The 72,089-nt window shown below is 39.0% G+C and overlaps 3 protein-coding genes and 1 long non-coding RNA gene across 5 annotated transcripts; all 4 read right to left on the minus strand.

Moving 5' to 3' along the window:
- Positions 1-6,892: 6,892 nt before the first annotated feature.
- LOC135083066 (PHAF1 protein CG7083) lies at positions 6,893-42,701 on the minus strand. Its single transcript, XM_063977829.1, has 14 exons — positions 42,459-42,701; positions 34,516-34,598; positions 33,693-33,820; positions 28,731-28,890; positions 28,144-28,239; positions 27,321-27,465; positions 21,888-22,015; positions 19,178-19,258; positions 18,760-18,884; positions 15,409-15,598; positions 14,578-15,103; positions 13,906-14,075; positions 10,862-10,957; positions 6,893-10,565 (listed from the first exon to the last, which is right to left on the minus strand). The coding sequence occupies exons 1-13, from the start codon at positions 42,520-42,522 to the stop codon at positions 10,871-10,873; spliced, it is 1,983 nt and encodes a 660-aa protein (XP_063833899.1). The 5' UTR covers positions 42,523-42,701; the 3' UTR covers positions 6,893-10,565; positions 10,862-10,870.
- A 1,472-nt stretch (positions 42,702-44,173) lies between these two features.
- LOC135083067 (G patch domain-containing protein 1 homolog) lies at positions 44,174-59,287 on the minus strand. Its single transcript, XM_063977830.1, has 14 exons — positions 59,114-59,287; positions 58,641-58,831; positions 57,972-58,107; positions 56,546-56,736; positions 54,750-54,977; positions 54,027-54,173; positions 52,401-52,545; positions 51,485-51,908; positions 50,563-50,766; positions 50,362-50,424; positions 50,190-50,280; positions 46,540-46,619; positions 46,055-46,201; positions 44,174-45,059 (listed from the first exon to the last, which is right to left on the minus strand). The coding sequence occupies exons 1-14, from the start codon at positions 59,181-59,183 to the stop codon at positions 44,210-44,212; spliced, it is 2,967 nt and encodes a 988-aa protein (XP_063833900.1). The 5' UTR covers positions 59,184-59,287; the 3' UTR covers positions 44,174-44,209.
- On the minus strand, positions 47,759-49,257 carry LOC135082855 (uncharacterized). Of its 2 annotated transcripts, none has more exons than XR_010259503.1 (2): positions 48,008-49,257; positions 47,759-47,921 (listed from the first exon to the last, which is right to left on the minus strand). It is a non-coding gene; the product is annotated as an uncharacterized LOC135082855 (long non-coding RNA). The 2 variants fall into 2 exon arrangements; XR_010259502.1 differs by having other exon boundaries at positions 47,993-49,257.
- Positions 59,288-67,068: 7,781 nt separating the features above from the next.
- On the minus strand, positions 67,069-68,660 carry LOC135082837 (divergent protein kinase domain 2A). The gene is made up of 3 exons (XM_063977600.1): positions 67,928-68,660; positions 67,586-67,767; positions 67,069-67,515 (listed from the first exon to the last, which is right to left on the minus strand). The coding sequence occupies exons 1-3, from the start codon at positions 68,561-68,563 to the stop codon at positions 67,080-67,082; spliced, it is 1,254 nt and encodes a 417-aa protein (XP_063833670.1). The 5' UTR covers positions 68,564-68,660; the 3' UTR covers positions 67,069-67,079.
- Positions 68,661-72,089: the final 3,429 nt, after the last annotated feature.

Genomic DNA, 72,089 nt, shown 5'->3' on the forward strand with positions numbered 1-72,089 from the left:
CGTAGCGTGATGGTAGCCTATAGCCTATATCCTTCCTCGATAAATGGGCTTTCTAACACCGAAAGAATTTATCAAATCGGACCAGTAGTTCCTGAGATTAGCGCGTTCAAGTAAATAAACAAACAAACAAACTCTTCAGCTTTATAATATTAGTATAGATTACCATTTACCTACCAAATGTTGTAATTTAGTGTAGCTAGAATCGAATCCTATACTTACTTGTTCAATTCTCTAACCACTAGCCCACCACAATATTTTTATTATTCCTTGTCAATTGTAAAATTAGTTCACAATACAATGAATCAGTGCGGTGACAACAATGCACTCAGAATACTCAGATGTTTGGATGCTTGCGCCTGAGTCACACTTACTTGTAGCTCCAGTGATTTATCAATGAACAGATGCCTGTATTTGTTATTTTCTTTTCATACTATTGTATAGTAGTTTTTTGACAATGCGTAATCAACGTATTAAAAATATTAACTTGACCTTACGTGTTTTGGCAGCATACTTTAGCAACCGCACCTTATATCGTATAGGCCCGCACTCCACAGAGCCACAAAATATAGCTATGGTAGAAAATAACTTTGTCGAAGTTGGATAAATACAACCGGAAAACTTGTTTTCAGCGGCGAAAGTGCTGGGTAAAGGATTTAGGAAAATTTCCAATTCGTTTACTGTCTATCTATCTGATAAACTCGCAAGTCGCAATGATATGTATTACTCATCATAGATTAAAACGCTATAAGTAATAATCACTAATCAGTTAAATACTTTTTAAATAACATCATCTGTTGCTAGTTAAGTATAACAAGTTTAATCGATCCTGTTTTCCCGAAGGATGCGCCGTAACAGTATTCTGTAGCTAATCGAATCTTTCACGAGCTCAGTCTAGTTTAGAAAATAGGTAGGTAATAAAAATTGAAATCCCTCCTGCACTTGAGTGTAGCCCTATCTAGCTAGCTTATTAGGTAGGTAAACGGTAAGTATACCACCTAACTTAAACTATAATCTTAGACACCACTGTGGATTAAATTGCTGAGTCATGATCCTCTAGAAGTGTTAGCATATAATTTACTTACGGTATGTTATTCAAGAATCACAATACATAACACAGCTCAACAAAAAAAAATTTTTTTTTGTTGCCCTGGTTATTTCTTCGGATTTATATACTTTGAAGCATACTATTTACGAATGTATTAACGAAAGTACTGAATTGGCTCTAGTTTTTATGATATTAATGTTTAAGTGATAAACAATTTATATGGGCTCTTTGAAACATGCGTTGTTAATAAGTGACCAGAAACCTGGACTAAATTAGTTTTTCTGCACAATTTTAAACGTAATGGAACCAGATACTATCAGTAACAATGATATTACGATAAAAAAATGTCATTACCACTGACAATGTGGCAGCTGGAATCAAGGAATGGCGGTTATAGTGCGACAAGGCTATTAGTATGTGGGGAGATTTAGAATGTCATTACCGAAGGAAGTAATGACAGTAATATTGATGTCATTACTTGTCAGATTGTCTGGACGCCTTAGATTTTTACTTCGCCTTACACTTATACGTCTAATACCCATTTTGTATGTTATATGGAACTATAGGACAAAGAAAATTCACTGGGAACAAGATGTGTGGGCAAATTCGAATATACATGCACAAATTTATAAAAAGCTATTACTTATTCTGTATGTGAAGCTTGGAGAGGTTTAGTGTTGATTGTAATCTTTTTTAGGTAACTAGAAAGCACTAAATTACACAGTTTATTGGGCAAAATATGTCGAAGCAAATATGAGCGTAATAAGCTGCACTTTCTTCGCAGTCACGTGGGTAGATGTTTATTTATTTTTATGAAATTGCAGTGACGTGCAGGTATAATGATTCTATCAAGACGTAAGAGTGATGGAATAAAGATATCAAGGTAGATAAGATCGTTTCCTGACTGATTAAGTAATGTTGGTCACATAGCGAAATTGACCCACAACATTTGAGTAAGAAAATTCTATAAAAGGTGTTTCTCTGAAATCTAACATTATTTATGCATTTTTTAAATCTTTTTACTTCTCTGTAAATTAATTAAAACCATTCAGAACAAAATTTGAGGTTCTTTTTAGGTAAATTTGATTTTATAAAATGTACTTGCTTAATTTTCTAATATTTATAGTGTAATCAGAACAAGACGATTTAAAAAAAAACTAGAGCCAATCTGCTAAAAGTAATAATAGTTTCGTTAATTGTGGGTCTCAATTGACACAAAATCATTTAAATATCAAGGGCAACAAAAACACTGTTGACCAGTGATAATACGAAGCCGGGGATGTGTCGCTGTGTTACCTTGACCTTTTCTTTACAGTCAAATATTCAACATTCATAAGAAATGGCAGTGTCGTAACCGTTCAGATATTTTAGATTTACACTAGCATCTGACTTGATTATATTACCTGAAGGAAAGCACGTTTAAACAAGGTAATAACGTACGTTACGCGGGTAGTCATCGGGAAAATACCTCAATCAAAAGATTTGAACTTTATTACAACTAGGTAACTAACGCCCGTATTCACCATCATTCCATTCCTAATGTTTAAGTGACCCCTATGAAAACAAAATTCCTGCTAAGTGTTACCATAGGGGTCGCATAAAATTAGGGATTGATGGTAAAACGGGCATAAGACTAGGCGCAGACCACCGATTTTTAGTTGGCCGATAGTTGTGCGTGTGCCCGATTTTAAATTGTATGAAGAATCGGCCAAATCAAATCGGTGTACTTAATGTGCTCACTTCCATACATGCCCATACTGATTAACTGCCCGACTAAACTATCGGCCGACGAAAAATCGATAGTCTGCGCCTAGGCTAAGTATTATTACATCGATTACCTAACCCAATCTAAGCAGAGCTTGTAATACAGTATACAGACTTAGGCTGAGTTGCACCACCTAACTTTAACGGTATCACGATAACCGGCGCTTTTTGTATGGAGTTTGACAGGTTTTTGACGTTTGTTAAAGTTAAAGTTAGATGGTCAACCCAGCCTATGTAGGTGACGAATTCAAACGTGTCATAGCACAGCGCTCACTGTGGCAGTGCAGATAATGTGGGTTTAGGTATCCTAAGCACTGCAATCACTTTGGTGACAAATACAGGCTCAACTTTAGACTATTCTGAGTGATAGAGCACGTGCTCATCAAAAAAAATCATGGCGGAATCGTAGTATACCTACTTATTATTATTCTGTGGCGGAATTCAAACCTGTAGGGTGGTAGGGTTAATACTGGAACGTGTAAAAGTGCTTTTAAAAAGCCTACTTGCATAAATAATTGAGTTTTATGGGTTTTTTTATGCCACCGCAAAGAATACTGTAAGCAACCACTAAGCTGCCGTACTAAGTGCCGTACGCTTCATCGCTATTAATTCAAATTACTGTCAATTTGGACGGGAAACGTTGTCACCATATCGAATTACATGAGTCAGTGCTACAATTAAGTCCACCATGGTCTGGGACCTTCGACCTGGCTGGCCTTTGTACCGAATAACTGTGGGTCACGGTGGCAGCGTGTAATTTGCTTTAATTGCTAGATACATACCTGGTGTCTTTGTCACTTTAGTCTGTCAATTGTTTAACATGAAAGGCTCGGCCAAACCAACGCGTGCAGCCTGCGTGTGCGATGGCGATTAGAGTCGCAGCGATCTATGCACGTGCAGTGATCGCCATCACCATTGCCGACTCGAGGTGCACGCCTTGGTTTGGCCGAAGCTGAAGATGATAGTGTTATATACCTATATGCACTAAGCACGTACGATTCTCATAATCGAATTCATAACGCTGTTTGGTTTTGTTTACGTACGAAAAACGATTACCTTAACGAGAACGATATTTATTCGTGCAAAGGATACTGTCCTAAGCTGTGTCATGTTTAGCGAAATTGAATAGTTTCAAGTTATTTAGCTAATAAGGTTAAATGGACAGATATTTAAGAGCTTGACCATCGCCGTAAGGTAGCGTCCCTATCGGTTTTCTACAGGCTACACTTCGGAGAATGTGCGAAAGAATTACACGAATTAATTCCACCAGCCCCCTTCCATCATCAGGGAACCAGACGCAGGTTAGCGTACCATCCCTATATTGTTGATTGCACACATGCTCAACAGCTGTGTCCACAGATAAATCGTGCGTTTTGTTTGCTTGGACAAATTGAAAAAGGTTTTCATCTGTGACGCAAACCGGGCATTGGATGCGTACGGCACGTGGAAGTCACCTTCGATTTTCGATTATACCACATGGTTATTTATCTTCTAATTTTGTTTTGGCAAAGTACGGGACTATTCCCACCTCTCGTTCTCACCACTGCAACTCCTGTGTAGCCAGGATCTACAGCTTGACCGCCAATAAAAACCCAACTTGCTATTAGTGAACACATTTCTGCTCACGATGGACTAATTATCTGCTATACTCTCGACTCTCTAAAGCACAACATTTATAAAAATTTTGCTGGGGTAATGCACTCACCAGTGAAGGTCAAGTTTGTCCCGGGGAAAGTGTCCAATGACAGTTTTTTCTTACGGACTTAATATTACTTTCATGGGTTTGATTTTTTCGGTGGTTTGTCCTATGGTCGCAATGTTCCAAATAGTCCCGTTTTTGCAGTGGGGCTAGCTTACTTATTTTAATCTTTAATGTCTTAGGAATTAGTACATAAGGCGAACTTAATGCCATAATGTTTTCTTTGCCAGTTAGCGTTAATTCTGTAATTTAAAAGATTATTTTATTTTCTAATAAGATTAAATAAAAAACAGCATCCGGTATGAAATCCTTTATTTAGTTTTTTGGTATTTTTTGAGACACTTTCCTTTTTGTATCCACATAGGTGAAGTAATATAAAAAAGGATCTTTTTACAGTGACCACAAAATTTCAATGATCCACAAATTCAGAATTTTGACAGTTTAACAATGTTTGCCTAGTAAAACAATAATATAATTTGACTAATAAATTGCCATTGACAAATTGCGAAAGTTTAGTGTTTGAATTAAAAAATATAGCTTATTTTAAATTAATAGGTTAATTTTGAAGACTTAAAAAACTTAATCTAAGCACACAATATTGTAAAATTTCAGATAAAATTAGATTGTTTTTAAAAATAAGTAGTTACGTAATAAGTAGAAGAAACTTTAAAAATTCCGCAATTTGAAAATGGCGAACGGCAGTAAAAGCACACAAGCTTGATCTGACACAATCAAATCAACAACAGTAAGCACATAAATTAAATTTCAGTTTTATTCATTCCCAAAGTTTAAACACAGATTATAACTTTTATTGTACTTACGTGTTGGTTCCTTATTTATAGATCCGAAAACACTGATTCGTTATTGGATAACGCGGTAGTTACTAAGTATTTTACATTATGGCAACACTAAATGTTACATTGACTGTATTCTATGTCAAACAATGCCCACAGTGCTTTGATTGCTTACCTATTTGCGACTTGTACTAAACTCTGATCGTCTGTCAATTCAATAATTTAATTATTACGAATTATACATGAGATCGAACGTAATGTTATATTTTACAGAATTTAGTCCGCCATTTTTCACTTAACTCAGATCAAACTTAGTACAAACGCATAAAACTATTGTATTTATAGATAGATAACTTTAACAAACGGTCTTACAACAATTTTACAACATCATAGCAATAAATAAAAAATACACATTTTAGAACTTTTTTTCAACATCTGGCAACTTTTAAAAGCGCAGTTTTTGATTCCGTTTAAATTTAAAAACCCTTGATTGTTTCATGAGAAAAGAGTTATGCCTCTCGATGAATGTTATCTACTTATCATTATATTACAGAACGCATGAGATTGGGTCTCATCCTATTCACTAAAGCCTGGTCCGTGAGCACGTAGAATTTTGTCCAATGACCCCAAGCTACCCATTCTTATCGCTCGCGCGTAATTATGTTGCTATCGCGCTCGCACACTCACTGCGGGTGCCAGTCGCACAGTCGCGACAGCAATATAATTACGCGCGAGCGATAAGGATGGGTAGCTAGGGGTCAATTTCTACGTGCTCACGGACCGGGCTTTAGTCATAAAGGTCGTTATGATCACTAAATGCATAATATAACGCTACACGTATAATATACAGGCTAAAGTTATATTATACGATTTTTGTATGTCAGCCTTTTTGTGCTTCTAATTTTTACCTTTACAATCGAATTGAAAAAACACTGAAACAATTTAAAATAAATGAAGTAGGTAGGTATAGTCAAGTGCAAAAACAGACACCTACTTAAGATAATGTGCTTGCGCATGCACCTACTAAACACTGATAATAATGTAAATATAAAGATAAATATTTCGTTTTAAACATAAAGTTCATGTATCAAGATAATATTTATGACACCTAATTAATTATAATAAGTATGCATGCAATATGATAACTTTTAAATCGATTGCAATTAATTAATATTTATTTGATTTTAAACAAGGCTGACATATACAAACATTATGAATTAAGTGACTACTGCGACGTTTACAGGCCGCAGTGAGACAAAAATAAGCTAATTATCGTTATAAAAAATAACTCGTTTTTGCGCGTGCGAGTCTTTATGCTGATCCTAAAGCCGTTACATGTAAAATAACTTACAAATAAATTCCGAATCAATTTACGATTACCGTTACAATATTTTACAACCCGGTCGGTTAACTGCGCACTTGGCGGCCATGACGTCACATCGACGAACGGGGGAGATGTGCAGGTACGAGGGACTACAACTTATTTGTTTCCCTGGCAGATGATAATGGACTATACGCTGCCTGCCAAAACAGAGTTCGCTCGCGGTTTAGAGGCGCATCTAGCGGCTAGCCTGGACTTCTTGTGGACCAGTATTCCAGCGAGGCGCGCAGCTAATTCGACCGGATTGTACATGCGTCATTATTGCATTTTATCTGGTTAAAGTAATTAGTTCGTTTTAAAATGATTAGTGATTTGGTTCAAATTAAACCATGTTTAAATTAATGCTTTTATTAAAATAAAGATTATAACTACATAAAAAAACAATACATAATTAAAAAAACAGCATAAACACTCGCGCCTCAATAACGAGGTTGCAGCATACGCTACCTTACAATTAATACTTTTTTTATTGTATTATTTGTCGAATTTTTAACTTTTTTTTGTTGTATGGCACCACAGCCACTAATTTTAAGACAATCACACACGTGTTTCCCGCCAATTCCACTGGCGAGCTGGGGGATTCAATTTTTTTATTGTTTTTTCCCTCACAAACAGACTCAGTAGTCTCAAACCTCACTCGCTGTGGAAAAAGGCTACATTGTGCATAAATAAACGTACTGTACGATGTGTTGTCAGACAACAACTGTCTAAGGCGAGAAATAGTTTTTTAATCAACTTTTTTGAAGGAATAGACGTAAAATTACTGTCAGTAATTTGATTGTACGTTTGGAATTTAATTGAGGACAAAAGTTCCAAGAGTCTCCCAGGGGCATACAACGTCACAAAATGTCGTTTGCTGACTTTAAACAGCACATCATATGCGATTTTGAAATAAAATGTACAGTCTGATGTGCTGCTGACAGTATGTGACGTAATAGGTCATCAGGTTTCACATGACATTAACTCATGTGTGACACGTGTCAGAACTTTGTTCTTTAGTGAATATAAAAATATTTAGTTGATTATTCACTTTATTCTATATTTTTTTAATAAAATTAAAAATATTGTAACGGAGACAATATTCGAAACGATATTGAATTTATTTACATAAATATGACAGGCTGTAGCTGACATCCCAACTTTAGTTTCTTGTCAAAAAACCGCACTGACAGTTGTGTCTGACATTGTCAAACTGCCTTAGCGTCCGCAACAGCCAAAGCAGTTCAAACGATCAAGCAACACTCTTATTACACAAACGTTAAGTGTCATATGCCTTAACAGCAGAAGTTTATCACAACCAGGCTCCTACTTGTAGCCTACTTTAAGCTCATTATATCCGAAAACAAGACTTAGGCTTTTCATAATAGATTCCAATTTCGCGCACAACATTGGCACTAAGAATGAACAGCTCAGAAGCTAAAAATCAAAGAGGTCTGAGAGTTGGAATTTTATATTATTTTTCAATGTAAAGTACATTGATTCGTTTTGACAGCTGTCAATGGATAGACTACTGAAACATGACCCTTGAACACTACAGTGGTAGCTGTCAAAACGTTCCCAAAGAGTTAATATTAAAATAGTCAAGAGTAAAAAAGACTACATAATTATTTTGTGACTGAACTTATTTTATGAGTGTCAATTTCGTATTAAACACGCTTACATTTAACATTCATTCATATAACGAAAATATTTTTTAAATTTTTGTTTCAAGCATTTAAAAAGCATTTATCCACTCTCTAAGTTCAATTACATTTGCTACATATCATTAACCACACTGTTGCTTAACGTACAAAAAGGTAAAATAAATTATAATAAGTTGTTTATAACAAAACGACTGTGTTCGGCGCTAAATATTATATTACATATTATTATAAATATCAACAGTTCCGCTACATAAATATAACAATTTCAAACATCGGACTTAGCTCTTCGATTCTTTAGGTACCTGTAAAATGTGGGACTAAATCGAAAAGCAAGTTTGTATGAGCAAAAACAAATTTGTTTCTAGGACAATAGTGCGTGGAAACAATACGTTATTCTAATTTTCTTATTAATTTCAAAAAATGTCTTATAATTTTAAGCCTGGGGTTCATCACTGAATATAGTGTCGGAATATAGCTACTTATTTCGCTTCGCTCGCTTAAAAATTCATAAATACACAAAATAAACATTGTTGTTTTAACAATCAACTTTCTGTGAAATATAGATTTTACTTCAGTGAAAAGAATTTTAAACGATTTATTAAGAGTGTCTTTTATTTTTATGAAGACATGCCTGTACCTATTTGTGAGCTAATCGAAATGCATGTCAGTGTACAGAAACAATTAATATCGAAGATCAAATGGACGCCAGGCTTATGTAAGTTTTATTCGAAAACCAAATCAACAATAAACATCTTTAAGAACGTATATGATCCACGCCGCTATTACAATTGCTGTGAGACATATCAATATGTTTTCATTGTATCGAAAACACGAGTCCGCTATAATAAATAACAATATTAGGTAATATCCAAAAGAAGTACCTAATTGGTATTGGCTATTTATTTATAACTACAGCACGTACGATTGGCTTGATGGTCTAACTAAAACCATCGAAAAAACTGACACCATTTTTACAGTAAAGTATTTAGAAAAGAGACGGAGAGTCTTACGTATTCTTTACAATAATTTGTTTTTTATGCTGGTCACATGTCAAAATATTTCAAAAGATGCACAGAAACTGTGTCAGGTCATGTGTAAATATTTATACAATTAATTGAATTGTTAGTAAAGTTGTTAAAAGTTCTGTTGCGATACATTGTACAACATCGATGAATATATCGCTCGTATTTTTTAAAGAATCTGCTTAAAAGTGGCATCTTTTTTTATTTATGTAAAGAACAGTCCGTGTTGTAGTTAGAAATTTGTGCATAAACCATTTAATTTTTGAGTACATCGATTCTTTCGGAACAACCAAAACAAAATTACCAAGTAATATTCAAACAAACGAATATAGTGATAACATCCTAGGAAATAGGGCAGTATATTGTATGTTACATTAGCGAATATTGCTTTTAAAATGCGAATGTTTGAATATCCCTTATAAATAATTATTTAGCAATACATACTTACAGTTTCAAATTACATTACACATCTGTTTCAACTGACACACGTCCTAACATACGTCACTTTACATTCGAATATCAGATTTTTAGAAAAAATACATCAATTTAGATTTTTTAGTTTTTAAAATATTTTAATTAATTTTTTCATACGTAATTTTTTTTCTCAAAAATATTTACAGCAGTCTATTTCTATTTCATATGGGTCGTGCAGTGCGATCGAAATTTTAATTGTGAATTTTATAAATAAACAACAAAAATATACTTTTAAATATGCAAACGCTATAATATAAATAAAAATATTAAAATTCCACTCGCAGTTTTTTTTTCTAAATCAATAAACTTAAATATGAGTGTTTATTTTTATTATGTCATGATTCTAAAAATACACTTACATAAACAATAACATGCCAAATAAAATTCCGACCGCGCCACTTCTATTGTTAAAACAAAACGCATTTGACTAATTTTTTTTTATTTATAATAAAAAAACTGTCCACTTTCCACTTCAACTTAACGTAGGGGGTTTAAAAATTAAAAATTATATTTTTTCCGTCCATTGAAGCTAAGGTATTAAATTAAGCTTATTACACACCTTGAGATCTGTCACTCACTTTTTTTAGTTTTTTTTTTCACAGTTTTTATCACATTCATTTGAAATACTGTTTCCTTTTAGGTGTTTGGGATATGTAGTGGTCGTGATCACACGAGTGGAGGATTTGCGTGGGGGCTGAGAACCGACATGTTCAGGACGCGTAATTACCTTGGATGGGAGATACCTGCAAAAAGGATACTTATGTCAAGACAACAGAACACATATTCAACGGGCGTAACTATAGAATGAATTACCATTACTCATGTTGTTGGGAACCTTATAGGTACACTTTTTAGCACGACGAAGTATACAATAATGTTCTCCAGATTTTAAAAGAAGTATAAACATATCATCGAAGTATATTAAATGTTCTTCAGAATTTATAAGAAGTATAAGCATATCATCGAAGTATACTAAATGTTCTCCAGATTTTATAAGAAGTATGATAATGTCATCGAGGTATACAAAAATGGTTATTACCTGGTCGTGTCACGCGATAGAGCTGACCGCGTAGTGGGGCCGGGTCCCCTCGGGCTGGTACAGAGTTATCGACGCTATGTAGTTGTTCGACATCACCTGCGGAAGAATACAGTTTGATCAAAAGGATGAAGCGGGAGCGAGAGTACGAACTCTCCAAGATTCTCTTTGAATATGGAGGACCCTTTTTCTTGGTGAGTAGATAAGAAGTCGCCGTTCTCTTCGTTCTTTTTTAAATGGCTAGCGGATTACTGATTTGCAATGTTTCAAGAAAGGATGATGGGCACAAATGTATGGAAAGTGGTACCCGCTCCAATAGCCATAACCAATATATATTTTAAAAGGCCTTTAGATGTAGGAAAATGTCTGCTATGGGGCCAGTTCTAATTCACGTTTTGAAAGCAGTAATTCCACTAAGTATTATAATGAAAGTATAACACAATCATCCATGTATACGAGTATGTATTATGACTACAATCCCAACTATCCCAACTAATCCCAACTAATATTATAAATGCGAAAGTAACTCTGTCTGTCTGTCTGTCTGTCTGTCTGTCTGTTACGCTTTCCCGCTTAAACCTCGCAACCGATTTTGATGAAATTTGGCATAGAGATAGTTTGAGTCCCGGGAAAGAACATAGGATAGTTTTTATCCCGGTTTTTGAAACAGGGACGCGCGCGATAAAGTTTTTCTGTGACAGACAAAATTCCACGCGGGCGAAGCCGCGGGCGGAAAGCTAGTCTATTAATATAACTAAAAGAAGCATTGAAAAGGAAAGGATTATACCTACGATGAACTACCCAAGCTATTAGCCCTTTATTCGCTTTCATCATCATCATCATGATCATTTTAGCCATAGGACGTCCAGTTGAACATAGGCCTCCCCCAATGATTTCCACAATGGCCGGTTGGTGGCGGCCTGCATCCAGCGCCTTCCCGCTACCTTTATGAGGTCGTCGGTCCATCTTGTGGGTGGACTTATTGGGTCTTGTGGGTTTATTCGCTTTAGCAACTCATAATAAAACCCTTAAGAAGTAATAAAACTTTAACCCCCTTTATTAATAAAAGTTACACCCTAGTTGAACTCTGGCTTAAATTGTCATTTGGTATGGAAATGTCATTTTAATCCAAGGTTCTTCCTAGGTGTAACTTTTTATTAATAAGGGGGTAGTACTTCTTTAAATAAAAATATTTACTTCACAATTATCCCCATCAATAATTATAGAGTTAAGGAAGGATGCTGGAGCAGTAAACCCTTCCTGCCTCGAATAACCTAAGTACCATACGATGGACACGTATGTATGATACTTCTTCTTCTTCTTCCTCGGTCCCTCACTGATGAGAATCGCGACCACAGATAGTGTTCCTCCACAGACTGCGGTCATAAGCTGTGTGGACCGCACGATGCAAACTCCCGCCCACCGTCTTCCTCACCGCGTCCTACCATCTCGTCGGTGCCCTGCCCCGAGCGCGTCTGCCTTCCATACTGTATGATACTTAGGTTACACAAAAAGTATCTTTATCTTCGAACGCAACCAGATCTGAGGCTGGTGGCCATAGTAAATGTTATTCGTCTTGGTAAGACCTTTCAAATGACACTACAAACATAACTATTGGAGCCGGGTACCATTCTGCAAAAAAGTAGGTATATCTTCGTACACAACCAGATCTGAGGCTGGTGGCCATAGTAAAAGTTGTTCATCTTGGTAAGACCTTTCAAACGATACTAGACACATATCTATTAGAGCCGGGTACCATTTTGCCCATTGTCCTTAGCTTAGTGGTTTGGGTCCAATAAAGGGGCATGTGTGGTAGGAGCAACCGTAATAGTATAGGAAGGACATCATTGGAAGGCGTCGTGGTTGTTTCTAGTACCCAAAGCGACATCCACTTAGCGGCAGGAAGAACAATCCAGGATTAGTGGGTTCGAGATCGAGACCCACATCACATTATTTCATGATAACCCCTGACGGTACCTACGACGACAACCGGTGCTTTTTGTATGGAGTTTGACAGATTTTTGAAAATTAAAGTAACATGGTGCAACCCTACCTTAGTGTGTTGATTGTCTTGGTGGTGTTGTTGTATAGGTGGAGGACTTTGGATGGCTGATTCCTGGTTCCTTAAGGTTACTTACCTCAAAGACAGTGTCGTTAGTGACAGTCACGCCTGAGCGCAACATCCGCTATGTTCTATGAGGAAGTTCTCATCTCGAACCACCTGATAGCCGTAGCAGAAGGTGGAGCCGAAGGAGTTAGCACTAACAGTGAAAGAGGCTCTGGCTGGCTGCTGTATACCTAAGCGCGGCTGCTGTCTGACTAAACTTAGGTCCTGCTGGCTGCTGCCTGCCTGAGTCTTGGCTATGTCCTGCTTATTGCTAGCTGGCTGACTCCTGCCTCCTGCCACTTACCTCAAAGATCATATCCTGGTAGCCGTAGTAGAAGGTAGATCCAAAGGGGTTGGTGGTGTTGGTGGAGGAGGCTCTAGCTGGCTGCTTGCTAATTGAGATTGGCTGACTCCTGAACTCCTGGTCTGGTTCCTTAGTCCTGTTGGAAACCACTCACCTCAAAGATCATGTCCTGGTAGCCGTAGCAGAAGGTGGATCCGAAGGGGTTGGTGGTGTTGGTGAAGGAGACTCTAGCTGGCTGCTGACTCGCTGACTCCTGACTCGTGGCTCTCGCAGCAGACTCCTGGCTCCTTGAACCATCTCCTGGATCTTGTGCAAGGGTTCTCACCTCAAAGATCATGCCCTGGTAGTCGTAGCAGAAAGTGGTCCCGGAAACAACATTGGTACTGTTGTTGGTACAGGCTCTGGTTGGCTGCTGACTGGCAGACTCCTGGCTCCTCAAGGCATCTCCTGGATCTTGTGAAAGGGTTCTCACCTCAAAGATCATGTCCTGGTAGCCGTAGCAGAAGGTGGATCCAAAGGGGTTGGTGGTGTTGGTGGAGGAGACTCTAGCTGGCTGCTGACTGGCTAACTCCTGGCTGGGTCCATTTGGCTGCTAGCTGGAGCCATGAGTCAGCTCCTGGTTCCTAGTTCACTCACCTCAAAGATCATGTCCTGGTAGCCGTAGCAGAAGGTGGAGCCGAAGGGGTTGGTGGTGTTGGTGGAGGAGGCGCGGTTGAGCACGACGGGGCGCGCGCACACGCGCAGCGCGCGCGACACCACCTCCCACTTGCTGTACGCCGTGACGGACACCACGCCGCGAGATGGTGCTTAAGTGAAACATCAAATCGGACGCACAGCGTTGAATAGAGCTCTGTGATTGGTTCGTGTGTCCCTGTGCGTCCACGCACTGTGAGACCTCATAGTAATGTTTGTGAATATGAGCGTTAGTGTGTTGATTGTCTTGGTGGTGTTGCTGTGTAGGTGGAGGACTCTGGATGGCTGAGTCCTGGTTCCTTGAGGGCATTCACCTCAAAGACAGCAGAAAGTGGACCCATCGGTGTTGTTGGTGACAGTCACGCCTGAGCGCAGCATCCCCTATGTTCTATAAGGAGGTTCTCATCTCAAAGATCATTTCCTGGTAGCTGTAGCAGAAAGTGGTCCCGAAAAGGTTGATACTGTTGTTGGTACAGGCTCTGGTTAGCTGACTTCTGGCTCCTCAAGCAATCTCCTGGATCTTGTGAAAGGGTTCTCGAAGGCGAAGGTGTTGGTGGTATCAGTGGCTGAATGCGACTGACATCAATCTCCTTTGCTGGTGTTAGCGGAGTAGACCTATGGTTCCTAGTTCACTCACCTCAAAAATCATGTCCTGGTAGCCGTAGCAGAAGTTGGATCCGAAGGGGTTGGTGGTATTAGTGAAAGAGGCTTTGGTTGGCTGCAGACTGGCTGACTCCTGACTCGTGGCTCTCGCAGCTGACTCCTGGCTCCTTGAGCCATCTCCTGGATCCTGTGCAAGAGTGCTCACCTCGAAGATTATGCCCTGGTAGTCGTAGCAGAAAGTGGTCCCGGAAACAACATTGGTACTGTTGTTGGTACAGGCTCTGGTTGGCTGCTGACTGGCTGACTCCTGGCTCCTCAAGGCATCTCCTGGATCTTGTGCAAGGGTTCTCACCTCAAAGATCATGTCCTGGTAGCCGTAGCAGAAGGTGGAGCCGAAGGGGTTGGTGGTATTAGTGAAAGAGGCTCTGGTTGGCTGCTGACTCGCTGACTCCTTACTCGTGACTCTCGCAACAGACTCCTGGGTCCTTGAACCATCTCCTGGATCTTGTGCAAGGGTTCTCACCTCGAAGATCATGTCCTGGTAGCCGTAGCAGAAGGTGGAGCCGAAGGGGTTGGTGGTGTTGGTGAAGGAGACTCTAGAATCTCCTCTGCTGCTGACTGGCTAACTCCTGGCTGGGTTCTCTTGGCTGCTGAGTAGCTGACTCCTGCCTCCTGCCACTCACCTCGAAGATCATGTCCTGGTAGCCGTAGCAGAAGGTGGAGCCGAAGGGGTTGGTGGTGTTGGTGAAGGAGACTCTAGAATCTCCTCTGCTGCTGACTGGCTAACTCCTGGCTGGGTTCTCTTGGCTGCTGAGTAGCTGACTCCTGCCTCCTGCCACTCACCTCGAAGATCATGTCCTGGTAGCCGTAGCAGAAGGTGGAGCCGAAGGGGTTGGTGGTGTTGGTGGAGGAGGCGCGGTTGAGCACGACGGGGCGCGCGCACACGCGCAGCGCGCGCGACACCACCTCCCACTTGCTGTACGCCGTGACGGACACCACGCCGCGGTTGTCCACCAAGGAGTTCGGGTCGCATCTGGAGTTTCATATTCAAAATTAGTCCTATGTTCTTAGTCAAAACATGTTTTTGGATAACTAACCTCACGTAATCCAAAACTAGAGCAATAAAAACTATATTGAACGGGATATTAATCTAAAGCCTGGTCCGTGAGCACGTAGAATTTTGTCCAATGACCCTAAGCTACCCATCCTTATCGCTCGCGCGGAATTATATTGCTGTCGCGACTGTGCGACGCGCGCCCGCTGTGAGTGTGCGAGCGCGACAGCAACATAATTACGCGCGAGCGATAAGGATGGGTAGCTTGGGGTCATTGGACAAAATTCTACGTGCTCACGGACTAGGCTTTACATGAAATAAATAAGCAACATTAATACTAACAAGTGCACTTATAGTCTATCCAATATAGCTTGATTAGAATGACGGCTGTCAAACGAATGTGACTAGTGCTGGGTATGTTTCGTACGGTTCACATAGATGTATCGATAAGTTTTCGAAAAAATGATATAAAAAAATGCACCTAATTTTTCTTCATATCTTTATTCATAAAAATTACAATTATGATTTAAATTTAAAGACAGTAAAATTTAAAATTCATGTCAAGGGTGTACAACCTAAGTCGTAGTCATTATCATCAGTGTTCTTCAGTGGGTTTTTCCTCTCGCTAGAGGGCGGTGGGCATCTCTTCTAGAGCAACGGTGCTATGAATACCCAAAAAATTACCGGTGATTGATTTCCGATGTTTGATTATTTAAGAATGAAATGTTTTTTGGTTTTTAATAGTGAACATTTAGAAAAAACCGGCCAAGTGCGAGTCGGGCTCGCACACCGAGGGTTCCGCCGTACAAACGTAGCGGTTTACAATTTATGACGTATTAAATCAAATTACTTACTTGATTCCGTTGCGAGTAGTGGCGAATTTCAAAATATGCGGTATGATTATTTTTTATTTATTTATTTTTGCTATATTTGCATTATAGGTAGGTACCTACCTCAGCGTTTTGAATTTTTGCGTTGATTTAGAATTTCTCACAGTTTAGAGGCAATTAGATTTAAGAATTGTTTGATATGAATTTCAACTTTAATATCTCTACGCGTTCATGTGAAAAAGGGTAGGTAGTAAGTTTATAATTATTAAAAAAATATTTTGTCATGTAAGCAAAAATAATATTTTAAATTTTATATAACTTCAAATTTATCATTTTCGCAATTTTTCCTTTATCTGTACTATATAACGTTGCTTCGTGCCAAATTTCAAGATTCTGAGTTCACAGGAAGTACCTTGTAGGTTTTGATTCCCTAGCGTGTGACGGAAATTCGTCTAAGGTGTCGGTATAAACTGCTGTATCTTTTGATCGCGTTAACTTAGAAGTTTCATTTTTTTACTTCTTAAAGGGACAATAGATCTAGGTATTTGGTATAAATTTCAATTTGATACCTTTATTCGTTAGTGAGAAATAAGGTAGTAAGTTTCATTTTATTAAAATATTTTTATTATATTATATAACTAAAAAAATGTAATTTTCGCAATTTTTCCTATATTTGCATTATATGACAATGCTTTATGCCAAATTTCAAGATTCTGAGTTTACGGGAAGTATCCTGTAGGTTTTGATTCCTTTGCGAGTGTCGAAAATTTGTTGAAAATATCGACATAATCGGCTGTATCTTTTGATTGGCTTGGCTTAGAAGTTTGATATTTTCACAGCTTAAAGGGACAATAGACCTGAGTATTTCATGTGAATTTCAGCTTGATACGTTCACGCGTTCTTGAGATAAAGGGTCTTGACAGACGGACGGACGGACAACAAAGTGATCCTATAAGGGTTCCGTTTTTTCCTTTTGAGGTACGGAACCCTAAAAACGTATAACTTGACTTAAATATGTTAAAAAATTAGTTAGAAAAAAAAAATTGTTAAATATGTAAAAAAATTAGTTTTAATTTAATATTACATTTGTCGATATGTCCCAACACTAACATTTTTGTAACTCGAGATAACCTTGTAGAGACGTCGTTAATACTCTAGCTTGATTTTTATAATTTCGAATTACTACTTATTGGTGTAATTTAACGCTGCATTTACACGAAATTAACATTTTTATTGGAAGCACTGTCGTCGAAAATATTGTTTGTAGGTCAGACGTGAATTATTTCTTGTCCGCTAATATTTAGCTCTCATTGATCGCTACTACAAAGTTATGTCGTTACTTTTGATGGCAGCTGTCATTCTAATCAAGCTATATTGGATAGACTATAGTGGGTTTAAACCCACTCCACTCTGTATAGTATCGAGCTTAGTCCTGCACTACTGCATGTAGTGGCGAACTTAGTCCCGCACCATTGTGAGTACTAGCTAGCTTAGACTCTCTCTTTTGAATAGAACTCCCTTAGGCCCCGTCATCATGTACGTACAATAACAAGCTTAGTTCTACCTTGGACCGGACGTGCTTAATTCCGCACCACTTTGCCGTTTTTACGGCCTGTATAATTTACCTACCAGTCCCACATCACGAAACTAAGCTACGTTTTTTAATTATATTGAAGTTCAGAGAGCGCGGCGATAACAGTTTACGCGTTGTTCTTGCCTACAAGATCTATACTAACATAATATTATAAATGCGAAAGTAACTCTGTCTGTCTCGCTTTCACGCCTAAACCACTGAACCGATTTTGATGAAATTTGGCATAGATATAGTTTGAGTCCCGGGAAAGGACATAGGACAGTTTTTATCCCGGTTTTTGAAACAGGGACGCCGCGATAAAGATTTTCTGTGACAGACAAAATTTCACGCGGGCGAAGCCGCGGGCGGAAAGCTAGTTAAGTTAATATACAAATAGAAGCGAGCTTAGTCCAGAATTATGCTACTTGTCGGGGTGCACGGCGAGCTCGTGTATATTGAAGTTGCAGTGGCGCGTTAATCCCGCACCACGAGCGAGCTTAGTCTCGCACCATCATGTGTGGTAGCGAGCTTAGTCTCGCACCATCATGTGTGGTAGCGAGCTTAGTCTCGCACCATCATGTGTGGTAGCGAGCTTAGTCTCGCACCATCATGTGTGGTAGCGAGCTTAGTCTCGCATCATCATGTGTGGTAGCGAGCTTGGTCCCGCACCTCTGTGTGTACTTATTTATTAGCGAGCTTAGTCCCACACCACTGAGTGTAGGAGCGAGCTTACTTACTTGTCGGGCTGCACGGCGAGCTCGAACTCGCAGCGGTGGTACATATTAAAGTTGTAATGACCCGGGTAGTTGGTGTGAAGCACGAACTTTTTCACTTGGTGCGTACACGCATCAAATAGCACGTCCTGGAATCACAAAAAAAATCAAGTCACTAAATAGAGATGTAAACAGCAAGAGTTTGAATTAGTCAGTCTGTTAACTTATCAAAAAATACTCGAAACGTATTTTTCACTTTTTCAAACTAATGAAAATTAAAAGAGATAAAGGGCGCCAAAGTTCAAAAGAAGAGGCCTGTGACGTCAAGAAGTTTATAAAAGTGTAGCACTATGTGACGTCACGCGGAACTTCAACGCATCATAACATCGTAATTACTTGTTTGATTGACAAGTAATTACGAATTTACTTTGACATCACTTACCAGGCCAAGCGTGAAGTAGTTGAAGAAATAGTCAGAAGCTGGCGGCGGGCGGCGGCGCGCGGTCGGCCGGTGAATCCGCATCTGTGCGACACAACATCACATGTTAGCTAGCAACTTTTTAATACACAATTGAGTCATAATTTCAACGAAATGACGTCCACTCCCAGACAATGGCCTGCCCCCAGGATTCCCACAACGAGAAATCCTGAAAAAATAAAATAGGGACAGGAGCCGCCGTTGCCTTTTCGATTCCGTGGGAGTCACTCGAGGACTGTTTCTACCCCAACGGCTATCAGTTCTACGACCTATGTGTCCCGCCTACTGCCACTTAAGTTTACGGATCAAAAAACAACGCCTTCGGCAAGTACTTTATTAACTAAGAACGAAACCTAAGCCTATGTAGAGGCTTACTATTTCTGCCATCCCCTGCCCTTTGATACGCCATCGCCTATAACCTATGACGTTGCCTGTAAAGTAAAACGTCACATTATTTTAAACCTACCTTGTCCTCCTCCTATGTTCTTCTGATTTATTTAGTTGCGGGGCCAATGACAGTTTAACTTTCCCTCGGGACAAACTTGACCTTCAATGGTTGGGTTTTTATTCAAGCTGTAGATCCTGGCTACACAGGAGTTGCAGTGGTGGGAACGAGGTAGGAATAATCCCGAATATGCCATTTTAAATAATACCAATTATACTAAGATCCTCGATATAACTTCTGCTCCGCTCTTCAGAACGACACATAAGGTAGGTGTGTAGAAGCTTCTGTCCTCCCTTGCCCTTCGATGTCTTTATAATAAAAACTACTAATACTTAGCCTAGGCGCAGACCATCGATTTTTCATCGGCCGAAAGTTTAGTCGGGCAGTTGATCAGTATGGGCATCTATGGAAGTGCGCACATTACACCAATTTGATTTGGCCGATTCTTCATACAAATGAAAATCGGGTCCAACTATCGGCCAACTAAAAATCGGTGGTCTGCGCCTAGTCTCTTAGGGGGCGTCCATTAATTACATGAGACAATTTTGGCAATTTTTCAACCCCCCCGCCCCCCTTGGTGAGATTTTTCCAGACCCCCCCCCACAATCTCACGTGAAAATTAAAATGCGTATTTTTTACAATGGAAATGTAAATCCGTGCTTCGATTAGAATTAAAAAGAAAATCTTCTAATTTCTTTACTGTTTCTTAGACGGTTTAGAATAAAAATAATAATTTATCATTAGGAATAATAAAAATATATGTTTTTTAATTTAAAATAACCCACTTTTCTCGCAAATATGCCCTGTTTCTTGCTGTAAAAATTACGTGATATTTGTCGAGATCCCCCCTCTCCCCTGCGTGAGATTTAGTGAGATTTTTTTTTACCGCCTGGCAGCTGTCGCCGAAGCGCAGCACGCGGCACACCGCCACCTGCACCGGCTCCGGCCGGCTGTGCCCGCAGCACGACACCCACCTTGTCGTCCGCCTGCAACACGACCACCTACCTTGTCGTCCGCCTGCAGCACGACCACCTACCTTGTCGTCCGCCTGCAGCACGACCGCCTACCTTGTCGTCCGCCTGCAGCACGACCGCCTACCTTGTCGTCCGCCTGCAGCACGACCACCTACCTTGTCGTCCGCCTGCAGCACGACCGCCTACCTTGTCGTCCGCCTGCAGCACGACCGCCTACCTTGTCGTCCGCCTGCAGCACGACACCCACCTTATCGTCCGCCTGCAACACGACCACCTACCTTGTCGTCCGCCTGCAGCACGACCACTCACCTTGTCGTCCGCCTGCAACACGACCACCTACCTTGTCGTCCGCCTGCAGCACGACCACCTACCTTGTCGTCCGCCTGCAGCACGACCGCCTACCTTGTCGTCCGCCTGCAGCACGACCGCCTACCTTGTCGTCCGCCTGCAGCACGACCGCCTACCTTGTCGTCCGCCTGCAGCACGACCGCCTACCTTGTCGTCCGCCTGCAACACGACCGCCTACCTTGTCGTCCGCCTGCAGCACGACCGCCTACCTTGTCGTCCGCCTGCAGCACGACACCCACCTTGTCGTCCGCCTGCAACACGACCACCTACCTTGTCGTCCGCCTGCAGCACGACCACTCACCTTGTCGTCCGCCTGCAACACGACCACCTACCTTGTCGTCCGCCTGCAGCACGACCACCTACCTTGTCGTCCGCCTGCAGCACGACCGCCTACCTTGTCGTCCGCCTGCAGCACGACCGCCTACCTTGTCGTCCGCCTGCAGAACGACCGCCTACCTTGTCGTCCGCCTGCAGCACGACACCTACCTTGTCGTCCGCCTGCAGCACGACACCCACCTTGTCGTCCGCCTGCAACACGACCACCTACCTTGTCGTCCGCCTGCAGCACGACAACTCACCTTGTCGTCCGCCTGCAACACGACCACCTACCTTGTCGTCCGCCTGTAGCACGACAACTCACCTTGTCGTCCGCCTGCAACACGACCACCTACCTTGTCGACCGCCTGCAGCACGACAACTCACCTTGTCGACCGCCTGCAGCACGACAACTCACCTTGTCGTCCGCCCGCAGCACGACCGCCTACCTTGTCGTCCGCCTTGTAGTAGAGGCGCGCGGGGGCGCCCAGCGCGCGCGCGACCGCCTGGCAGCTGTCGCCGAAGCGAAGCACGCGGCACACCGCCACCTGCACCGGCTCCAGCCGGCTGTGCCCGCAGCACGACCGCCTACCTTGTCGTCCGCCTTGTAGTAGAGGCGCGCGGGGGCGCCGAGCGCGCGCGCGACCGCCTGGCAGCTGTCGCCGAAGCGCAGCACGCGGCACACCGCCACCTGCACCGGCTCCAGTGCCCGGCTCGTGCCTGCAACACGATTAGAGGTTTCATTAGTATTTAGGTCATATTCGTCCTAACACTAACACAATGGTGCTGAACTAAGCACTAGTGTATGCTGAAATAAACACACAATAGTGCTTAATTCCGATCGACCAGCAGATCAAGCGTCGCAAGTGGAACTGGATTGGTCACACTCTCCGAAGGGACCCCGATCACATCCCTAAGCAGGCTCTGGATTGGAATCCCCAAGGAAAACGCAAACGTGGTCGACCCAGGCATACTTGGCGGCGCACTGTAGCGGACGAGGCGAAGAAGATCGGCAAGACCTGGAGCGAGATCAAGCGAGAAGCTCACGACCGAACGAGATGGAGGACTGTTGTGGACGCCCTCTGCCCCATCTAGGGGACATAGGACCATAAGTCAAGTAAGTCAAGTGTGTAGTAATAAGCTTAAGGCGATTAGAGTCCTCAATGACCTTGAGCGTTTGACCTTCACGCCGCGAGCAACACCCGCGTACCCCGCACCAAAAACTCCGATTTGACACCGATCAAAAATACACGGGCATAGGTAGATACAGAATAGAAGCTCTTTCTTCATACATTACTGCCTATTATTTTAAACTTAAATTGATGAACCTTGATGTCGGTGTCATTTAACTCAGGCGTAAAGGTATTTAATAAAAATAACAAAATCCATGAACATTTTGTACGGGATAAAATTTTATTTTATTTTTCGTAAATTTTCTAATGTTTTTGTCGGTTCAGTCGTTCTCGAAATTTGAACAAACCCGACTTTATTACAAGCTTTTATTTAGCTTGCAATTTATGATGTATGTAGGTAATTACATAAATGTTTGTTCGGGTGGAATCTTGCAAGCTGAATTAGTTGCAAGCTGAATTAGTTAGACCAACTTCCTGACGACAACTAGGCTAGATGACAAAATTTCAATTATTTGTCCGCCAGACAGATAATTAGAAAATATTAGACTCATATTTTTTATTTTCTTTCATAATTAAATAATAACAGTGCTACATCGAGTTGAAATGGCGCGATACGCCACGCTTGAGTAGAATTTTTACTCAAATGTGACGTCACGCGACATTTCAACTCAATATAATACTGTAATTATTCGATTATGGAAAAAATTAAAAAATATGAGTCTAATATTTTCTAATTATCTGTCTGACGGACTAAATAGAATTTCGATTTCATTACCCAGTCATCATCCCTATTGGAACGCATTAGTACCTAGTATTGTCTATGGCCTAAAAAAGCAAATGTTTCTGCTTTTGTCTATCACTTATGAAGAATAAACTGAAAATGTATTTGTCTTTTTATTAGAAATCCTTCATCAATTGATTGAGTTCAAATTTCGGATATACATGTAATTCGGGTGACAATGCAAGATTGTGATGACATGGAGCTGATCTGATGGTAGAGCTGGAATGCCAGTGGCCCCATAGCAACTCCGGGAATAAACGATTCCATCGAGTTTAGGCTCGTTTGATTTGTATTTATTTATTATTATACCTAAATAATTTCATTACAATTTTCTAAAAATGCACAAAAACTTAAAAATCTTGAAAACGGTGATATTTTTACTGGGGTCAAAATTGGACGTTAGGGGGACCATGGCGAGGCCTATCGATGGTTGAAGGGTTATCCATTGTTTTTGGGACACCCTGTATAAGCAAGTACCTAATGTTATGTAAGTAGGTACGCTACTTTGAAAATCATGAGTCTTCAATTCTCTAAGGGAAACTGCAGGGTCTGATGATGGAGCTGGAATGTGGCCATAGGAATAGGCTAGTTTCTTTAAAAAAGACTTTTGGTCCGTCAATTTTACATTATCAAAAAATATTGGACACAGGATATTTTTATTTTTCAATTGAATAAGTAATTACGAAGATAATGATGCGATGAAATTCCGCGTGACGACACAAATCGCCACATTTTTAAGCATGCCTTGACGTCATGTGCCTCATCTTCTGAACTTTGGTGCGCTTCATCTCTTTAAATTTTCATAAGTTTAAAAAAGTGAAAAATTACATTTAGAGTTTTTTTTTGGTAAGTTCACCGACGGACTTATTCAAACTCTTGCTACTTTCTTGCTTTATCCACGAAACATCCCTATTCTTCGAAATTATTACGATCTACAAACGGAAAATCTCTGCTACTACGCCGCAGTAAATTCCCCATCATAAATAAAAAGTTTTTTTTTAAAACAAGCTCTTGTATGCTAATAATTTTGGTTTCATGACATGCTCCTAAAATTCATCACCTTATAAGAGGATTTCAGTTTTTATCTGCGAAACTTTTTAATAATATAGGTACGTTTCATGGTTTGGTAATTTAGGGAAGTTTATTTGCACTTAACATGAAAAATATGGTATCAATGTACTGAGTACCTATGCACCTTCAGTGGCAACAACAAGGTCTACTGGGTACCTATAGTCTACTAAAGGCATGAAATAGATTAATTTCACTAAAAATTAAAACCAACTCCAAAACGAATCACCAAAAGGTAGGACACCGACACCGACTCCGAAAATGGCTAATTTTGTAATCAGTATCCAAATTTTTAATAAGCTCTATAGAACAATTCAATACCACTTTATCTTAATTTTTTTTAATGTGACAGGAGGCAAACGAGCAAACGGATCACCTGTTGGTAAATGATTACCGTCACCCATAGACACCCGCAGACCCAGGGGCGTTACAGGTGTTATTTTTAATTGTGGTATTTTCGCGAAGAAACATATTTAAAATCTAATTCTAATAAGTATGAAAAATATAAATTGTTTTCTTCACGTAAATCGATTAAGTTACAGATTCTGACTAGCTCCTAATTTGGATACTGATTGCAAAGGCCTAGTAAATAAATAACGTTATAATTTTTCTACTTGTATTTATCTAGTGCAGTTGTTTTGGAGTCAATTATAGTTTTTTTACACTAATAGATTCTATTCAGGTAGAAAATAGCGTCTGAGCGCGTCATAATTCAATTGTATTGTCTGACTGCACGTACTCTATGAACAATTCTGACATAAAATCTATTGTCGAACAAAAGCTGGGTTGCACCATCTTACTTCAACTTTGACAAGCGTCAAAAGTCTGTCTAACTCCATACAAAAAACACCGGTTATCGCCAAAGCTACGGTCAAAGTTAGGTCACGTCAGGTGGTGCAACTTAGCCAAAAAAAAAATTCATTTTGATCGCTAATGTCAGTTTGCAGCGAGTGACACAACCTCCCCGTCTGAAGGCCAGCGGCCGACTGCCGCCCGCACCCCGCGAAGGCCCCCTCAACAGCAAAACGTTCGGAATTTATCAAAAGTAAAATTTATGAATGAAAGTAATGTTCGATTGAAAAACGCAACGTGTCATTTAAAGATTAAAGAATTCCCAATCTATTCGTGCAAAAATCTTTTAAATTAACATAGCCGTTTTGGAGGAGTAGGGAATTTAAGTAAAAAATCGATGTCCCGTATTTATTTTTTTAATCCAAAACAAAGAGACGTAGCGAAAATTCAAACGTCACAAATGTAGTCCTTGACCGGTTCTATAACATATATTTTTTTCAACTATTTCTGTCCAGCAGTAAAAGAGGAGTAGGCTTTACAAAATGCCCATTTGGCGCGGATTGAGGACACTAATCGCCTTAAGAGTAGGCGCACACCGTTGATTTTTCGTCAGCCGATAGTTTAGTCGGGCAGTTGATCAGTATGGGCATGTATGGGAGTGCGCACACTACGCCGATTCGATTTGGCCGATTCTTCATACAATTTAAAATCGGGCACAACTATCGGCCAACTAAAAATCAACGGTGTGCGCCTATTCTAAGACTCGCACCACTCTGTGCAGGAGCGAGCTTATCGTCTTTCGTCGTCGTTTCAGCCAAATTACGTCCACTGCTGGATAAAAGCCTCCCCCAAGGATTAACAATGGCAAAATTATATGGCTTGCTAAGTAAGTGGAATGCAATAATTTTTTAATGGTACCTAAATCGTTTATTTGCCTAACATGTGTGGTTCATTTACATAACCATACTGATCTATACCCGCTTTTAGACTTAATAAAGTGTTTGCCACTTTTATGGGACAAGGTATCCATTTTTATAACAAAGTCCCTGATAAATATAAAGAGCTACCGTATAATAAATTTAAAGGTATAGTTAAAGATCACATGCTTAAAAAAGCCTATTATACAACTCGAGATTTTCTTAATGATAAGTCATCCTGGGAGTAGGATTATGGTCCTCTCATGCTCGCACTAAAAAGAATTAAAATGAAAAGTAATATTGTATAAACTAATAATAATTTCTCAAATGTTAAAGTGTCATGCTTCTCAATCTGGACTGTTACTTAGCTTTATTATTAGTTTTTTTTTAAAGAGATAACTTGGCATTGTCATTCTCACTAAAATGTCTCTGGGGTGGTGGCGTAGTGAGGCGGGTCGTTACATTCCCTCTAATATGGTCGAGTGAAGCGATGGCTGGTTCACTCGTCATGTCTGTGAACAGGCGCTGCTTTCGGGGACTGGTCAATCCAAGTTATTCAAATTTATGTATGCGAGTCATTTCTACTAGTACCTTAATATGTAAGTCTAGATATTAGCACGTCACTACCTTGTTTAATATACCACGCAATCTTGTATACCCATTCTTATGATACACCATACAAGAATGCATGGTAAATTCAGTGAACTGCTCCTGAATCGAATGTACCTACTACTACTATTTCTATTTATTTATATTAACCGGCAGACAGTGGTGACTGAGTTTGTTGCGGCGCTTCTTCTCAGCACTTGCCAAATGTTGGTCTCGAAGCGCTGGTAGGGTAAAAAGATTATGAGACATGTAGAGGCTCCTTAAGAGCATATGACGATTTGTAAGAACTATTTATTAGTCTAAACAAATAAAGAAATTTTGACTTTGACTTTGACTTTAACAGGTAGTACATTTAAAAGATGGTTACGTCACCCCGTAGCTGGATCAGAGTTCAGGATGGTTTAGCAACACAGTTTTACCAGTGTACTGACCTTGCGTGAACGTGTACTGACTTTGCGTGAACGTGTACTGACCTTGCGTGTACGTGTAATGACCTTGAGTGGACGTGTACTGACCTTGCGTGAACGTGTACTGACCTTGCGTGAACGTGTACTGACCTTGCGTGAACGTGTGCTGACCTTGCGTGAACGTGTACTGACCTTGCGTGAACGTGTACTGACCTTGCGTGAACGTGTACTGACCTTGCGTGAACGTGTACTGACCTTGCGTGAACGTGTACTGACCTTGCGTGAACGTGTACTGACCTTGCGTGAACGTGTACTGACCTTGCGTGAACATGTGCAGGCGCAGCCCCTGCGTGGCGCCGGCCGCGCGCAGTACGTGGCAGCGGCGGAGGTGCAGCTGCTGCCGGTAGCACGACAGCGGCAGTTCTGGCAGCGGCGCCGCGCATGTTTCGCCCGCACTGCTGGCCTGCCGAGAAAACACTGACTAAAGCCCGGTCTCTGAGCACGTAGAATTTCGTCCAATGACCCCAAGCTACCCATCCTTATCGCTCGCGCGTAATTATATTGATGTCGCGACTGTGCGACGGGCGGCCGCAGTGAGTGTGCGAGCCATAGCGAGACAAAATTCTACGTGCTCACAGACCAGACTATAGTAAGGAACTAGGATTGCTCACAATGTCTGCTCACACTGCGACCGGTCTTCGCATTGGTTGATTCGCAAAGTACCACTCTGCTCCAGTAAATAGGCAGACAGCCTAACTATCAACTATTTTCCCGCTAAGCAAATATGCTCGTGTCAAAAAAGAGAGAGAACTTTTTCCTCCACAATCTTCTCACAGCGACAAGAGCTGTCAAAAAAGATTCGCTGATCGATTCTCACTTCATGGTGAGAACGTCTATCGAGAGGCTAAGGTTATTAGGTCGCTCTTTGATTCGAGTCGAGAATCGTCTTTCGCACTCATTCACATGCTTATTATAATAATTAAACGACAAAACTAACGGAACTACAATCTACACTCGTCAACTCGTATCTGGCTTCATGCTTCTTTTTCCTACATCCTCGGCGGTGGGACAATATTTACTTTACACAGGTGTTAGACCTAATTACGTGTATTTTTAATATTATTTTACTTGCCAAACTTACCTGGTGTTGAGATCCATAGTAGATAGTGGTCCGGGAGACGACTGGCGAGCCCCCGTTAGGAAACTGTAGCGAGCCCAGCCCGTGCGCGTAGCCAGGCTGCAAGCAAATTAAGACCTTATTCAACACATTTTCTGAAGGGATCATTCGTAATTGCCTTGCAATTTTTAGATCCGAAGTGTCAAATTGCTGTGCTTAAACAATATTCCGGGATTTTTTGGCAGGAAAGTAAAGCATCATGTTTAGCAGTTTTCTGTTATGAACGAAACATGACCTACCTCGTGTTTCGTTATTAATAGGTTTCGTTCTTGTAGGAGCTTAAAATTTCTGGGAGGGCAGGCAGGCGGTTCGTTTCAGCCAAATGACGACAAAGGCCTTCCCCAAGAACTTCCACAACGACCGGTCCTGCGCAGCCTGCATCCAGGCACCTCCCGCGACCTTCGCCAGATCGTCGGTCCTGCCCTCACCACGGCTTCCGACCCGTGGTCGCCACTCAAGAACTTTTCTGCCCCATGGGCGGTCAGGCAGGCGGTACGCCTAAGTATCATGCATGAATAATTACTTGAATCCATAAAAAAAAATACACATACCTCGAATTTACTATCAACAGGGAAGTAAAAAGACAACCCCCTGAAGTTCAACGCGAACAGATGGCGCTGCGAGTCGTACAGGCCGGGATGCGTCGCGCCGAAGCAGTGCTCCACTTGCTCGATAGATGGCGTTATCTCGGGCGAGTTGAAACACATGCCGCTGTGGGAAAATGAACCTTGTTACAAACATGTACGAGGGAATTTTGTATGGTTACATTGGTGGTGGATATGATTAGGCCGGGGAGCATCGCGCCGAAGCAGTGCTCCACTTGCTCGATAGATGGCGTTATCTCGGGCGAGTTGAAACACATGCCGCTGTGGGAAAATGAACCATGTTACAAACATGTACGAGGGAATTTAGTATGGGGACATTGGTGGTGAATAGGACTTGTTTTAAATGTTTTTAGAGTATCTCCACTTGCTCGATAGATGGCGTTATCTCGGGCGAGTTGAAACACATGCCGCTGTGGAAAAGTGAACCTTGTTACAATCATATACGCGTGAATTTTGTATGGTTACATTGGTAGTGGATAGGACATATTAATTAATTATTTTAGAGTGTAATAATGTGGTAGACACATGTGCAGTGTTTTATCAAAACATATTTTCATATTACATACATTAATTTTGGATGATTTAATGCATTTGTCAATAAGGAAAAAACATTGTGCCTATCCTTTTACCTACTTTAATATTTATAGTCTAACCTAATAAACAGGTCAATTTAATAATATCAATAAGGTACAACATAATTTATGTGTTACTCATTTTTTTCCTTAATTAGTTGATCATTGAGTATACAGGGTAAGAATACATCCAGACATCCACTGTTACTAAAAAAAGGCAATAAAACACTTTATTAATATTGAACCTAATTGAACTAACATCTACACGGACTACAAGCAGTTGTTACACACAAATTAATGTCAGCCAACTTTCAATGTAACGTTACTTTCTCTAGATCTATAAAATTTAATTAAATAATAATAAGAGTAGGTACATTTTAATGGATAAGATTCACTTCAATAATATGTGTACCTAATTATTCAATCGTAAATTAGCTGAAGAATTTAATATTAATCGGCTGCCAAGTCTAAAAAAAAACTTTTTGTAACCACATAACTAATATTCTATTGTTCAATTCCTCATTTTTTTAATTCCTAACAAATACATTGTTTGATATGATATAGGTTTCATTCTCAACTGATCTGTACGTTCAAAGACACTGAAAATAAGCAATAAAATTATTTGCAAAGAAAAGGTAGAGCTAGGCTGGTAATTATTGTAATGTGTACTTGAAGCAGAATATATTTATTTCTGCTCCAACAATTAAGACCTTAAACGGTGTCATACTTTACGAGTATCCATTGAGATGAATTCAAGACAGCCTATTAACTCGAATCGCCCTGTATACAATAAAATCGCAAGACGAACAGCAATTAGCATTACAATGCTATTAGGTCAACGCTCATACGATGAACACGTTTAAAATAAATTAAACATAACACTCCTTATGCCGAAGGATGTACAGTTCAAAATACAACAGAGTGATGAGTATACATTTACTAGCTGTACCCGCAACTTCGTACGCGTGAAAATAGTTTAAATAATATTTTCCGTCTTTGCAACATTTTTCATTACTGCTCCGCCTCTATTGTCTGTAGGATGATGTTATATACCCTAAAGCCTTCCTCCATAAATGGGCTATCCAACACAAAAATATTTTTCAAATCAGACCAGTTTCTGAGATTAGCGCGTTCCAGCAAACAAACTCTTCTGCTTAGTTAATACTAAGCGGCCGCCCGCGACTTCGTACGCGTTTGCCCCGTTTTACCCCATTAGGGATTCAATTTTGCAAAATCCCGTCTCAGTGAGCACCTACAATCTAAAATGCAAAGTTTGAGACTCATAGACTACACTTGGTTTCTGATATTTCGTGATGAGTGAGTGAGTCAGTGACCTTTCGCTTTTAATAGATTATAATATGTATGAGATGTTGGGATACTTAATAACCATGTCATCTGGTTCCAAACTGTTGGCAGGGCTTACTTGTGTTGATATGATCTCCCACATTGTTAACTGTTTTGTGATGTGTACAAATTACAAAGTAATTTTATATTTGGCTGTCCTTCGTCTATAAATATTGTAGTAAGTCTCAGAAACACATAATTTGTTACCAATAAAATATGCGTTTTGCTTATTTGTTTATTGACGATTATAACTCGTTAATTGGTTCTATTCCGTTCGTCTTATTGCTTCATAATATGTAATTCTATAATTACAATAGTTTATTGAAAATTACAGGCGTCAAGAACTCTGAAGTAGCGCGATTAAAAACGAGTAAAAACTGGCTGAATCAGACAAACTTTGTCTGATTTGTCAGAAAAGTCAATAAAGTTATGGGTTATGGGGCTTCTTTCGAAAACTGCTGTACTGTAATAGCTGTTGTATGGAAGTACAACTTTCTTTAATTACCTAGCAGGTAAAAAACAGGAGGAACTTATACATTTTACCGCAGAGACTTTGAAATTGACGCTACCGTTTAGGAGGAGCGTGGAATGTGCATGTCAACGTGGAATTATGAACTTCGTCAGTTTATAATATAACGCGTGAGATTAGAAACTAATAGTGGGTTAGTTTAGATTGTAATCTAACTACGTCAGATTATAATCTGACGGAATTCACAATTTTACGGTGACATGCATAAGAATCTCACCACATTAATAAAGCTAAGCCTGTCACACCTTATTATCGCTCGTTCCTATGGGGCCCGGCTGACCCGACCGCCGATAACTGGCCATAACCCTCGGTTATCTTAACTGCCAGATAGCCGGAGACAACGGTTCGCTATCTATACGATTGCTAATTAAGATTTCCTTATACCTTCAGGGCTATTATAGGGTAGCGAATGTTGTGCTGTCTCATCATCATCATGCTAAAGCGACTAGAAATTAACGGAACTGTCCATTTTTCGCCTATTTATAGACAGGTATTTGTCACGTGAATTATTTTTCAAATATTATGTAACAATAAGAAAAGTAAGTGTAAATACATGAACACTCAGGATCAATTGTGGTAAAGAAATGAAGTTTTTTTTTGTTTTTTTTTACTCAACTGCGCCAAAAGGAGGGTAATTTGATAAATGAGATTTTTGCTGTCCTAATCAAAGACTTAACCCGAAGAGTTTTGAGAAAACCACCTTTTAGTATACCAGCAATAACTTATAGTAAAAATTAACAAGGGTCACGAACGCGATCATTTTAAAATACAAACCCCACGATTGCTGATGCTAAAATAATAATTTCCTATTCCGGCCTTTTTCGTGAAACTTTCAGAAGTGAAAAAGACTGATGTACGGTCTTTTTCACTAACATGAGTATGGCGGAAAGAGTGAAAGGGACACATATCCCGTTTCGCTAATGAGGCAGCCAGCCGGACCTGCATAATTAATCCGAGCTATTTTCAGGAATCGCTGTAAGCGTTATGGGTTTTATTTATAAAGGAGAGCAAATATGAGCGTATAATCCATACTGCTGAACCCGAGTTTGTTTGTAACTGGTGGCCTTTCTCGACTTTGTCCGCGAAGGTAAATAAACTTCTAAACTCTTGCCTTTACCACAGAATAAGTAATAGTACAGGTACAGAAGGATTACTCCGCAAGACGATTTAAATAAATGCGAGTCTTGCTACGACGCGATACAGTGGAATTCAGCTCGCACAGCACTACGTACCTACAATTTTATTCACCTACAAGTTTTGTCTCTTTCTATCGCGTGCCTCTGAACTCTTCTTACGCTGCTAGGGTTTCTATGCTGTCTAGTGAAAAAATAGAATTAATCTACTTAGGTATTTGTAATGAGGTACGTATGTAGGTAAGTATTAGTGTTATTTTACCTTTGTAAAAATAACATTTTAAATATACCTACTTAGGATAAAAAAGTACTTATTTTAATACAATGTCTTCATTCATACCTATTTTAACATAAGACAAATAAATTAAACATACCTACTATCACAGAAGAAAGAATGACATCATACCTACCTGCTTACTACGCAAACACGAAACGGCTACTACATCCTAGAACGAGAGGCATCACCCGAAAATCATATTTGTATTTGGCTTTGCACAAACTTAATCTAATGTTACTCGCTGTACTTTGGCAACAATTTATTTTTTACTGAATATTGTTGGGGTACCTATGCATTATGGTAAAAGAACTAGCTTGTCGTAATTTGGTGTATCGATGTTACTCTTCCGTTTCATTTACCTACACGGAAAGGTAATAGTTAATATTTTAACGATAAAATTCTTAAAACATCATAAATTGTATTCAAAAGAAATTATTTATTAAAGGCAAAACATCAAGTCCCGACGGGCGCGCGCGTGACACTCGACTGATATAATACCCGCCGGCGGGGCGCTTCGCTGTAGGTAATTATCGGATGTACCGCGCGGAGTGAGCCAGGCCTGCCTTTACCCCTAGATTTCTTCAAGAGGGGTCAAATCAAAAGGGCTTGTGATTTTTTCGGATTTGTTCCAATCAATGAGATCTGCGGTCAGGTCAAAGTAAATGCTGTCTGCATAATGTTTGATTACTTTGACCGGATCGCAGACCCCATCCAGTGAGGCAAATGCGGTAAGAAACACGATGGCGACAGATGATTCGAGTTATACGAAGGTAGGAGGATGATGATGATGATGATGATGAATGTAGCGCCAGCCATCGTTATGATAATTCTAATAAAGGAACATTTCTGACGATTTACTGGGACCTACGGGTTAATACGCTTCTCCTGTCAGACACAGAAATCCTTTTTGTAAAATATTGGAAAATTACGATGAGTTATTTTTAAATCAATTATTTTGTGAACTTGGCCATCTTCCGTAATTGACAGCGATCTATCAATGGGTCAACTAGTAACTATAGTTGTGTATGTATAAAAATAACAAAGAATACTTACCAATACCTAAGTTTAACTAATTTCATATTGTATATCTCTATAATCTTGAGCCGCTGCGCCACCGGATCGAATATTAACCGCACGCCGTCCTGTGGCATATTTATTACTAGTTCCACTGATAACGGATTCTGTGAACAAAAATAAAATTAGACAGAACGTTTCACAAAAGCATCGTCTAGGTAATTAAACAATAGAGATTAATGTAACAAATATTTAGCTCAATACTAAGAGTTTCCATCGGGTCTGACGCAGAACGTGCATTCCGCAAAAATGCGCAATTTTCTATATCTCTAATATTGTATCGAGATTAAAAACAAACTTATTTTTCAGGACCGCAAAGCACCCTACTAACAACACTGCCTTTCCAAAGACGTCTGCGTCCAAAAAAAACTTTACCCTGTATGATATTGGTTACATTAGCATGAACCAGCTAGGTCTTGAATGCTAGTTCACCCTTTGGGTGATCATCATCATAAAGAAGTTCAGAGCTAGATATAGACCTACGTACGCCACACGAACGACCCTGGGACGTTTTGAATTCATTGAATTCCTGGAAATCTTAACTAGGTCACCGGGCCACTTACTGTCTGTCTGTAGTTCGACATTAAGTTACGGGACTGTTCCCACCTCTCGTTCCAAGTCCTGTGTAGCCAGGATCTACAATTTGACTCCACTAAGAACTCGACCAGTAAAGGCCAAGTTTGTCCCAGGAAAAAATTTACATGGTGGCAAATAAATTAATCAGGAAAAAATAGGAGGATGGAAGTCCTGGAGGATGAAGATCCTATCAACCTTTATTTATTTTTAACTGGCAATAGCGTACCTGATCACTATATAGTACTTGTACTCCTCTTATTGTGCCCACTTGACTCTGGATGATGGCGACGGCTTGGGAGAAATGCATCCCTGAAATAATAAAGTTTCGCGTTAGAAAGTAATAAAAAATAACAGCGCAAATTGACGGCACGTGTAAGTAGTAGTGGTACAGTAAGATGCAGATATTTTGTTCCATTTTGCGATGTTTCGAACACATTATTGACATTTCAATCTTGGGGAACTCCCTACTTGTAATTTGGGGAAATGTTTATGGAGATATGAGAGAAGGCCGTCCGCTCTCCTCCTATCCTCATATAGGCTTCCATAAAAGGATATATGTATCTAGAAAAGAACATGACAATATTAACTTCTGTGCAAAACTAACGATTACTGCTCTAGATTTCTAGAATCTAAATATTATATCAATGGTACGGGGTTTTACACTGCGGGCGTTGGACGCAGGCCGCACCAACCGGGCAACATGGAACGCATTGGGGGAGGCCTATGTTCAGCAGTGGACGTCCTATGGCTGAGATGATGATGATGATGATGATGACGGGGTTTTAACACTCAGATAGCTTTATGGATTGTTCAGCCGAGAATCCTAGAATAGGGGTGTTTCCTGGGTTAAAAAGCAAGAGTTTTAATTAGTCCGTCAGTTAACTTATCAAAAAATACTCGACACCTATTTTTCACTTTTTCAAACTAATGAAAATTTAAAGAGATACAGCGCGCCAAAGTTCAAAAGAAGAGGCCCGTGACGTCAATGAGTGCTTAAAATTGCAATTTTTAGGAAACTAGCCTATTCTCTACCGCTTCCCGTCACGCTACACGGACAACTCAAATAATTAGGTCATTTTAATCGTAGCAAATAACTAAAGTGACATAATACGTTTGTACTCCTCATTATTTATGTAACTATCTTGTCAATTTTGCTTGAGCTTCGGTCTACCACAACCTGTATGGCACCTAAGTCCCATTTTCTAGGTTCTATCTATTGGTGAAAATCAAAGAAAAAGGATTGATTTTAGTGATTGATTGATTGGGCCATCGTTTCATAATATGGGCCTATTATTATCATTTATCAAACCATAATAAACGTATTATTGATGACCGTCACCGTTACGTAAGTCTGATCAGTAATCAAAAACATTGAAGTGTCAATAAACTTTCGGCAAAACAATGTATTTCCAGCAATGGCCGTTATCGGTAAGGGTTTATCGAGTACATTTAGATCACATGGCTGCGCTTGCGACGATGTCACGTCACGTGGTATACATGGAATATGACGTATGGAATAAACATCTATTATACATTATAATAATTAATAAAAAAATATTAAGTAGTAAAATAATTATAGTTGTTTGTTTCGTCAATTACTTATTCACAAATTCCTTTTTGATTTGATTTGATTCGCAAGCCAGCGACCCAGGTAATTTGGGCAGACTGTACTTGAATTTGAACGTCACGCGTGCGGTGTTCTGTAAATCAATTTTCAACTTACATTCCTGCTTACAAAACAGGTGAAAAATTGGGAAATAGCCCTACTCCCATCATCGTCTGGTCATTTACGCCCGTATTCACAAACGATACTTGCTTAAGTGAAGCGGCAAATCGAACGCACAGCGTTGAACAAAGCTCTGTGATTGGTTCATGTGTCACCCTGTGCGTCCACGCGCACTGTGAGACCTCATAGTAATGTTTGTGAATACGGGCGTATGTCTCCACTGCAGGAGAATGGCTGTCTCTAAGGTTTTCTCTTTATCAGAGGCAAACGGAGGATTAGGCTTACACTCCTCACGCTGTCCAGACGAATCAGAAGAATTGAGGTCACTATCCTAGGTTTGTTCTAAAAAAGATTTTTTTTTTACCCACAACGAGGTAGTTCTTGACCTGATGGTAAGTGACGATCAGTTAAAATTGAATTAAGCAATAATTCAATTTTAACTACGTGTTTATTGTCTCATATTATTGTAATCCACAATTAACAGAGATATTTCGTTTACCAATGATATTATATAAAAACAAAAGCAGATATGTTATAAGCGCTCGCGCTGTGAATACTCAAATACGTCCCAATTGGGACGTCTTGTGTTTAGTCTTCGTGTGGCCTGCGTCGTGCGCAATCGCGTGCGTACCACACCGTAAGTTCCTGTGTTCTTCAAAATAAATAAAAAATGCCATCGTGTGTGTTTCGAAAGTGTACCAGTTATGACTCTAAAGTTAACAAAATACAAGGGATCTCTTACCACATGTGATTATGCAAAATTATTTAGTATTTATATTTTCAATTATTTATGCAAACAATCAAGACGCCATGCGCCATGTTCAAGTTAAGAAAGAGAAAGCGATCTTGTTTTGACGTTAGAGCGATAAGGATGCGTGCGCTGCGGACATAGATTAGTTAGTGCAGAATCGTTAAAACTATAGCTATCTCTTTCATTTGCGTGCTATTTCGTATCTTTTGTTTCACTTATCAGTTACATTTGTCAATGTGTGCAATTTGGAATAGCTCGGCACGGATTAAAATCGTAATTTCTATGAATGTAACATATCTATAGTTCTATAATATCATTGTCGTTTACTGGATAAAACGACGCCTCAACACTTTAAAACAGTTTTTTTTACAATAAGTACCTATTAATTAAAAATAAATATTTTATAACGTGGAATTTCACGTATCAATATACTTTTGAAAACATGTTATTGGAAATATATCTTTTCAATTAAAATAAAGTGTTATCACTCGCATTCGTCACAGTCAAATATTTGCAAATCGCTATTGCGTGTTATGATAACATCAAGGACAATCAACAAAACAAAATACGTTAATCTACTATGGGATTTGCACCGATATTTTGCTAAGAGGTCATAGTACAGGAAATTTTGAACGCAATAACATCTTTAATCTTATCCTGTTTTGATTATTTTCAAGTTTTCAGCTGAATAATAAAATTTCGATATTTCTGATCCGCCTCGGATGTATGAGAGAAGTTTTTTGGCCTTACGATGATATCAACGTTTTGGAAGAATACGATTGAAGAAGAACCACGCTCAGGAAGAGCAGAAAAAATCAATATTAATTAATAATATCCTTAAGAATCAGAATAAATTTTACCTAGGAATTTGTAAGGAAAATTAATACGATAATTCCCAGTTTTATTATGATAATAATTTTTCGTATTTAAGTCACTTATAAAAATTAACGTAAAGCTTAGAGAAAGATGAAAAATATGGGTACAATATTCATATTTATGTCCGACTGTACGACTAATGAATGAATAATACCACGATAATACCTTCGTCAATACAGAGCTTCACAAAGTTGAGGTACCTACCCTACTAGCGTCCGTTCCGGTATGCAAATAGAAAGAGGAGGGTAGTTATGTAGCTAACCTAATTAGTGAATGTTAGTGATGTTCAATACTATCGATAGATGATCCTGAAATTCAGTTACCTACACGGAAAAATAATGAAGATTCGTGCCAGACTGAATTACGCGATAGTTATACAAAACAAAATACATATGTAGTTAAATTACGTAAAAAAATTACGTAGCGGATTACTAAATTGAATCTGTCACAAATGTTACATTTTCTAGGTCTGTAATTTCTTCTGGTACCTACTATCGATTGGAATTATAAATACGTCAAAATTGCGATAGTTTTGATCGATAATGTGTGTTGCAATATCTCACTCGATGCTAGCTATTGTCATGTTCTATAATATTCACTAGGATTCTGGCTATATCGACCTGCTATCGAAAAACTATCGACTACTATCTTTCGCAACTCTAGTGAACGTTACAGGGCTCACGGCCGGCAAAGCTTGAAGCTTTGGCGATTTTAATGGAGTTGACGTTTCAAATCCCTTGGGATTTAGAAAATCTTGCATTTGAACATGATTTTTTTAAACTCATTAACTGAAGTTCAAAGAAGGCTTGTTTGTGGACAGTAATAAAATAAACGGGATGAACGATTTTAAATGTTCACTTTAGAGTTAGGGCTTTAAAGATTTTTTTTATCATTCTTTTTTTATCAAATTCTAACTGTTGGTAGATATTATTTATTTCATTAAAGAGATGTTGGGCTTTGTAGAATTATTGACTTTAAAATAAATTACTTAACTAAGTAGTTTGCTAGAGTTTGGCCCTCAGATCATGTTGTCTGGAGGAGAATGCCGTCTGGCATTAAGTCCGCCTTATGTACAGTCTACAGTGTTATGTGCATGTAGTAAACTCTAAATAAATAAATAATTACGTTTTCTCCCCCATGCATTCCACTCGCAACCATGTGGCCAGACGGATCGATAGTAGACTAAAATAAGAAAATAAAACTAGCAAGGTGAAGAATGAAGATGGCCCCAAGACACCAATTTGATTTCCCTTCCCATTCACTAGCAATGTCGATTAAGTTTACGGGAATTTTATGTACAGTCGACAGCAAATAAAACTGTACATTTTTATTGCAAAAAGGGGCCTATTTCAGAACAACGAATTATTTGCAACATAGTTTACCTGGATGTGCGATATACCTACGTAAGATTTTTTCCAACACAGGGACGTTATTTAATTCTGTCTGGTCGTCATCGCTCATAAAACTGCTGAAGACTAAGTGATTTAGAGTGTTTATTATTATATTATTCAAGAAATTCTGTTAGTTTCTTTCTTCTTCTTCTTTTTTGATGATGTTGGCAATACACGTCGAGGTCGACTTCATTTGTGCCATTTTCAAGTATTTATGTGATACGAGTTACAAAATGAGATCAAGTAATGATATAATGAAGGATGATAGATGATACCCCTCCCACCCTTTGAGTCTCAGTAAAGTTGTGGTGCTTTACTGAGACCTCCTATGGACAACTTGAGAGAACCCGAAGAATCACGATGCACTGTTTTGCTTCACTTGCCCACACTCATGCACGTTCACGAACACTCAATGGTTAATAATCCACCATTATTACACATTAATAGTCGCCTAAACACGAATTTGAGGAAATAAAACATAACCGCTAACATGACGCTTCAGATTCCCGCCAAGAAGTCCTTAGTTTCTTTCGTTCGTCTAACTAAATAGATAGGTAATTGAGTTATTTAAGTTAATCCTTTCTCATGTCCGTCAAGAAAGGCATTCTTCGAATCATAATAAATAATAATAATATTATTATTAAATTGATAGAACAAGCCTCAAATCAATGCAGTCTACTTTATTATCACATAGGTACCGCCAACGATTGTGAAACAGACGGACAATGAGATTCATACATAGCAACACAGAACAATGGATTTAATAGGACATTAAAGGTTATCATTATCATTATCATTATCACTATTGCATTGTATTACAAAAATCTACTCATCGCCATGTGTAATATAAAGTTGGTATCGTTTGTGGTGCGAGCATAGACCTATTGGATTTTAATAAGACCCAGGATCTATAATTTATATTTATTACTTTAAAAATCGACCGCCTCGGAGATTGGTCAGCAGAGCAGTCACCCGGTGAGCAAAAGATGGCGGGTTCGATTCCCATCAGAGGCTTTGATTTTTTCAAGTTTTAAATTAGTTTAGGTAAGTTTATCATCTTAGATGCAAAATTCTCATTACTATAGGTTTTTAAAGAAAAACAAACAAGTGTTGTGGCAAGACGGGTAGTTTTACTCCACTTTTGACAATGTTCTACTCTAACTTCGTTAAAAGTTCGTTCGTATAATCTTTTATGAAATTATGAGACTGACTGTACCAAGCCTTCAGAAATAGCAGGAAGAACAAAAAAAAAACAATTAATTAATGGTACGTTAACTTATTTAGCGAATTTGAAACGTAATTTAAATACGCAATTTGATTAATTATCCAGTGAGTAATACCCAATGAAGGAAATAAAGAACACATGCACTAAAGATAAAGGATTGCAACACAAGTGCAGCTGTTTTGCTTTTTCGTAACAAAAACATTGATGTACACTCAATGATAATAATCAATTTGAAAATTATAAATAACTTGAAAAAATCGAACTGCCTAAGGCGGGAATCGAACCCACGACCTTCCGCTTGCCGGGCGACTGCTCTTCCAACTGAGCTACTTAGTCACTGGATGAGCATCAGGCAGTTCGACTTTTTCAAGTTATTTCTAATTTTCAAATTAGTTTGAGATGCATCTCTTAATGCTAAAAATTAAATAATAATCAATTTATTTCATGATTTTATCTCACTGTTAATGGACTATTAATAACCCTAAACTTTCCTCTAAATTTTCTAATTGGAAAAAAATCACACTAGAATTAACATAGGTAAAATAATAATAAAACATTAAACCTATTCTGTGTTCCTGGTTTGTGTTAATTGTGTTACATTTATCTAATTATTACAATATCCCTATAATAAACAAAATATAAAGTAAAATAAATTAAGAAAATAAGCAAGTAATACCAACTTTGTTCTACTACTATTAATTAAACTTAAAGTAATTTTACTCTATCGTGCAAAAATAATAATTTAATTTTAGAAGGTAAAATAATTTAAAAATATCCTACATAATATTTCGCTGCGCACTGTACGTTAGTGTAGTTGTAGCATTGAGTTTAATGACTCCATGTTAATGACAAAGGCCTTATCTTCAACTTGAATGTGCTTTTTCACCTAAATAAGGAGACCTGGTTTAATGTGACAGATTTATATTTGATTGTTCGAGTAGCAAATGTATTTTTTAAAATTGCATTACTGAGACAGATTAACAGCCGTTTAAATACTCAGTCCGTGATTATATTATGATTATATGAATATTCCGGTGGTTAAAGGGTTAATATTTGATTGCTAGTGATGATGAACAGCAAATGTATTTTTTAAAATTGCATTAATTCAACAGATTTATATTTGATTGCTTGCTAGTGATGAGTAGCAAATGTATTTTTTAAAATTGCAATGTATTAGAGCATTGTCCTTATTGTTTTAAAAATAATTAAATGTATTGCACATACATAATATTATGCTATTAGAATTTTATTGGTTTCTAATTGCTATTAGGAATGTAGGGTAAGAAAATTTAACTTCAATTTATTAATTACCTACCTACCCTCCATAGCGTTTATAAAGACAGGTATCATCATTTATGACACTAATCTTATTAGAATTTTTTAAACTAAATTAACATTACATTTAATTGAGTTTTTTTACGAAATGGTTGTGGTTTTTGCATGAGCACTGGACGGCTTATTGCTTAATGTCTCTAAGTGTCAAATTGTGTACGCGGGTTGGACTCCCAATGGCTGCAAAACATATTATACCACAACCACTAGCATTTATATCCAGCATCATAATGTTTGTAATGTATTTTGTACTTAATGTATTCTTATGTATTTAATTACGTTTAGTTATTAACTAGTCCTTTAATATAAGCTTGGCTTAGTTTTTTACATTATAATAAAATAAATTAGGCAAAGTAGGTATTTACCTTCCTGTTTTATTTATTTTACAATAATTTACACTTTTTGACTAGTGTGAGGTAGATTTGAAAGTGCTTTATGAAGGTATTTATACAAAATGATAATTCAAAGTGGAAAAAGTCTAATTGGATCATCAAATTATTTATTTTGAAGGTAACTGTTTTTCATTGTCATTTTTTTTAATAATCCCTAGGTAGATAGTCAATAATCAAAGACCACAAAAACAATACTTGTGAAATTGTTATGAAAACAACGCAACCCGAACGATTTCACGGTCAAGACTGCCAGTAAAAAAATAAACAAAACCCAGCCAACACAAAGGCTTGCTCGTGACACTTCGCGAAAAAAATCAATGTAGACCTTCGATGACCTGGGTATTATGTGCCATAACTGCATCCTACCCCAGCGTCCAGCTCATGATACCCAACGAAAACACCATTGCGTAAGCAACAGCCCATAGAAATACAACGCAAATGCCTGACGTACGAAATAAACATACGTGATGCCTTACCTAGAACGAACTCCCAAGCATCACAGCCCAGGGAACGCTCAGGGACGATTTCCAAATCCAACATCGTGCACAAAACACTTAATACACACTAAACTAACTAACTTTCACTTAAAAAATACAGTTTTTTCGTGTTAAAACGCGATATTACGCTGCCTTTCTTTGTTTGCCAACTTTAGTTTTCAACCATTTTGTATTTGTCAGAGCTGTCATTACAAACAGCTGATTGTATTCTGGCAGGGCCGCATTTAGGACTAGAGTTTCGTTACTGAAATGAACAATCTGCAAATGCGCGCTTAAATAGCTGCTATGAAAATTGATAATAAATAAATTCTTATTCACTGATTGGTTAAGAACGATAAGCAACTCTTGCTCAAAAATAATTTGAAAGAAAAAAAGAAAGAAATAATGAAACTACTTAATTCCTGTTCCTATTTTCGTTAATTTTCAAATTAGAAAGAAAAAATCTTTATTCACGACACGATCATCGATAGGTAATACATTTTCTTAGTAGGTACATAGATAGAAACTGAGCAAACCCAAACGTAACTTCCTAATTTATTATTAAATAAATCACTGGGCGAAATTTTTTTAGAATAAGAATGTGAAGATAGTAGACCATAATAAATAATCTAAGTAAAATATTTAAGGTCTAGGTTTCACTCTGTAACTGTAATTGACAGAATTCCACAAACTCAGGCTGAACCTTTAAAATAAGTTAAAAAAAAATAGGTATGTACCTACTTTTCATAAATCGTTAAACACTATTTACGTACGCGTAGTAAGTATTCCATAAGAGATATAAAAAAAATGAAATTCTAGAGTTCTTCCCTGGTTGAACTTAATGACGCATGCGTACCAACCGTGAAGGAAAATATTGTGTTGTAGAAACTGTTTTGCCGCTGTCTCTGTCTTACTCGTTATGAAACGTATCCGCCTTCTCTACCTTATCGACACTAGATTCATTGTCTCTGTTTATAGCGTTGGTAATGCAGCTGTACATCTCTTTCTTCAAGACTTGTTTATTGATAAACTTGAGCGATAATTTTGCGCACTTATTAAAACGGATATACATTTCTTACTGAGTAGAGAACCCTCATGATGAGCATCTATAAAATTTTAGATGTATGCGTCTTTGAGAATTTTGCAGATCGTTAACAGGGTTCATCATCATACTATTTATTTTGTCCCTGAATAAGCTCTCGACAGACTGCAAGTCTAGCTAAATTAACGTTCTAGAACTGTTTTATTATTAACTAGTATGAGTATGGAATTATTTCATTGTTTCTATGTGGTTGCTGGCGGATACACAACTTTCGCTGTGTTTCCCGCCATCGTAGCAACCTTGAAATGGGATTCGACGCCCACACATCGCATATCGTAACGTAATATTGTGTAAGAATGTTTATTTACACTATACGATTTGCGTATTAGTTCGCGGAATTTTAAAAACAACTTTTATTGTATTATTGACGCAATTGGTACCTATGTTGCGTAGTAAACATTGTTGTTTTTTTATCTAGACATCACGCCACTCGGGCTGCGATAGCATGAGTCAGTCGCCGAGATAGACTCGTCGTAAAGGGCAGCAGACTGAGCTGTTGACCTATCTACATATCTTTAGCGCGTCTGCTAAGATTATTGCCAAAGCCATAACAAAGCTATGTGCAGGAAAACATTTAAAACTAAGGAAAAAATAGGGGATAAAATACAACAAATACTCAACAAACACTTTTATTTAACAACATATTAACCTATCTATCTTTCTTCTTATGTTTAGACTTTTTATGCTTCACCTTTTGTTTCTTCTTTTTCTTCTTAACCCTTTTAGATTTAATTTCTTTAGCATCCACCCAAGAGTCTGCACTGGACGAAGAGTCAATTACATGAATTTCACCTTCTTTTTCAGTCTTTTTTCTAAATATTGGTCTAAAGTTGTCTTCTGCGTTCTGAACCACTTCTCCGTCTAGTCTTTTCAATAAATTTTCTGGAATCTTCGGCCCGTAAACGTCGCCAGAACTATCTTCTGCCTTTTCTTTGGGTGTTTCTTCTTTTGAACTTTCTTTATTTACATTTTCCGGTTTATCGGTTTTTGTATTTCTTCTCCACGAGTTCAATTCGTCGAAATCTATATTTGCAAATATGCCTCTTGGCGGCGATAAATTTCTTTCCACATTCTTCGGTCTGTCTATGAAGTCTTCTGCATTAATTTCGACTGGTGTCTCATTCATGTCTTCTTCATTTTCGCTATCGCTTAAGAATATCGATTTATACAAGTCCATTTTATCGAATTTCTCTATTGTTTCTGTTACAGCTGTTGGCTTATTGGTTTCTATAGCTTTCTCTGATTCTTTTAAGAATAACTCTGCTACTGTTATTCTTTTGTTTATGGTTTCTTCACTAGTAGATGGTGCAGGGTTATTTATTTTGATGTTATCTGTTTTGCTTTGACTGGGTAAAGGTTTTGGTGTGTTGAGAAGAGATTTAGAGCCGCTGAATTTAGTTTGTTCCTTTGTGAAGCTGTCCTTGTCGTGTACAGATGATTCCAGGTAGGAGAATACAGAGTATGAAATCTTCGGCTTGTCCTCCGTTTTTGATTCGGGTCTGTGAACAAACATAGATATTAGAATCAAGATTTTTAATTCCTACAAAGAACTGAGTGAGCGAGATGTCGTTAACAGCAACACTGTGTTATAAAAAGAAATGCCTGATGCCGTCGCCGTCACGTTTAATGCGTTTCTGCAACTATTTGACAATTCAGAGGCACTTAGTGGCACGCTGAAAATTTGAACTTTGAGTTTTTTTTTTCAGATTTTACGTGAGTGATATCGTGGATGTTTATGAGAAATAGTGCTTCAGATACATCATAGTGACTGGTTTAGTGATTGATTATTGGTACAAAACAGCCAAATAGGTAATCCTGACACTGACACACTAATGATATCCAGTGTCATACAAAATCAGTTTCGTTTGACAGTTCGTGGTTGTCGCTCTATTAATTTTATGGGCCAACCCGAAGTTGGCAGAACTCTTGGGGCATGTAAAAGCGCTTTTTAAAAGCCTATTCAACGTACCTCGGTCCCCCGGGTCTCTGGTATATTAAACCGCTTGCACACCGCTTGCTCTGCTGTGGCTAGCCCGTAGTTGGGTGAACTCTTGGGGCATTAAAAAGCGCTTTTTAAAAGCCTATTTGAAGAAAATAAGTGACTAAAGCCCGATCTGTGAGCACGTAGAATTTCGTCCAATGACCCCAAGCTACCCATCCTTATCGCTCGCGCGTAATTATGTTGCTGTCGCGCTCGCACACTCACTGCGGGCGCCCGTCGCACAGTCGCGACAGCAATATAATTACGCGCGAGCGATAAGGATGGGTAGCTTGGGGTCATTGGACAAAATTCTACGTGCTCACGGACCAGACTTTAACTTACCTCGGTCCCCCCGGGTCCGGTATGTTAAACCGCTTGCACACCTCTTGCTCTGCTGTGGCTAGCCCGTAGTTTGCTGAACTCTTGGGGCGTCTAAAAGCGCTTCTGAACTCTTGGGGCATTAGAAGCGCTTTTTAAACTCCCATTTGCGGAAAAACCTTTTCAATAACTTACCTCGGTCCCCCCGGGTCCGGTATGTTAAACCGCTTGCACACTAGCGGGTCAGGCCGCCACAGCGCTTGCGTTCTAGTCACCGCGCCGTATAGCCCGCGCCGCGCCGCGTCTATCTGCTCGGCTGTGGCTAGCCCGTAGTTGGCTGAACTCTTGGACATGTAAAAGCGCTTTTTAAAAGCCATTTGAAGAAAAATAAACAACTTTGATTTACCTGGGTCCTTCCGGGTCTGGTATGTTGAGCCGCTTGCTCTGCTGAGGCCAGCCCGTAGTTAGCTAAACTCTTTGGGGCATATAAAAGCGCTTTTTGAAAGCCTATTTAAAGGAAATAAATGACTATAACTTACCTGGGTCCTCCCGGGTCTGGTATGTTAAACCGCTTGCACACTGCTTGCTCTGCTGTGGCAAGCCCGTAGTTGGCAGAACTTTTTGGGCATGTTAAATCGCTTCTTAAAAGTCTATTTGAAGAAAATAAATGACTAACTTACCTCGGTCCTCCCGGGTCTGGTATATTAAACCGCTTGCACACCGCTTGCTCTGCTATGGCTAGCCCGTAGTTGAATGAACTCTTGGGGCATATAAAAGCGCTTTTTAAAAGCCTATACAGGGTGTTAGGTAAATGGGTATATGAGCCGACACTAGCCCATGTTAACATATGCATATAAATGGTATGGTGAAGTCAGAAAATTGATATCATCATTTTAATTATTTTAATTTTCATACAAATCTGATTTTATAAATTTTATTTTGTATGAACATTTAAAAAATTAAAATGATGATATCAAATTTCTGACTTCACTATACCATTTATATGCATTATGTTAACATGGGCTAGTGTCGGCTCATATACCCATTTACCTAACCCCCTGTATAACTTACCTGGGTCCTCCCGGGTCTGGTATGTTAAACCGCTTGCACACTACCCAAGTAACACGCAATCTGTATATTCACTGAAGTTAAGATTGATTTACGTTTTAAAGTCAGACTATCACTTTAAATCAGTTTTGACTTAGTTTAAATGCTTTTGAGTAGAATGCGGTAAAATTTACAATGCATGAAGCTATTATATGGTCTAAAAAAATTAAGTTAATTGGCTTATAATCATACTAAAACATTAATTACTTTTAATATACAGCACCTTTAACAGCATTTACACTAACACAAAGGTTAAAACCGTATATTAGTAAATAAGAAAACCTAATGCATTAAATAAACGTTGTCGAAATATTCTATAGTGCATTCAGATATATTAACACATTTTACAGATTGAACGCATTTTTATGATCTTTATTTATGCTTATTTACTGCTCAGCATTAGCCAAACATTTACTAAAGTTTTAGCTCTGTTATCTTCTTATTTTATTGTTACTTTAAAGCTTTTAGCACTATTTAGATAAATTAAAAAAATATTTTATTACTTTAGGTCATAATTTGGCCATAAAACCACTAGCCGTATGATTATATTCATTTGTGCGTTATAGGTCCTGTATATTCATTAGAAAATTTATGTCGAACGTGTCACGTTATTGACATGAATAAACAGTGGAAAAAGACTTAAGGCCGGGTTGCACCAACTTACTTTAACAAACGTCAAAAATCTGTCAAACCCCATACAAAAAACATCGGTTATCGTCATAGTTACGGTCAAAGTTAGGTGGTGCAACTCAGCCTAAGAGAACAGGTGGAGTAAAGAGAAAGATAAAGACGGAATATTCAAACTTTATATTTGGTTTAAGAAATGCAAAACGTGTTCCAAAAAATGATACACCTCATACACAAAATACAGTACAATCGGTTGTTGTGTGAGTCAAGAAGTTCCGTAGAACATTCCTTCATCCCTTTCGGTCGTTTGCACTATTTTAAAAGGCATCTGAAAAAAAAACAAATAAGCTTATTTATGACTTAATACGAGAAGTAGTTACCTGAAAACTAAATAATTACCCGTATAACGCATACCCTTAAAAAAACGACTACAGCAACACTACTTACTAGTTACAAAAAGTTCCTTTAAATTATTACTATTACAATGAGCGAAAAATAAGATAGGTAGCTATATCGTGTTTCATTACAAATTACATTTGTAGTGATAATGATTTTATACTTAACACTTGTCAAACTAGGTACCTACCTAATTGGAGACAGATAAAATTGAAAGACGTGGAGTAGGGGATCATGACGTGATTAAAGGATTCTAAATTATTGTTTCGGTACCCTGATTAACACTATAGTAATCCATTTTTATGACGTTTAAACCTAATGAACATTATAACATACCTAAAAAGTGTTACAGTAATGCTAAAGATATCACTTAGATATTTTATATGTAGGTTGAATGACTTAACCATTTTCTTTTTACTATAATAAGACTGACAACATTAAAAGACACTAGTTGAAAGTTTAAAACATTAATATTATCTGACGCCATTTGCTTTCTGTTTTCTCTAACATAGAAAATAAAATTATAATACACATATGCATGAAATACTACTTATTATCCTTTTCTTACAAGCGGAGTATCGATAGAAGCAATTTTATAAGTTAAAATTAATCAAATCGTTAAAAAAATCACAAAAAGTGTCATATGTCGATTCTAAATTTGTCCCTATTTTATTAAAAAAAGGATTTCTGTGAGGGCGCGTGAATTATAAACCACAAACATATATATATTTTCACATAAGACTAATACTCCCAGCTCATTTTCATTCTTGAAACAAAAAAAAAGATACTTACCTTATGATAAATTATTTTAAATAAAGACATTAAAACTTCTCCTCACAACACCATTGCACTGCAATACTCTAAACGAAAAATAATCAAATCGGACAATAAAATGCGATAAGTTTTTTCGAATACTTTCAAACAAACAAAATAAAACGTTCAGCCTTAGAATAAAACGTAACTTTGGCATTGTAATTCTGAAAGCTGTTTCAAAGCTGTACTAACATCTAATAAAATGCTTTTTACATTAGAATATGCTGTCTAACAACTTTACTAATGTCTGTCTTCAATAACATTATAAGCGCTGGTTAGCAGCACTAATAATATTTAATAATGCTCAAAGCCGTATTATTTGGGGCCCAAATTGCGCTTACAAGACACTTATAGACTTTTATACGGCTGATATAGTGCTACATATGCTGCTCATATACTGCTCTGCACGTAGGTTCATGCTGTTGTACGCTTCTTATAATTGTGTTTTGTGTTACTTGGGTAGCGGGTCAGGCCGCCACTGCGCTTGCGTCCTGGTCACCGCGCCGTATAGCCCGCGCCGCGCCGCGTCTATCTGCTCGGCTGAGGCCAGCCCGTAAAGTTAATATACCTAGCGGAATAGAGCAACAAAGAACTGAGCGAGCGAGATGTCACTAGCAGCAACACTGTGATAAAAAGGGATGCGTAATGCCGTCGCCGTCACGTCAAACAGAAGCGTTTTTTGCAACTATTTGACAGTTCAGAGGCACTAAGTGGCACGCTGAAAATTTGAACTCTGATATATTTTCAGATTTTACGTACGTGAAATCGTGGATGTTTATGAGAAATAGTGCTTCAGATACGTGGTGACTGGTTCAGTGATTGATTATTGGTACAAAACAGTGAAATAATCCCGATACTAACACAAATGATATCCAGTGTCATACAAAATCAGTTTCGTTTGACAGCTCGTGGTTGTTGCTCTATTCTGAAAGAATATTAACTTAATGGGCCAACCCTTAGTTGACTGAACTCTTTGGGCATTAAAAAGCGCTTTTTAAAAGCCTATTTAAAGAAAATAAATGATTTCAACTCACCTCGGTCCCCCCGGGTCCGGTATGTTAAACCGCTTGCACATCGCTTGCTCTGCTGTGGCTAGCCCGTAGTTGGCTGAGCTCTTTGGGCATTAAAAAGCGCTTTCTAAAAGCCTATTTGAAGAAAATAAGTGACTAAAGCCCGGTCTGTGAGCACGTAAAATTTCGTCCAATGACCCCAAGCTACCCATCCTTATCGCTCGCGCGTAATTATATTGCTGTCGCGACTGTGCGACGGGCGCCCGCAGTGAGTGTGCGAGCGCGACAGCAACATAATTACGCGCGAGCGATAAGGATGGGTAGCTTGGGGTCGTTGGACAAAATTCTACGTGCTCACGGACCAGACTATAACTCACCTCGGTCCCCCCCGGGTCTGGTATATTAAACCGCTTGCACACCGCTTGCTCTGCTGTGGCTAGCCCGTAGTTTGCTGAACTCTTGGGGCGTCTAAAAGCGCTTCTGAACTCTTGGGGCATTAGAAGCGCTTTTTAAACGCCCATTTGCGGAAAAACCTTTGCAATAACTTACCTGGGTCCTCCTGGGTCTGGTATGTTAAACCGCTTGCACACCGCTTGCTCTGCTGTGGCTAGCCTATAATTGGCAGAATTTTTTGGGCGTGTAAAAGCGCCTTTTAAAAGCCTATTTAAACGAAATAAATGACTTTAACTTACCTCGGTCTTGGGGCTCTTAGGGCATGTAAAAGCGCTTTTTGAAGCCTATTTAACTTACCTCGGTCCTCCCGGGTCTGGTATGTTAAACCGCTTGCACACTAGCGGGTCAGGCCGCCACTGCGCTTGCGTCCTGGTCACCGCGCCGTATAGCGCGCGCCGCGCCGCGTCTATCTGCTCGGCTGTGGCCAGCCCGTAGTTGGCTGAGCTCTTTGATACGGCGGTTAAAGGGTTAATGTCGTCTGGCTCTGAGGCGTGGGTGAATCTGTGAAGGAATGAAAGATTTTTAACATCATCATAATCTACTTTTAAAGGTATGATTGTTAATGAGGGCCCCGCTGAAAATCAGTTTCAAGACAAGCTCTGGCGGTCTTGATGTACGCTGAGCAAAAAGGCACCCCTTTTTGTCAGAGGGGCACAAGCAGTTAATTGTCCACTTGTTTATTTCTCTCTGTTTGAATCTGTCTTGGCTGCTTGTATACCTTTCTTGCAAATAAAAAGTTTTCTATTCTATTCTATTCTAATGAAAAAAATAAGCGCTCTAAGGAATTTCGTGATCGCTCCGAAAATCGAATGTCTTTCGGAGCGTAGTAAAACACATATTATACAAAACTCTGAAGCGAAGGCATTTCAATATTAAAACTGTCACGTTTTGCCACTTGTCTAGAGGGCAGGGAATTTAGTCTCCACTGAAGGAACGACCCTCTATGATTTCTCAGAGGCAAATGGAGGATTTGCCCTACACTCCTCACGTTGGTCAAATGGGTTGGGAAGGCACAGTTTTTACACATCTAAACTAAACTTGAAGCTTAGTTACAACAGGATATTGCAAAATTCCCACGGGAACGGGAGTTAGCGGGAAAAAACATTTGTATGAAAAAATCTAAAACGCGTAAGATAGATGAAGGGGGTAAAACGGGATCCACGCATACGAATTGAGAATATTATAGGAAATAGTAAACAACTGAAAGAAAAGCACATACCTGTCTCCCATAATGCCTGTCAGCGGTTTATACAACTTCGCCGCTTGCTCAAACTCCACAAGTTCTCTATTCCTTTCCCACTCGCTGACCGCGTCCGTATCTCCGTCTCTTTCTGCCGCGAAGGCCTCCTTGTCCTTCAAATATCTCTCATACCTCCCTTGCTTGTTCGGGTCGCTCATGAAAGGTCTGAAAACCTTCGCTACACTTTTGCCCGTATCTGCTATCGGTATGAAGTCTAGTTCTTTAGGTGCTTCGGTGGTTGAGATAAAGTTGACATTGCGACCGGCGATTTTGGCGATCAGTTCCTCTGAAGACTGAGCTGGTTGGGGGGTAGAAGGGGTGGGTAGTTCTTGAAGTTTCGGCACGGGGGCTTCGCCTAGCATGGCGCCTCTGGCCTCTGCTGATAGCTCGTGGCGGCCTAGTCCTGAAAATAAAAAATAATTAATGTAAAGCCCGGTCGCCGAGCACCTAGAATTTTGTCCATTGACCCCAACCTACCCATCCTTATCGCTCGTGCGTAATTATGTTGCTGTCGCGCTCGCACACTTATTGCGGCCGCCCGTCGTACAGTCGCGACAGCAATAATAAACTTTAAATAAACAACATGAAAAAATCGAACTGCCTAAGGCGGGAATCGAACCCACGACCTTTCGTTTGCCGGGCGATTGAATTTATTTAAAACTAGCTTTCCGCCCGCGGCTTCGCCCGCGTGGAGTTTTGTCTGTCACAGAAAAACTTTATCGCGCGCGTCACTGTTCCAAAAACCGGGATAAAAACTATCCTATGTCCTTTCCTGGGACTCAAACTATCTCTATGCCAAATTTAATCAAAATCGCTTCAGTGGTTTAGGCGTGAAAGCAAGACAGACAGACAGTTACTTTCGAATTTATAATATTAGTATAGATTTTCAAAGTACCTTGGTCCCGTTGCTTGACAGCGGGGCCAGGCGGGTCGAAGCGGGTCTTTAGCGGGGCCGGGGCGTAGCCGCGGGGCAGCGCCGGGGCTGGGTACGACGCTACGGCTGGCAACGGCTTAACGGCTTTCACGAACCCTTCTAACACCTGTAATACGAACATTATAGATACAGTAACAGTCCTTGTAACCAGGCCTGTTCATCTCCGCGAGTTTACATCGAAAACAAAACACGCACGATGGCCCACCTACAGGATACTATTCGACAAGGCCTCACATACGAGCGAACATTGACTCACGCACGCGTATTCTTGTGTATGATGGAAGAAAATAAAGAAAATGGTGTACTAAATACTGTGCAGTATTTAACTGCCTAAATAATAATAAAAACACAGAATGTACTTTTTTAAGTTGCCTCAAGACACTGAGAGGTAAATTTATTTACCTCTAAGTAGTTAATATTATTCATGATAATTCATGCTAAATCATGTATTTCCTCCGCCATTTTCCGCAGTTTGGCACCTCACGTCACATCATTTTAACGAAGTCAGCCCTATAGCTTCGGCGCAGTGCCGACCACTGACGTTTGCCAACAAAATGGTGCTTGACTCTTGAGACAGGCTAAATTACACCATATTGTTAATGACATTGAGCATACATGTTTTTAAATACCTTCGCGAAGTAAAACTTCTGTACGTAGTACTTATTATTATTCTGTGTTGTAACGCCCGTTTTTCGCCAAAGAGCAGAGGAGAGGAAATGTGTTAAAATACCATCTCATTGAATGTAATGTTAAATTAATAATAATTTAATGTTGAAGCTGTTAAATAAACTTTGATTTATTTATTTATTTCGTTATGTCCACATCACATCTCCTCTCAGAATCGTTTGGAAATCTAAATAATTATTCAAACACATCTCTCCTCTTAGCTTTGGTGGAAACCGGACCTTAGATAATGTCCTACTTTTCCTATTGTGTCTCAATTTATTGTGGACAGTGAATGGGTTAAGCTAAGTGGCGACGAGATGAGAATATAGTTCCAAAATACTGGACTGTCCTGTCGATGACATTGACAGTGGGGCGCCACCGTCAATACCGGATCGCTGTTTCAGATTTTTGCCATGTTGGAAACCATATAGTTGAACGATGGTAGCGCCCCCCTGTCATTGAGTTTGGTGGGACAGTTCAGCGTGGGTCATCTATAACAATAGACATGTTGACACCACCACTCAATTGACGTACTTTTTAAAACTGTCAAAACGAAACTCCCATAGATTTTGTATGGCATTACAAGCAAGTGACGTCACTATTTTGTCAACTCAATCAAACTACTTTTTTCAATTACAATGCGAACAAAACTCGTAATTTACAGGTAATTTAAAATGAATTAAGTTTTTAAGACCAGAATGAAGGGTCTTTCTTTTTAAAACAGTTGTGGTTTCGAATTATTGGGGTATGGTGTCAAACTGTCTATTGGTTAAATAACACATCTCTGCTCCTATCGTCGCCGCTATGGTGAAGTCCGCGCCTCCCCGTTTACGAACTTTACTTTTTTATTTAAAAAAGAAACATGCTTTTCGACCTTATGATAAGTGAATAAAGTTCAAATTATAGTGGAAATATACTTACGTTAGCGCCTCCTTGCTTCACAGCTTTCTTCTTGTCCTCAGTGCCCCCTAGCGTGAAGTCGTAGTGCGACATATCTTCTGTGGCGTAAATGTCCTCGTCGTCCGCTTCGAATGCGCCCACGCCGAATGCTTGCCCTCGGATGGAGACCTATAATGGAGGCGAAAAATGTGTAACGACTAGGCCCTTATTACGTGAAGTTTTAGAGGTTGAGAATGTTTGTTATTCTTTGACGCAATTATTCGCACCTAAGCAGTGATTATGCTAGTTTACGTAAGTCACATATTACTCACTAGTATCCGAAGATGTTGATCGCTAATATGCCCAAAATATTGTCACCCTATTACTTACTGTTTTTGGCAAATAAACGTTTGAACTTGAACTAATGGGCGCCCCAAATGGCTAATTGAATGGCTCATTTTCATTTATTGTTCTGACCCGCATTTAATGTGTGGTATATTTCTGTAACGCATACCACATCTGTCTGCATTTTTTGAACGACCGCGGTGTTTGAAAGAACGTTCAGTGCACGTTTTTATTGCAGTTTCTTTAACAGATTTGTATTTGATCAGACGTTCCTGCACACTTCTACACTAAAAAGAATGATTCCAATTTCATTGGATCAAGTGAGACATCAGATTGTCTGAGATTTCGACACACGAAAATGAGCCGTAAAATCATGTACTTAGTTATGTACTAATATCCAAATAAATTACTAAAAAGTACCTTTTTCCCTTTCTCCTTCATAACCAAATGGCTTCTCGACGTGCCAGCATCGGAACCATACTCCCCCACCAGATTTCCAAGCACTGAGTGTCTGCTAAGACCCGAGTAGCCAAGGCCGAAGCGATCGTTCTTACGCTGCAGGACATAAGGCTCGTAGTCGTCTGGCGCGAAGAGCATTTCGTACTCGAACTCTGAGTCGGTACTGTCTTCAGATTCGTCTGCTGTGCCCTGGAATTAGAGTTGAAAATTGCATATTTTTAGGTAAAAAAGAGGTTGTATTCAGACTTCAATATACAAAGTTTCAAACAATAACCAAAAAAGATACATTGGCAGGAGACTAACGCCCAAATTCACAAACGATGCTTGCTTAAGTAATGCAGCAAGTCGAACGCACAGCGTTGAATAGAGCTCTGTGAGACCTCAAATTAATGTTTGTGAATACAGGCGTTAATACTTGACACTACCAATCAAACACTTTTTATGAGCTGTAAAACATAATATGGAATCATTCTTATTCCTTATTTATTAAACGTTTCTATCATGTATGTGAATGACAAGATTACTACTTGGGACAGATGATGAGGGGAGGATGACGCTATTTCTATTTATCTCTGTTGCACATGTCAGGAACAAAAGTGGTCTGAAAGGGACAGCTAACACTCACCTCGTTATTATCCCTCATCTCTGGCGGCATGTAGTAGCCATACACTTTGTGCTGTTTCTTGGCTTTCTTCTTCTCCGCTTTTGTGAGACGATCACCCGCACCTTGGCCCGCTCTAACATCTGTCTGTCTCTGTCGCACATGTCAGAATCTCCGTACGACTGAAAGGGACAGATGACACTCACCTCGTTATTATCCCTCATCTCCGGCGGCATATAGCAGCCATACACTTTGTGCTGTTTCTTGGCTTTCTTCTTCTCCGCTTTAGTGAGGCGGTCGCCCGTACCCTGCCCCGGTCTTTTATCAGCATATCGATAGACTAAGAGTGACAGGCGATGACTCTTTTTAACACGAACCTGGTCCTTTTTCAGGGCAGATTTGTCTCTGTCGCACACGTCTGCATCTCCCTACGACTGACAGGGACAGATGAACATCACTTGTATAAACTCACCTCATTTTCCTAATGTAGCAGCCGTACACTTTGTGTTGTTTCTTGGCTTTCTTCTTCTCCGCTTTAGTCAGACGATCGCCCGTACCCTGGCCCGCTCTAACATCTGTTTGTCTCTATCGCACACGTCAGAATCTCCCTACGACTGAAAGGGACAGATGACACTCACCTCGTTCTCTTTTCTCATCTCCGGCGGCATGTAACAGCCATACACTTTATGCTGTTTTTAGGCTTTCTTCTTCTCCGCTTTAGTGAGACGGTCGCCCGTACCCTGCCCCGGTCTTTTATCAGCATATCGATAGACTAAGAGTGACAGGCGATGACTCTTTTTAACACAAACCTGGTCCTTTTTCAGGGCAGATTTGTCTCTGTCGCACACGTCAGCATCTCCCTACGACTGACAGGGACAGATGAACATCATTTGTATAAACTCACCTCATTTTCCTGTCTCATCTCCGGCGGCATGTAGCAGCCATACACTTTGTGCTGTTTCTTGGCTTTCTTCTTCTCCGCTTTAGTAAGACGGTCGCCCGTACCCTGCCCCGGTCTTAAATCAGCATATCGATAGACTAAGAGTGACAGGCGATGACTCTTTTTAACACAAACCTGGTCCTTTTTCAGGGCAGATTTGTCTCTGTTGCACACGTCTGCATCTCCCTACGACTGACAGGGACAGATGACACTCACCTCATTCTCCTGTCTCATCTCTGGCGGCATGTAGCAGCCATACACTTTGTGCTGTTTCTTGGCTTTCTTCTTATCCGCTTTAGTAAGACGGTCGCCCGTACCCTGCCCCGGCCGCCAGCCCATAGCGCGAAGCATCTTAACTGCTGCCGTCTCGTGGACTGCTTTGAGGAGCTGTTCTAATACCGGTTCACCTGAGGTAGTGGTAAAGGTGGGTTAATTGATAGATTTGTTGAGGTGTTTCTAGCAGAGAACATGGAAAATAAATACAATTTATTGTGACTTGACATTTCATTAAATATAAACAGGCAGCTGTCTCTGCTACACAGGTTCGAGGTTCATTCTGGTAATGGTGTAAGTTAAAAAGCTATTTGTTGAGGAGAGTGTTTTGGTGGACGAGTCTTTGTCCAGTCAGCTTTTGGTTGATATTTTTTGGCTAAAGAAAAGCAGGAAAGTAGTAATACAGGACTACACTCATTCTCTTTACCATTCACATACTTCTACTCGTATCTATCTTGCCAACCACTGCAACTTCTGTTTAGCCAGAATCAGGCCCATGTGACGCGGCGCGATGCCGTGCTCGCCGCGGTCTTAATCCATTAAGTCTTCTGGACTCTAGAGACACAAGTGATCCTCACCAGGTATGGGACCGTCGTGGAACCGTCTCAGCCGCCGCTTCTGGCCGGAGAACTCGCTCTGCGTGCCCATGTGACGCGCGGTCTTAGTCCCTGAAGTCTTGTGGACTCTAGGGACACAAGTGATCCTCACCAGGTATGGGTCCTTCGTGGAACCATCGCAGCCGCCGCTTCTGGCCGGAGAACTGACGCGGCGCGATGCCGTGCTTGCCGCGGTCTTAGTCCATGAAGTCTTCTGGACTCTAGAGACACAAGTGATCCTCACCAGGTATGGATCCGACGTGGAACCGTCTCAGCCGCCGCTTCTGGCCGGAGAACTGACGCGGCGCGATGCCGTGCTTGCCGCGGTCTTAGTCCATGAAGTCTTCTGGACTCTAGAGACACAAGTGATCCTCACCAGGTATGGATCCGACGTGGAACCGTCTCAGCCGCCGCTTCTGGCCGGAGAACTGACGCGGCGCGATGCCGTGCTCGCGGCGGTCTTAGTCCATGAAGTCTTGTGGACTCTAGAGACACAAGTGATCCTCACCAGGTATGGGACCGTCGTGGAACCGTCTCAGCCGCCGCTTCTGGCCAGGGAACTGACGCGGCGCGATGCCGTGCTCGCCGCGGTCTTATTCCCTGAAGTCTTGTGGACTCTAGAGACACAATAAGTGATCCTCACCAGGTATGGGACCGTCGTGGAACCGTCTCAGCCGCCGCTTCTGGCCGGGGAACTCGCTCTGCGTGCCCATGTGACGCGCGGTCTTAGTCCATGAAGTCTTCTGGACTCTAGAGACACAAGTGATCCTCACCAGGTATGGGTCCGTCGTGGAACCGTCTCAGCCGCCGCTTCTGGCCGGAGAACTCGCTCTGTGTGCCCATGTGACGCGGCGCGATACCGTGCTCTCCGCGGTCTTCGTCGTCCATGAAGTCTTCGGGACGCTGCGCCTGAAGGAGTGTTTATTGGTATGAAAGATTGAGCTTATAAATGAGAGTGGCAAATCATATAGAACAAAAGGCATTTCTGAAGATACTATCCCATTGCGACAAGGCGTTATTTAAATGGTATTCCTTGCTAGTTAGGCCTTGTGCTAGTATGTGACACATTATTATCGCGTCGCGTCGCGGTGGTCGCTGACTTAGGATACTCTGTAAGTTTACTTATTATTTGCAAAAACATGTTCACATGGAAAAGTTAGTAGAGAGTTTAGTCTAGTAGTTTGTTGGGATGTGTGTCGTAATAAAATCTTATCAGTGATTTTAGACAGCAAATGTATGGGCCTATCAAGAAAAATCGATAAAATGACGATAAAAGGTTATCGCGGCGCGCATCCTAGGCCTACTGAACATTCAAGTTACATCTTGATTAAGTTTTCTTCAGGCCTTTTAAGATTTACATTATCCATCCATCCTATGAGTTTTTTCATCAGGTTTAGACTATAAAAAATACTCAAATTAATGTAACAATGTTGCTAACTCACAGAAATCTGCGCCTTATCCGCACGAGAGCTCTTAAAAGTGGAAGGCGTCCATCCCTCCGGTGTCCCCACAGTGTTCCCGTGTCCGGCTGAGAATCCTCCGGTGAAAGCACCGTGGAACCTCCGTCTGCCGTACGCGTCCACAGCATACTGGTCTGCTGGCTGCTGGTACTTGCGTTTTGATGGAATTTCATCTGTAAATAATGTTGTTATTATTATTATTCTGACTAATGGCTTCAATGGTGCGAATTTACAGTACACTGGTTTTGCCACTTACATGAATTCTTAAAAACATTAATGTGAAATTTTTGGTTGTATAAACATTTATGTTTTGAATGATTTACTGACATGGCATCCAAAGAGCATCGAATATCCTTTATTTTTGAATAAAATTAAACGTATAAAACTACTTGTTTAGTTTAAAAACACCTTGAAAATACGTAGTTAAGACCAATAGTTGAGACTCGAAAACTGACCTTCTTCTATGGGGTCCAGTGGAGTGCCGTAGCGTATAATTGGTTCTTCGTCACTGTCCGCGTCGCTCATTTTAGCAGGCACTCGCTTGTCTAATTGAATTTACACACATGAAAAATAATAGCAATAAATTGGCAAACAATAAACATAACCTCAAAATAACGTTTTTGACATTAATGACATTTTTTTTTTTTTTGGTTTCGTTCTTTCCTCTTGCAGGAAAAGGCAAAGGCATTCGCCATACAGCCAAGTCTTCAGTTTGTATTCACGGAGACGGCGCGAGAGAGAGGAAACATTTTCATTTTGAAGCCGACTGAGTAATTTCCCTTCAATATTATTTTTTTTCCCTTCAACTTCGGCTTTGAATTTCTTCAAATTTCTTCTTTAGTGGTAACTAAGAACTTGTATAATGCTACGAAACAGTTTTCATTTTTGAGAAGATCAGGTAGAGAGCGCGGGATGACTTCTGGTTCTTTATAAACTTGTAATAAGTCTTCTATCAAAATGAGTCTTTGGAGTGAAAATAGGGGTTGCAATCGAATATTCGAATATTCGAATATTCGAATTTTAATTTCAAATTAGTATTCGAATAGTAAATTCACATGTATTCGAATATTCGAATATTACAAAAATAAACAGAAAAGATAGAATGAAGACAACTTAGTGTTTGCAAATGCAGTCGGAGGCATCAAATAAATATCACCAATTAAAATAACTAGTCATTGATGCTTCCGACTGCATTTGTGAACACTAAGTTGTCTTGTTTCTATCTTTTATTTTATTGTATTTATATGTAATTATTTAATTTTTCTGTTCATTTTTACGCAGTCGCATTTTTTGTTTTTTCAAACATGTTTTTATTATTCGAATCTTTGATACAAATACATAGTATAAAAGAGGAGATAGAGCGAAACCAAGGTTCCAAATAACTTGAAAGAGACAACTCTATTAAGCAAAGTCAGCTGACCGATGCTGAAGACGGCGGACGGTAACGTCAACAAAAGCCGAGGTTCTGGGTGAGATCGAAAAGATTTATGGACAGCTATATACCACCAATCCTGTTAATAGCTCAGCAACAGACGCAAGAGCAAGGAAGCCTATACGAGATTAGGAAGGCTCTCAAACAGCTAAAGAACAACAAGGCACTAGGTGATGACGGAATAACCTCGGAGCTTCTGGACGCAGGTGGAACACGGAAACTCGTGCAGAGACTTTAACTCCGTCTTACTCCAGGGCATAACGCCAGAGGCATGGGATAGAAGCGTGGTGGTGCTCTTCTTGGACTATGAGAAGGCCTTTGATTCGATCGAGACTTAAGCAGTGCTGCAGTCTCTCCAACTATCGGTATATCAATGTGCTGAAATGCCTGTACAGAAACGCTACTATGTCGGTCCGAGTACAGGAGCAAAGCACGAGGATGATACCTCTGCAGCGAGGCGTGAGGTAGGGAGATGTTATATCTCCGAAACCGTTGACCGCTGCATTGGAAGACACTTTCAAGCTCCTTGAATGGAAAGGATTCGGCATAACCTTTCAATGGCGAACACATCACTCAGCTTCGGTTTGCTGACGATATTGTGGTCATGGCAGAATCGCTTGAAGACCTCGGCACAATGCTCGAAGACCTTAATCGAGTCTCTCAACAGGCAGGCCTTCAGATGAACATGGACAAAACGAAGGCTATGTCCAAGTGTCCAACGTCCATGTTTCGGTTGGAGCTCGATTCTCGAGACTGTTGACAAGTATGTCTACCTCTGACAAACGATTCGGCTAGGTAGATCAAATTTCGAGAAAAAGGTAAATCTTCGAATCCAACTCGGCTGGGCAGCGTTCGGGAAACTATACAACATCTTTTCGTCCAAAATACGTCAGTGCCTAAAGACGAAATTCTTCAATCAGTGTGTGTTACTTCTACCAGTGATTACATACGGCTCTGAAACGTGGCCTCTTACAAAAGGCCTTATTTAATAGGCTCAAAGTTGCACTGCGTGCTATGGGGAGAGCTATGCTCAGTTTTTCTTTACGAGATCGAATCAGAAATGAGAAGATCCGTAAACGAACTAAAGTCGCTGACATAGCCCGACGGATTAGCAAGCTGAAGTGGCAATAATGGGCAGATCACTGGTACGCTGAAATGATGGCCAATGGGGCAGCAAGGTTCTAGAGTGGAGGCCACGAACCAAAAAGCGCAGCGTGAGACGTCCATCCACAAAGGTGGACCGAAAACCTCATATAGGTAGCGGGAGAAGGCGCTGGATACAGGCCGCTGCCAACCAGTCATTGTGGAAGTCATTGGGGGAGGCCTATGTTCAGCAGTGGACGTCCTATGGCTGAAATGATGATGATGATGAGAATTTTATGACTGTTTTAAAAACTATATTGTTAAATAGTTAAAATATAGTTCCTAAAGCAATAAAACCAGCAATAAAACATCGATAATTTAAGTACTTTTTATTTTTTTGGAAGTATTCGAATATTCGAATAATATTCGAATATCACCGAAAAAATATTCGAATATTCGAAATAGAAAACTATCGAATATTTGCAATCTCTAAGTGAAAATATAGAACACTCGAAGAATATGTGATGGAGGGATTGATTAGCTTGATTGCAGAATGAGCATGATGGGGAGGTGATCATGTTCATCCGGTGGAGATGTTCATTAAAACGGCCATGTCCAATTCTTAATCTTGATATGTAAGAATAAAACTTTCTGTTCTTATAGGTTCCTTTTGTAAACCAGGGCTTTCCTATTCCATGGTTAATCTGGTGGTACCATTTTCCTTTAGTTTGAATACTTTCTTGCCAATGGTCTAGCCATTTTTTCTTCATTAGTTCTTTTAAAAGGGTTGAACAGTCTGTATATGATATTTTGATCTTTTTAACAGGTACTACATCTGATGTGTTTGTTATAAGCTTAGCTAAAGTGTCTGCCTCTTCATTGCCCACCACGCCCACATGTGAAGGTGTCCAGAAAAAAATAATATCTCTGCCCATGTTACATAGTTTGTGATATTTTTCTTTTATTTGAAAAATAATATAGTTTGTTTTTGCGTTATGACACGCGTTCGACAAAGCTTCTAAAACACTCATGCTGTCGGAAACTATTATCCATTTTTCAATGTTTGAATGCTCAATGTACTCCAGAGCAGCCAGCACTGCGCATGCCTCGGCAGTATAAATACTTGCTGCAGATGGTAATTTTATCCCATGACCAATCTTGACATTTAAGTCATAAAATGCCATTGAAACCTTATCTTCGGTTTTTGAACCATCAGTGTATATTTGTCTATAGCCTTCCCAAGAATTAAGTTCATTATTTACAACATATTTACAAGAAAGTTTTTTATTAATTATTACATTTATATAACAAAACTTACTGTCATATTCACCTCCATAACACGGTAATAAATCACTAGTATGTACATTATTATCATCTTTTAACCTTCTGATATCCGATAGCACAGTACTCAAATAAGAAGGAAAATTAATTTGTAATAACTTGGTCGTTAATAAACTATTATTTACAGACAACAATCTCATCAAAAACGTTTGTCTAAGATAATCAAATCTAATGAATAAAGGAGGTAAGTTGCACTCGATTTGCATTGAATTAATTGGTGAGGTGTTCATTGCTCCTAATATAAGTCGCAAATTCTTATTTTGGATTTTTTCAAGTTTCTCTACAAGTTTCTTATCAGAGGCAAAACAAAAGAATGCATATTCAAAATGACTTCTTACCAAAGATTTATATAATAATAAAAGTATTTTAGGATCTGCACCCCAATTGGTTCCAGTAAGAGATTTAAGAATATTTGTAGCACGTAGAGATCTTTCTATAAGGCAATCAACATAGGGTTTCCAAGAGAAGTTTTGTTGGAAAGTAACACCTAAGAATTTTGCACCTGATTCCAGTGGTAGTTCTTGATGATTATATTTAATACCCGAACTTAATAAATGTATGCAGCGTTTCTTAAAAACAACAACTTTACTTTTATTTGCATTAACATCTAAATTCAAATACGATAGATAATTATGCAGTTTATTAAGTAGTACATTTATTTTGCCTGTTAACGTGGACAAATTTGGGCCTTGAGTATATATTGCTAAATCATCTGCAAATTGTAAATTACATATTTGGGGATCAGGTCCCAAAATTTCATTTAGCCTATGGATGTATATAATATACAATAACGGGCTCAAAATACCTCCTTGACAAACTCCTGTGAAAGAGAGTCTTGGACCATATAACTTATTCTTAAGTTTAACATGTACTAAGCGATTATTTAAAAAAATATGTAACCAGGCCACAATTTTAGTTGGAAGACCTAATGAAGAGAGAATCGAGGATAACACAGTAAGATTGACATTGTTAAAGGCACCGACAATATCAAAGAAAACGCAGATTAGATAGTTATTTTCTTTTAAAGCCTTTTGTTTCTGTGTATAAACAACCTAAACTTTCACGAGCGGAACGCCCACGTCTGAACCCAAATTGGTTGCTTGGAAGCAAATTATTACTTTCTATGTAAAACTCCAGACGCTGTTTTATCAATTGTTCAAAAATTTTACCTACACACGATGTTAAAGCTATCGGACGATAAGAGTCTGGACTATTTTTATCTTTATTCGGTTTTAATATGGGAACTAAGCAGTCAGTCTTCCATTGACCTGGAATCAGATTTTCCTTCCACAAACTATTAATGATAAATAGAAATTTTAATAGGTTTTGTTTATTTAATTTTTTTAACATTTTGTAAGAGATAAAATCCAAGCCGCAAGCGGTGTCCTTTCGTGATTTGATCGCTGATATAAGCTCAGTAAATGTAAACATGCTTAACAGATAAGAATTTGCATTACTTGCTGTATGATTATTGAAATCTAATGGTGGCGAATCTGCATGGTCTGGAGTGTATTTCGTAAGAAAATCATGAACCCAAAGCGGACAACAAGAATCGTTCTGCGAAAACTTGCAATTATTACTTTTATTAAATTTACGTAAAGTATTCCAAATATGAGATATGGGAGTAAATCTACTTAAATTAGAACAAAATTCTTTCCAACTCTCAATTTTTTCTGTATTAATAACACGCTTTTTCAGGGCTTGTAATTTTTTAAAATGTACATAATTTTCAGGAGTAGGGTCATTTTTGAATTGCACGTAAGCTTCTTTCGAGTTTTGTACAGCACTAGCACATCGATCATTCCACCAAGGAACCGAAAGACGTTTAGACTTTATAACTGACGATCTGTGTGGAACGAAACGTTGAGATTGACTTTTTTTATTTGAGTTTGGCATTGACATATTTACAGCTGACTTGATGATGTCACAAAAGTTGTTGTACAATTCCAAAACATTGCTATTAGACACTGTAAAATCATTCAACATTTCATTGACTAGCTTTGAGTAATGTTTCCAATTAACTAGTTTAAGATTAGGATGATCAGGGATATCAGTACCTGCTGGCATGTATGTTAGACGTGGTTGCGATGCAGTTGGTAATAGTTGTATTGAGGTTATGGTGGGTAAATGATAACTACCAAGTGGATCATCGTGCACTTTCCAGTCACAGCATAAAGCTAAACAGGGGCTCACCATAGTCAAGTCGAGTCCGTTCGGTCTCCAGACATGTGTTCCCACAGTCGTGGCCTGCTTATCATTTAATAAAACTAAATCACAATCATCTAAACTATCTAAAATATCTCGTCCTCGACTGTCTACAGTGTTACAGCCCCATATGGTATGATGGGCGTTAAAATCTCCAGCTACAATAACTGGCTTTGGCAAACTTACGATTAAATCTGAAAATTTCTTTATATGAAATCTAGGTGAACTATTAGTAGGACAATAAACTGAAACTATTGTGTATGATTTATTATTGATTGTGATTTGAACTGCTAAGTTTTGTAATGAGTTATCAAAATAAGTTTGAAGTCTACAATATTGAATTCTTTCATGAATCAGAATGGCTACTCCATTATGATCATTTCCACAGTCATTTCGCTCTATTTTATAACCTTTAACCTTAAATTTGTGAATAGGCTTAAGCCAAGTCTCAGATATTACAGCAATATCTATACAATTATCATAAATAAACTTAGTAAATAAATTACGATTGCACAGAAAGCTCTGAGCATTCCATTGAACTATATTTATTTGGTCTTCGAATTTGATGAATTAAAATTTTTACTGAAAGTGTCTGTAAGAATATCTAAAATGTTTTTGGATGAAATAGTTGTGTTGTTGCTTTTATTTAATGTTATAATTTTAAGTATTGACTCTATTAAAAGATTCATTACCGTTGCATCAGAGTTCAATATAGACATTAAGTTGTTTTCAGGCTTTGATAAGTATTTATTATTTGTTCTTAATTCTGGAAAGGTTTGTTTACTAGATATGTCTGCATAAGTGGGAGCTTTAACAAATTTCACTCTATTTTCTTGTATTTTCTTTTGTTTTATTGGACATTGTGCTGAAATACTAATATGGTTTCCTTTGCAATGAGAACATACTGCATTTTCTTTAGGAGTTGGACAATCTTTATAATTGTGTCCATTACTGCAAATTGAGCACCGTTCCTCGTTCTTACAATACTTGGAAATGTGACCATACCTCTGGCAGCGGTAACATTGCTTAACTGGAGGGATGTACTGGGTGATGCTGTGCCTCCAGCCGCCCAGCTCCACGAAGTCTGGCAGGGTCGTCGCCGCAAAAGTGATGGCGACTGTCCCTGTGGGCTGACGGGAGAAACCTTCAGTTGTGGTGTCTTTGCGGAAGAATCTGCGAACGCTGATAATCTTCTTGCTACTGCTCAACATGGTAAAGATTTTTTTGTTATTGTACTTTATAGGCACATTTCGAATTATCCCCGTGGTTTCGGTGGATGAAGCTGGAATGCTGGCTTTGAACTGATTATCATTTAAGAAGGTTTTATTATTCAGTAGTGCATTGGCTAGACCTGGCTTTTCAAAGTAGACTCCTATTTTGTACTTGTTGAGTGCTTTCAAATACTTAACGCCTTTATTGTACCTTCTCAGAACGTTGGAAAGAGATAATAAATCTCTGGTACCAATGGGCCTCTGGCTATCAGCTGACTCTATGAAGACTACGAATTCAAAAGCTGCAGAGTCCTCTGGGTATAACCTGGTGTAGTCAGTAACATAATACGGAACAAGAACACTTCCCTGACCATCCTCCACCTCGGAATCTGATGAACTGGTATCGCCGTTGCTGCGATCACCCGGATCCAAATCGGTGACCTCCACTTTTTTCCTTTTTTTACTACCCCTCCCCATCGTCTTAATAAACTTTCCTAACAACAGAAATCTAACAGATTTAGTTTTATTAATTTAAAACTTTCGGAAGCGCGTCTTGCCACTTCGAAGTTTCCCGCCTTTTTTTTTCCATTAATGACAGTAGACCACAAACTAGACACCATTTTTTATCACAGATTTTAATTTACGCTTTACTACGGCTTTGGGTTCAAGTTTTTGGCGCACAGCCACCAAAGAGGATTTTTTGTGCGATTTCAGTAGAGGTTTTATAATTTACTCTTGTTTTCGTAATATGAAATTAAAGTTGTACACAGGTTTAACTAAATGAAACTTTGATTTAAGTCTAAAATATTTTATTCTAATGACATGGCCACAAAAATTCGTGAACAGAATTTATTCAAAATCACAACCTTTCCAATATAAATGAATCACAATATTATTAAATAACATAAGCGTAAATTAATAATATCGCAAAAAATATCAGTGATTTAAAAAATACCTAATTCCGAACATTATAAATCTGGCTTAACTGGCTCTACAGCGCAGATTTTGCTTCACCTTGATTAAATGCAAAATTAAAGTTTTAAAGCCCACAGAAATAATCATGGTGGACGAAAACTTAGGTTAAAATCTTGTTATGTTTTAAACAAGACATCACAATGCTGAGATTCCAAAATAAAGGTTTTTGTCTTATCATCTAACAGTGCCAAAACCAACTATGTTTTCATCCATCAACATATCTGACATAACATGCTGCAGTTTTGTTACTGTACGGAAACGGTCGTCACCGTTCAAGCATTCATTCAGCAGCCGGTCAAAATGTGGCCTTGAAGCATTAACGTCTTTCGGTATAGGGTACAACAATGGATTTTCATCCCCTGCTAATACGTAACATGCTGCCCAAATATTGTGGTCACTCAAATGGTGTTTGCACATATTTTCAATTGAAAATGTGAATCCTGGTCCAGTGATTTCTCTGATGTAACGTTGGTACCAGTCTGGTAAGTCTTTCTTGGGAGATATGTGTTTGTCCAGCACAATGACATCTTCCAGATCCACAAATGTGATTTCGTCCCTTTCATTTGCCACAATATTGTCTAAAGACCAGTCCATGAAGTAAAAACGGAATCTGAAATAATTTAACATTATATTGTTAAATAAAATTACCGAACAGTCAAATATTATTAAGGTTAACAAACCTATCATGTTTAAACGTAAAATCCATTGCTGCTTCCAAAATGGCTCGTGCATATTTGAGTTTACGGTGCCACTGCACGTGCAGTAGTGATGACAGTGGTTCTCCTTCATATGCTACAATTTCCAGACGACCACAAACTCCGCCGTAAGCTGGCACGCGCCAGCCTTTTGACTTGGGTATCACCTGAAAATAAAACATGTATCACTGATTAGTAGAAAAAAACTATGTAATAGAAGACAATATGGACTCTTGATGTAATAAAACCTTAATTCAAATACTTTATTGCTCCATGTTAAAAAATAAAGAGGATACTGTGTTGATTTTTTAAGTTCAGCTAAATTACCTGTAAAATTATAGGCTCTGGGTTGATGCTCAGCATTGTCCACACATTCAACATGTCCGACTTATAGTTGTTATTATTCGATTTCTGGTTGTTCAGCACAGGCTGGATAAAGTCATAGAAGCTGTAAGTGTAGGGACAGAGCACCAAACCCTTCCTTGGCTCAGAATCTGGCCAACTGATGTTGTAACTGATGATGCTTATCATTTTCTCATCAATGTTCGATACATTGAGCAAATTTATTGGTTTGCAGTCGCGTTTTAGGTGCCAAATCTTACACAACTTCGAATCTAACTCTTTGAGTTCCCAATCGTGAGCCAATTTCTTCATAACCACTCGTCTGTTAGATTTTGTGTAGCCATAATAAATATTTTTTGCATTGAACATACTGTGCCAGTGATGATTGGATTCCATTATAATTTGATTAGAATACAGCTCAGGGCATACAGTTACTCCAAAGCAAGCAGGGCAGCGGTCTAAATCAGTTAAATTCATCACTCTAGGGCTTTTTAAATCACCAAATAACAAAACAGAAACGTACAATGATAGGCCGAATGCGACAGCCATTAAAATAACGCGTTTACAAAATCTGCGGCGAAGCAACATGGTGTGATACACTTTATCTACTTTACTAGGCATTGTTATAGATTATTTTACGAATTTATTAACAATTTTGAAGTTAGAATTTAATCCTTTTGGTTGAAAAATGAAATCCATTGTAAAGTTTGGTCGATTGATCCATAGAGAAAAGTAATACATAGGAAATAGAGAACCCTCTCTGTCAAATTTTTGAACCTACTAATTGACAGCCTGGTGTTAAATTCCCTGTACTTAACCTACGTACGTAACGCTCACATACATACATAGTCCACGCACACATACATACATAAAGTCCACGCACACATACACACAGTTCACGCACACATAGGCCCTCATAACCTTCAAAGAATTATTGTTTTTTTGATGTACAATGTAGAATTTTTTCAAATCCATTATTTTGAAAGTATTTATCTTTATGGTGTACGTATTGTATTATTTTCAAAACAATGGATTTGGAAAAAATTCTACATTGCACATGGAAATGCAAATAAACAAAAACTTTTCAATTTAATAATTTTACTTTATTTATGAACACACATAATATTATACACCAAAAGCGTCTTTTCGCAAAGTTTTCAACAACACTAAAAAAGCATTTGCACTTTGAGAAAACTCAGATCACTTGTGAACATAACAGAAAGTTTCTTCGCGATTCACGAAGGAACGAACAAAACTCCGATGAACCAGAACAGCAGCAGGTACGAAGGAATGAACTTGAATTTGACTCGACTCTTCAATACTTTAATAGGGCCACAGAACTCATAAACGATGGCTAAGAAAACAAGAATGCATTCAACCTAACAAAAACAACACCGGCCATTTTGGAGGAAAAACAAAGTTGCCATATGTTAAATAGTAATTTCTACTACTCTATTATGTAAATTATAACAAAAAATGTCACCGTTCAGTTTTAAATTAAAACAAATTAATTTCATTTTAAAAAAAGTTTTCACATTGTAATTAACAATATTCTGAAATATATTTTAATTAAGAAAAAAATGAAAATATGAAGGAAACAGGAGCAGCGACATCTAAAGCGTTTTAGGGTAGTTAAAAAGTATTGCTTCCTCATTGTTATAGCATTGCTGCAAAATCTGAAAAGCTTTTAAATATTTTAAGATGTGTTTCTGGAGTCTGGTGGGGTGCTCACCCAGCGTCATTAAGACTTTTATACAATGCTATTATAAGAAGTGTACTTGACTATGGCAGTTTCTATCTAGAGCCTTGTAATTTAGTTGGTTTAAGTAAATTGGATGCGATTCAATCTAAAGCGCTAAGGATTATAGCTGGTGCTATGAAATCGAGTCCAATCAATGCCTTGCAAGCTGAATGTGTTGAGCCCCCATTGAAATTACGCCGCCAATATTTATGTGACAAGTATCTTTTCCGTGTACTTCAATTTGCTGACCATCCTATATATAGCAAACTCAACAGACTTAATGATTTAATTGATACTTCCTCTTATTGGTCACGTAAATCTCCTCCTTGTGTGATTATTAGTTTTCGTAAATTTATATCAATCCAAGCCCCAGTCCACAGAACCTCCTTTCTTCCGATATTTTCTGTAAATTTTGAATCCCTTATTCTTACTCCGACAATTCATTTCAACCTAGACATACATAAGGATGACTACAATGCTAACATTAAGTTCAATCAGATCGTAGACGAACACTGGGGCGATTGGCATCATATCTATTGCGATGCATCTAAGCACTCTCCAACGGGTCATGTTGGCGTTGGCGCATACCATAAACAATATCATATTGTCCAGAAAATAAAACTCCGTCCAGAATCATCAGTCTTTACAGGAGAATGTTTTGGACTGTTTAAGGCTTTAGAGTATGCTCTCCTTATGAAATTAAACACAACTGTAATATTTTGTGACTCTAAAAGTGCTTTGCAGGCATTACATAAATTTCCATTTAAGAACAATACTAATTATCCTATTATTACAGAATGCAGGAAATTACTTCACAAATGTAGTCTTAACAGTCATTTAATTAATTTTGCGTGGATTCCTAGTCATACCAATATTCCAGGAAATGATAAAGCTGATAAGCTGGCCAATGAAGCGGTTGAGTGTGGAGATATACATCCGTACACAAATTATTGCCATGACTTAACGGCAGCCCTTCCCAAAGCTTATCTCAAATCTGCCTGGGATGAGAATTGGGAGTTCACTAGCCAATCTAAGGGGAAACATTACAAGCTCATTCAACCATCCATCCTTTGTAAACCATGGTTTGTTAAAATTAATCTTTCCAAAACAGTTACTACCATTTTAACTAGAATGCGACTTGGTCACGTGTGCACTCCAGCACACTTGGCTAAAATTCATGTACTTGATTATGATTCGTGCACTTGTGGTTCTGGCGTCGGAGACTTAAATCACATATTTTTTTACTGTTGCCTATATGATCGTTCCTCTTTTATTAGTTCTCTTTTAGCCATTAAAATTCATTTTCCTACATCCATCACTTGCCTATTATATACCAATAACATTGATGTTTATAATATCCTAGCCGAATTTATTACCCATAATAATATAAAATTGTAAATAGTAATGTATATTGTACTTATGTAAATATTATTTTATTTTTATTATTTTGTACTTATATCACACCTAAATTGATCCTATGAAAACCATCCTTTGTTCCGTTTCCTTCCGTAATTGATTCGTTTCCCTACCTTTTAACTTTAACCCAATCCCACCCTGTCTAAACGCAATGTCCGCAAAACTTATGGCAAAACTGAACGCAAAAATCAAGAACCCCGTCGTGGCTAAACGCAATCCGCGAGAGCCATAAAGAAGAAAAAAAAAAAAAAAGTATTGGAATTTATCGACTGAAGTCGCTGTTTGGAAGCAAGTTTGATCGTAGTATGGAAGTTTCCGTACCCTGGATTGATCAATGTTTACGGAAGAAGTGACATTTTGTTGTTTGACATTGTTGACAGCTACTCAGCCACACTAAAAAGCATGTTCCTGTTTTTTACCCTAAAATAATACAATAAACCGTCGTTTTTTATATTTTGTTGGACCGCAACACAGCTTTTGACATTAGGCTGACTGACAATCAGCCAGCTGTCACGTTGTTGACGATCAATGTTTTGCATTTTTTGTATTTTTATTGTTATTTGCTGACAAATCATAAATTAATTTAATGTAAACTTAGCGTAACTTGATCTCGTTACAGTATTTCAGAATAGTATAGTTGCAAAGATTTGTAGAAAGTGAATATAAGTGAATCGTGATCAGCTGTTTTAAAACATTTAAACAATGGGTTTTTTAACGCACTATGTGGATAATTACACCGCAAGTCTCTACGACATGATAGGTAAGTTGTTAGTTTTTCTATTATTAGCGTCTGCGTTAGCCATAACCGTTTTTTTCTACAATAATTACATGTAACCTCTTGTACCAGGTTGTAGCTATAATAACTGTTAATACTGTCAATGCTTACAATTTAAATGTATTAAAATGGGTAATTTTGATTGTTTTTAATGCAATACATTTTCATTTTTTAAATATTCTTGTTAATGTAAAATAAATAATAATTTACAGCAT

This window comes from Ostrinia nubilalis, chromosome 22 (assembly GCF_963855985.1).
Source record: "Ostrinia nubilalis chromosome 22, ilOstNubi1.1, whole genome shotgun sequence".
In the NCBI taxonomy this organism is placed as follows: Eukaryota; Metazoa; Arthropoda; class Insecta; order Lepidoptera; family Crambidae; genus Ostrinia; species Ostrinia nubilalis.

What these genes read in the sequence shown, in the direction of transcription:
- LOC135083066 (XM_063977829.1), bottom strand. Translation starts at nt 42,522, where the DNA reads ATGTTGGATTTGGAAATCGTCCCTGAGCGTTCCCTGGGCTGTGATGCT. An exon ending in CTGTTGATAGTAAATTCGAG is followed by an intron (nt 28,240 to 28,730) that starts GTATGTGTATTT and finishes ATTTGCTTGCAG; the next exon opens with CCTGGCTACGCGCACGGGCT. An exon ending in ACTATGGATCTCAACACCAG is followed by an intron (nt 27,466 to 28,143) that starts GTAAGTTTGGCA and finishes TTTTCTCGGCAG; the next exon opens with GCCAGCAGTGCGGGCGAAAC.
- LOC135082837 (XM_063977600.1), bottom strand. Translation starts at nt 68,563, where the DNA reads ATGCCTAGTAAAGTAGATAAAGTGTATCACACCATGTTGCTTCGCCGC. An exon ending in CAGAGCCTATAATTTTACAG is followed by an intron (nt 67,768 to 67,927) that starts GTAATTTAGCTG and finishes TTTTATTTTCAG; the next exon opens with GTGATACCCAAGTCAAAAGG. An exon ending in TTTACGTTTAAACATGATAG is followed by an intron (nt 67,516 to 67,585) that starts GTTTGTTAACCT and finishes AAATTATTTCAG; the next exon opens with ATTCCGTTTTTACTTCATGG.
- LOC135083067 (XM_063977830.1), bottom strand. Translation starts at nt 59,183, where the DNA reads ATGAGCGACGCGGACAGTGACGAAGAACCAATTATACGCTACGGCACT. An exon ending in ACTGGACCCCATAGAAGAAG is followed by an intron (nt 58,832 to 59,113) that starts GTCAGTTTTCGA and finishes CATTATTTACAG; the next exon opens with ATGAAATTCCATCAAAACGC. An exon ending in ACAGGCATTATGGGAGACAG is followed by an intron (nt 50,767 to 51,484) that starts GTATGTGCTTTT and finishes ATTCCTTCACAG; the next exon opens with ATTCACCCACGCCTCAGAGC.